Raw genomic sequence first — 72089 nt, 5'->3', positions numbered from 1 at the left:
CCAGAGACGGATGCCATGTTCCACCCCCGTGTCACCACAATGGCAAGTAAAAGATCTCGGTCATTCTGCCATAAGTGCACGCATGCACTTGTGTATCTCGTCAAAAGCTATGAGTGCGTAAAACTCGCATCATATAACCCATATCTTGTCCGCGAAATATTTAGCCTGTAGGACATAAAGCATTCTCTGTTTCCTTTCCGGCTGGGTCATTGTGTGTCAGCGCTATAGTTATTAATGCTGTTGCTCAAGGAGATGTTGGTTATTTGGGGCACTGGGCCATGATTGGTCGGGGTAGAGTAAAGGTAAGTTTAGTACTTGACTTTATATGAACCGAACACACCTCTCGACGCCATCTTGAACACAACTCTTTTCTTTTGTTATGGCAGGGGTCTGTAGTTACAATGTTTAAGACATTGTCCATTCGAATGGACAAAGACTTGTGTCGTGTATATAACACCTCTTGTGTTATACGTATTGTGAAAACCACGTCCCAACTGCGCTTGAAGGCAAAATAAAAGGAACTCACTGATACACGACACGCCAGCATCCTCGTTGTGGGAACATTTGTTTTGACGAAATGGATTCGACTTTGGACATTCGAGAATGCTGCGCTCTGTTCCTCCACAGTTCATATACGTCAGATAAACAGGACCATAGCCTGGTTGGAAGAAAGCTGAGCTGTAGGCAGTGGCTTCAGACCTGCAAAAGGTTTCATAAACCAAGACTTGACCAGTCATTTTATTTCCAAAGCTCATAGAAAAACAAATTGATAAATTAAAAATATTAGACATTGAGTAGTTGGAGACAACGCAACAGCTCAATCCCAAAACGAATCTGACAACCCCCTAAACATGACACCGCTGATGTGCGATAATTTGTAAGATTTACATTGAAAACATCCTGTTAACAACAGTACATAACTTTTTCTCAAGCATGATTTATGTTACACATTGTCCATACGCGTAACATAGTTTATGTCTTGTTTAAAAATGTGAAAGCTTGCATCGATAAAAGGGGCTTCTACGCTGCCACACCGCTTATAAATCCTGACAAATTTGTTTCTATTTGGTTAGGTGGTTATAGATAAACAGAATAAACTGCAGAAGAGGGGATGGGCTATACAAGAAAATTATGACGGGCTGAAAGGCTTACGGATCATAACCCAGCTGACGACAGACAACGTGGGCATCTTGATCGCCCCATCCGTCGTCACAGATGGTGCCCCATGTTCCGTTGACCAACAGTTCCACCCGTCCTTCATAGGGCTGGCTGCCGTCCACCAAGCGTATGTCTTCCAGCACTGGCTCTGTAGAGCACACACACACACACACACACACACACACACACAAACACACACACACATACACACACACACACACACACACACACGTACACACGTCACTATTTATAGTTAATGTGTAAAGAGTGGAGAGAACCGATCTCTGTGGATCGCCCTGCATACGCTGTCACTTTTATTATTATGAACTGTACCTAACGTTCAGTCTTTATTAGGCATTGAAATGCATTTAGTTATATAAGCTTGTAAAATGGCGATACATTTAATACTTTTTTGTCTTTCTTTTCAAAACAGTTAATAATAGTAATAATAATAATAATAATAATTGTCAGTAAGTACTGGTGTCACATGACTGATGTGAACCAGTTGATTGGCTAATGGCGATGCGCTAAAACTGTTAGCGCACTCTTGGAGTGCGCTAACTTTTCCACAGAGCGTATTCTTGCGCCCTTTGCCTAAGCAAGACTGTGCTCTCATCCTCAGAATTAATTAATGACATGTAGCTTATATTCTCCACAATACCAAATGACCATAAATTCCCTGCTTCTCAATTAAAGCAGAAGTGGGTTTTTTTTCTGACAGATTGCATGTGCCTGTGCCAGTGCCAGTGATCTAAAAAATAGAAGCCGCTGTGTTTCATCTAATTTTCGCCGACTTGCATAGATTCTTCTCATATGCCGTGTTAGTGGCATGTAGCTTATCATCCACATTACCAAATGATGAGTTAGTATACAATTCCCAGCGGCGAACAGAAAACACAAGTGTTATTCCGATAACGCACCAGCTAGACAAGTTTGGAAGACTGACTCGATCGACTCTGTAGCAGACAACACAGAAATACGACTACATCAGTTCAGTAAATGAATAGTTTCAGAATTATTATTTCAAAGCAAGAACAATCGTAATCGAAAACGTGTAAGGTTCAGAACGTTCTTACCATATATAAGATTTATTAGCAGCCTGCCTCATGCGTACAGACTCAGTGCAGACTGCAGTCGTTCCATTGCCCAGGTTGGCAGGTAGCCTAGCAGACGACATTAACCCCGCTCAGCAAATTAACATGTTGGGCAAATGTGAACGAAAAAACGATGGGGATATAATACGTGTAGGGTTCAGAGCATTCTTACCGTTCATATTTAGTACCAGACTCCCCGGTGAGTGAAAATACAACACGAGAAATATGCCACATTTGTTTTGAAAATGTGCGAACAGTCGAGTCCCGCTTTGAGTCAATTCAAGGGGAGTCACTCCGCACAGTCAATCCGTCGAAGCTCGACTGGACCTTTCGAATCGCAAATAATGAAGAGCCTTTCTCCGAGTTCAAATGAGGTCTCTCTGAAAGATCATCACTGTTCAGATTAACGCTACACTGGAATTTACCAACAGAAATTAAAATGCGTGTGACGAAAGCACGACACACTTGAGACACCCCACACAAAAGTAGATCTTTACTGTGCACGACCTGACCACACAGTTATGCCTATTCAAATGCGCGTTGCAAAATGTGCATTTGGAATCTTCTTTTTTCTATGGCGGTACTGACAATATCGTTATTGAAACAATCCCAGTGCACTAAGGGATTTATAGAGCAAATCTCGAAAATAATTATTGAACTCAGCGCTATGCGCTTCGTTCAATAATGAATTTTCTCGATTTGCTCTATAAATCCCTTAGTGCACTGGGATGTCTCAATAACTTAAATAATAATAATAATAATAATAATAATAATAATAATAATAATAATAATAATAATAATAATTGTCAGTAAGTACTGGTGTCACATGACTGATGTGAATCAGTTGATTGGCTAATGGCGATGAGCTAAAACTGTTAGCGCACTCTTGGAGTGCGCTAACTTTTCCACAGAGCGTATTCTTCCGCCCTTTGCCTAAGCGAGACTGTGCTCTCATCCTCAGAATTAATTAATGACATGTAGCTTATATTCTCCACAATACCAAAATACCATAAATTTCCTGCTTCTCAATTAAAGCAGAAGTGGTTTTTTTCTGACAGATTGCATGTGCCTGTGCCACAGTTGCCACTGATCTAAAAATAGAACCCGCTGTGTCTATTTTTCAGTTTCGACTTGCTAAGAATCTTCTCATAATTATGCCGTAGCTTATTATCCACATTACCAAATGATGAGTTAGTATACAATTCCCAGCAGCTAAGAGAAAACACAAGTGTTATTCCGATAACGTACCACTGAACTAGATCAGCATTTGAAATATATACGTAGCAGACTAGATTACACTGAAATACGACTGCATCAGTTCAATAAATGAATGGTTTCCGAATTATTATTTCAAGGCAACAACAATCGGAATCGAAAACGTGTAGGGTTAAGAACGTTCTTACCATGTATAAAACTTATTACCAGCCTGCCTCATGCGTGCAGACGAGCAATTGTTGTTTTTGAAAATTAATGAGACTGCAGTGCAGTGCCGTGGTTCGCTTGCCCTAGCCGCCCTAGCAGACGACATAAACCTCGCAGCAAATTAACATGTTGGGCAAATGTGAACAAACAAACGATGGGGACATAATACGTGTAGGGTTCACAGCATTCTTACGGTTCATATATAATAGTACCAGTCTCCCCGATGAGTGAAGATACAACACGAGAAACATACCACATTAACTTTGAAAATCCGAGTCTGCTAACCGTGGCCTTGGCCGGAGTCAATTCAAGGGGCAACACTCTGCACAGTCAATCTGTCGAAGCTCGATGAAGGTTTCGAATCGCAAATAACTGAGAGCACAGTCCTTTCTCCGAGTTTAAATGAGGTCTCTATGAAAGATCATCACTTTTTAGCTTAACGCTACACTGGAATTTACCAACAGAAATTAAAACAAGAGTTTGCGTGTGACGAAAGCACGACACACTTGAGACAGCCCACACAAAAGTAGATCCAGTGACACAAACCTGACCACACAGTTACGCCTATCCAAATGCGCGTTGCAAAATGTGCGTTTTGAATCTTCTTTTTGGCTCACGTAAGTGTAGCCTATGCGATCGTAACTTTGTCTGTCTGTGCGTGCGTGCGTATGTGCGTGCGTGCGTGTGTATGTCTGTGGTAGAAACTCTAACATTTGAAGACGTCACATTACATTGACGTCACATTATGACGTAAGAGGGTTAGACGTCACGCGAAGGAAGTACTGAAAGTCTCGGTCATTATTATTTTGAGCGGGCCGAGACTAGTTGGCAGTCGTGTCCCTGTAAGTAGGCTACATGCAGACAGACAGATCTAGATCTAGTGTCTCGCTTTCTTGCACAGTTTCACCTATGCTCTTTCTGTGTGTGTGTGTGTGTGTGTGTGTGTGTGTGTGTGTGTGTGTGTGTGTGTGTGTGTGTGTGTGTGTGTGTGTGTGTGTGTGTGTGTGTGTGTGGGTGTGTGTTACTGTTTGTCGATTTCTTACGTGAGCCTTGATGGCTTCGCCTCTTGTTTCTCTGGCAGTACTGACAATATCGTTATTGAAACAATCCCAGTGCACTAAGGGATTTATAGAGCAAATCTCGAAAATAATTATTGAACTCAGCGCTATGTTCAATAATGAATTTTCTCGATTTGCTCTATAAATCCCTTAGAGCACTGGGATGTCTCAATAACTTAAATAATAATAATAATAATAATAATAATAATAATAATAATAATAATAATAATAATTGTCAGTAAGTACTGGTGTCACATGACTGATGTGAACCAGTTGATTGGCTAATGGCGATGCGCTAAATCTGTTAGCGCACTCTTGGAGTGCGCTAACTTTTTCACAGAGCGTATTCTTACACCCTTTGCCAAAGCGAGACTGTACTCTCATCCTCAGAATTAATTAATGACATGTAGCTTATATTCTCCACAATACCAATGATTATGACCATAAATTTCCTGCTTTTTAATTAAAAGCAGAAGTGGGTTTTTTCTGACAGATTGCATGCGCCTGTGCCGCCTACAGTTGCCACTAATCTAAAAATAGAACCTGCTGTGTCTAATTTTTCAGTTTCGACTTGCGAAGATTCCTCTCATAATCATGCCATGTTAGTGGCATGTAGCTTATTATCCACATTACCAAATGATGAGTTAGTATACAAATCCCAGCAGCTAACAGAAAACACAAGTGTTATTTCGATAACGTAGACTAGCAGCTAGATCAGCACCGGCCGGCGTAGCAGACTACACTGATATACGACTGCATCTGTTCAGTAAATGAATGGTTTCCGAATTATTATTTCAAGGCAAGAAGAATCGGAATCGAAAACGTGTAGGGTTTAGAACGTTCTTACCATATATATAAGACCAGCCTGCCTCGTGCTTGCAGACTCAGTGCAACGAGACGAGCAATTTTTGTTTTTGAAATGAAACTCAGTGCAGTGCGTAGCACTAGCAGACGACATAAATCCCGTTCAGCAAATTAACATGTTGGGCAAATGTGAACGATAAAACGATGGGTATATAATACGTGTAGGGTTCAGAGCATTCTTACCGTTCATATTTAGTACCAGACTCCCCGATGAGTGAAGATACCACTCGAGAATCATTTATTTTGAAAATGTGCTTTCCGTCGACCTTGGCAAAGGGGCAAAACTCTGCACAGTCAAGTCTATCGAAGCTCGATGAAGGTTTCGAATCGCAAATAATTAAGAGCATAGTCCTTTCTCCGAGTTAAAATGAGGTCTCTATGAAAGATCATCACTTTTTAGCTTAACGCTACACTGGAATTTACCAACAGAAATTAAAACAAGAGTTTGCGTGTGACGAACGCACGACACACTTCAGACAGCCCACATAAAAGTAGATCCTACCTGACCACACAGTTACGCCTATCCAAATGCGCGTAGCAAAGTGTGCGTTTTGAATCTTCTTTTTTCTCTGGCGGTACTGACAATATCGTTATTGAAACAATCCCAGTGCACTAAGGGATTTATAGAGCAAATCTCGAAAATAATTATTGAACTCAGCGCTATGCGCTTCGTTCAATAATGAATTTTCTCGATTTGCTCTATAAATCCCTTAGTGCACTGGGATGTCTCAATAACTTAAATAATAATGCAATTGATCTATTAAGCGCATGTATCTAGGGTTATCCCTGCTCAAAGCGCTGTACAATCATTGGACGAAAATACAACAACAAAACATCATTTATAGTGCAGTCACACACATATCAATAAATAACAAATTGCACAATAAAACATGATCTCAAACATACGCGACATTGATACTGTACCCTCCATCTATGCTTTCATTGTTTCAGCACAACAGTCTTATTATTTTAGCACAAATTAAAATCATCTGTGGCTTCACACGAAACGCCAAATCGTAATGCCTTCTCGCATGAATAACTTAAAATCACATAAAACACAGACAAATCACATCTCAATGATCATTGTCATTTTAACAATTTCTACTTGCAATGGTTCTTAACAGCATACCCGGGTCTTGCAGTCTAGCTGAAGATCGAAGCAAACGTATAATCTGACATAATATCAGGACATCAAATTCGTCCCGGAGATAGACAACAGTAGCATTAATATTCCTCAGTAATTTAAAAACGCATGCGACCTTTCAGGACCATTTTACCATTTCCAATGAATGCAGAAGGGAACGATCTTACTTTTGAATTGATTGTACAAGACACAAACTGTGTAAGGGTGTGTAAGCTACGGTGCGGGGATATAGCTCAGTTGGTAGCGCGCTGGATTTGTATTCAGTTGGCCGCTGTCAGCGTGAGTTCGATCACAGGTTCGGCGGAAATTTATTTCACAGAGTCAACTTTGTGTGCAGACTCTCTTCGGTGTCCGAACCACCCCCCGTGTACACTACATTGGGTGTGCACGTTAAAGATCCCACGATTGACAAAAGGGTCTTTCCTGGCAAAATTGCTTAGGCACAGTTAATAATTGTCTACCTATACCCGTGTGACTTGGAATAATAGGCCGTGAAAGGTAAATATGCGCCGAAATGGCTGCAATCTACTGGCCGTATAAAATTTCATCTCACACGGCATCACTGCAGAGCGCCTAGAACTGTACCCACGGAATATGCGCGATATAAGACTCATTGATTGATTGATTGATTGATTGATTGACTTTTTGACTCAAATGTGCGCTAGAATAAGGTGAAATCGTAGGGCGATAAGAGAACTCTCCCTCCGACGACTGGTGAAAGTGGGGCCCGGTAGCTCATTTGGTTGAGCACTGGGCTTGTGATCTTATGGTCACAGGTTCGAATCCGGGACGGGACGGACACGGGTCAACTTTATGTGCAGACTCATAGACGGTATCCATGTTCTGAGCCCGTGTCACCACAGTGGCACGTAAAAGACCTTGGTCATTCTGCCATAAGTGCAGGTGGCTGATTACACCTGAACACGCATACCCCTGGGTAACGCGACTCTGTTGCTGCTAGTTTACAATTTGGAGGAAGCGACCCGAATTTACCAGCAATGGAACAAATGAAAATGAATTTAACCGTGGCGGAAAACACCGAGCTTACCAATCAGTGTTTTGCATACTTCAGGTGTTCCTGTGTTATGTCACCACTCTAAACCCTTAACCAATGCAAGGCAAGGCAAGGCAAAGGATTTATACAAGAAAGCCCATGGGGGTTCATGAAAAAAGAAAAGAAAAAGAAAGAATCGCAAACTGCTTCAACATATACATAAGCTCATTCAAAACATGCTGCAGTCACGCGTGTCTGGACATTGCTGTAGCACAGCAATCTTCCCCAACAAATCTATCGTGTTTACAGGACTAGCAAATGTGAAATAGTGGTCGTATTTTAATGAAACGTTGGCATTATTTGTAACAATTATTTGTCTGTATGCATGTGAAGTCATGATTTGTTTAAACATTTAGCACCTCCCAAAAAACATATGACGAGTTTTAAAACATGTTACCTCACACAACACTCTTAAACATAATTATTGGGTGTTGGGTTGCTATTCATTATTTACAGCCCTCGCCCTTGCTTCCGATATAACAAGCCCTCATGTGAACGAGGGAGAGAGAGAGACTCGGAGAGAGAGAGAGAGAGAGAGAGAGAGAGAGAGAGAGAGAGAGACAGAGACAGAGACAGAGAGACAGAGAGAGACAGAGAGAGAGAGAGAGAGGGGGGAGATAGAGAGAGAGGGAGAGAGAGAGAGATCAAATCAAATCAAATCAAATTTTATTTTACGAGGGTTGTGGCATAAGCAATATAAACGAGCTTCTTTTCAACCAGCCCTCGCCCAGAGAGGGACTACTCTAATCTTATATACATATATATACAATAATGAGAGAGAGAGAGAGAGAGAGAGAGAGAGAGAGAGAGAGAGAGAGAGAGAGAGAGAGAGAGAGAGAGTGAGACACACAGAGAGCCAGAGACAAAGAGCGAGAGACAGAAAGAGTTTGAGATGGTTTTACCAGGATGGAGTAGGCTACCTGCAAAACACAACATGAAAGAAAACTTAGTTGCTGTCTTACCTTCTGCAGTGCTTGATGCAGCACAAACGAGAAACACGAGTGCAGAAACAAACACAAGTCCACTTAGACTTTCCATTGGCACGAGTCAAGCGAGATCAAATCGCAAATATACACTCAAAACCGCATCGGATAGATCCGAGAAGCGCTTGCATTGCTTGCTTAAATTCCACTGTTATCATTGGAAAGCCACGAGGCACAGCAAAGACGGGTGAAGATTCGTGTGTACACAAGTAAAGGCCATCGCACACAAATCATGGCGTGAGTGGGGCAGCAGCAGCGCGGCTGACGCGCGTCAGCTTTTCACCTACTCTCACACACACACACACACACACACACACACAAACACACACACACACACACACACACACACACACACACACACACACACACACACACACACACATATTATGTGAGAAGAATTTATTTAGAAGTAGCCGTGAAAAAGCCATGAAAAATGTGACAGCTCTCACTCCTCTTAACAGATTAGCGGGATGTGTGCCTTCCAATTCATTGCTCTGGCTGGTTGATTTGGTGCGTCTCGAGCGGAATGCCGTGCGATTGACGCACGTCTTGTATGGAAAGCCGTTTGGCTCATAACTATTACAGCTGTAATTTAAAATAAATACAGCTGTATTTAATGATAAATACAGCTGTATTTAATCATAAATACAGCTGTATTTAAAAATAATTACACCTGTATTTAAAAATATATACAGCTGTATTTATTATTAAATACAGGTGTAATTATTTTTAAATACAGCTGCATTTAAAAATAAATACAGCTGTATTTAAAAATAATTACACCTGTATTTAATAGTAAATACAGCTGTATTTAAAAATAAATACACCTGTAATTATTTTTAGATACAGGTGTAATTATTTTTAAATACAGCTGTATTTATTTTTAAATGCAGCTGCATTTAATAAATGCAGCTGAAACAAATTAGAACTTGAATCGGAAAATGTACGACATGCAAAGCGACAATCTCGTGGAGATACTACTTCCGGTTTGCGCCATGCACCTTCCAAAATAGCGACGCCACTGGATCAGACCCGCCATTGCGTCAATTTGTTGCAGTCTGGTAATGAGCCAGAAGAAGTTTTAAGAAGGTAAGCAACGTTTTGTTTGCTTGTTCATTTGTGACTTAATGGAAGAAACAATGCGTGATCTTTGAAACACGGGTACCGTGCGGATAACCAGTGGCAATCAAAGATGGCGTGTGAAAGCAACTTTCTGTGTTTTTGAGTTCATTAAATGTTGGGATGAATATGTCAGGTTTGAGGATGCACATTTCTGTAGGTTCATCTCGGTATTCCACCCCCTCGGCTTTCTGTTGTAAATATTAAGCTGAGCACGGTGATCGAATGTGGAAGCTACGTTTGGTCAAAGGTCACAGAAGATTTGCGTCGTGCAGCGAAGGAAAGAATCGCGATCTTGTTTCCGAATCGGTACCTCTTTGTTTTTCATTAGACCTGTCATTCTGCTTGCTCGGCTTTGTTAGATGTTTGCATATCGTGTTGCTATTTTCTTTGCTTTTATTATTGTTTCTTACTTGTGCTTCGTTTATCGATACAACGCAAGTAATAAAAGTGTTTGGCAATTTTCAGGGAAAATGGAATGCTACAACGCATGGTGTATTCCAGGATATCTAATCAAGAGTTGGATGCGTTGGTGGAACCAATTACTGCTTCCAACAAGCTTACTGGGTCCTTAATGATACAAGCTCGTCTGAAAGGACAGGGGACAGTACTTCAGGTAACTCTTCTGTGCTGAATATTAGAATAGTAAAGTATGTAGGTCAGACGCTGGTTTCTGTAGAGACACCAGAGCTTCTGGTTTTGATGATCGGCGACAACGATGTTGCTCGTGATAGATCGCCGGAGGAGATTTCCTCACATATTCTGGCATGTGTATCGTTGATACAGGGTGCCAGGGTGGGGGTCGGCAACGTTGTACTTTGCCAACTCATGCCACGTTTTGAATCTCGCAGGTATCGTTTCGATCCATCATACAACGCCGCAGCTATGGAGGTCAATGCGTTGCTTCGGCAGGGCACTGTGGACTCCCCTAGAGTTGTATTTTGGGACCATGATTTTATGTTTTCCGCTGGAAAACAGTTTACGTTACCTGAATTTGCAGCGTCATTTCCTGGGTGATGGTGTGCATCTAGCAAACGTATATTCCCAAGCTTGGGACCTGTTGGCGTAACATATCAAGATCAAGAAGATCAAGCAACGTCAGGACAGGCCAGGTTGTACAAGTCCCTTCGTCAGGCGATAAACACAGTCGGTTTTTGTGTGATTAAATAATGTTGTAGCCGGGTCAGGTTGCATTGTGCGTTTTGACTGATCAGCTTACAAAGCACGGGTATAGGAACAGGGAATCTTCAAATTGTTTACATTTTCTTTCTTGTTTGATGCGGGTGGGTGGCATTATAAATCGAAGGCTCTAAATGGGGTCAACCAGATCGGTAGATGGGAAGTAACTCGAGTTTATGACAGGCTCGTTGTGGATGATGTCCCTTGTCTAAAAACCAGTTCAAGGTGGAATGGTTCTTCGATCAACACGATTGTTGAGTGTTCTGTCAAATCAAGATATGGTGACATGTTTCAACAGTATGTTTCTGTGTTGGTGGATAGTATGGATCAGTGTTTTTCCAGAGTACTTGGAAATAATTTTCAGGTGAGATTCTGATGAACATGTTGGTGTTACGATGCCTTTTCATGTGAGCGTTTGTCAATTCAGAGAATCAGAATATTTGTTCCTGTGGAGGTACTGTATGTCAATTACCTGTTAGGTGGGTGTTTGTCATTTCAATGAATCAGGAAATATTGGTTCCTGTGGAAGTACTGTTTTGTCGATCACCTGTTATTTTGCCTAGGAGATTCCAAATTTATTTTGGTGTGGTACTGTGGGCTAGGTAATATTTCATGTGTTGTTTGACTTTGCAGAGAATCGGGAAATGTTTTTCCTGTGGAGGTACTGTTGTCACTTGTGTTGGCTGGTGCCTCACAGATTACAAACACTATTTTGGTTAAAGTACATGTACCGTGGGCTAGTTAATATTTCATGGTGGGGCTGATTTTTCAGAGAATCAAAAAACATGGTTCGCTGTTGTTCTTTTTGTCAAATTAAGCTATAGGGCCTCAGAGATTCCAACATTAGTTAGTATGTGGATTTGTTAGCCAGGTATTATGTTGGTGTGTGACAGTTCAGAGAACCATGATGTAATTTCCTGTTGGTGTTCTGTTTGTCATAAATGTATTGAGCCTCAGAGATTCCAAACTCGTTTGGTGGGGGTACTGGGTGCCAGGATTTGAGTTTGACACAGAAAACACAATTGGTTTGAAGTACTTTGGGCCAGATTTTAATCAATTTCTTTGGTTTGTATTTCAGACTCCCAAAATCTGGTGACAACTTCAGAAGTATGGGATATTAAACACCTTTTACAGGCTGAACAGTGAAGGAGTTGTCAACTCCTGCAAGGAGCAGCAGACGAGTTCAAGGCTTATGTGTAATTCTCAGTAATCTGACAAATAAGGCTGTGTTCACATATCCGGTTTTTTATGCACAGGAATATGCCTCCCAGGAGGGCAGCGTCAAGGCGGGTAGCCGAAGTGACCCGAGCCGCTGCAGGTCGGCCGAGGGCCAGCAACCAGACAGCCTCGCAGCGACAACCCGGTGGGTTTGAGTCAGCCACAGCAGGAGGGGAAGAAAGCGCCACTGCTTTGGCCGCGGTATTGGCAGAACTACGCAGGCTGGGGGAGCGGCAAGAGACCTGCCAAGTGGCCATTGTCTCGCTCCAGAAAGACAACCAACGTCTGCAAGAAGCTGTTTCGGGTGATCGTGAGGCCATCGCCTCAACATCGGGATCGATGACAACCGGTACCAGCAATTCTACCCTGTCTGGCTCGGTTGCCAACCTGGTCAACACAATCACAGGTGAGGCGGCCGCCCAATTGGTGCCTGTTGTTTTGTTCGTCGAGGATAAAGTTAAACGCAGGATCTGGGGCCCGGGGCGTCAATCCACAATGACAACTGAAAAGTTTCAAATGGAAGCGTGTCAATGTTAATTGTAATTCAATCTGACAATGATCTCTTTCCTGCGTTCATGCGGTTGCAAACAGACCAGAATTGGTTCTGTTCTGTTCACATAGTACTTTGAGTTCACTTACATGCAAGGGTGATGCACAGTATTCCTATGGAGAGAACTTCATCTTTAAGTGTACTTCGATTAACTGAAGATATTCAATGGTTTACTTCAATGTGGGAGGTGTGCAATGTGTAAATACACATCAACTCAGTCAGTAAGATTTATGTGCAGGTGTATGATGCAGAGCTGTCAGCCCCTATGAAGCTTCATGTGTAGCAATCTTGAATTTATAGTGTAGCAAATGGTGTTTATCTTTAAGTATTGCATCATCTTATAATCCACTGCACCTACATGTTTATATGTCAAGACACAAATGTTGCAATAACTGTGTTCAGACAAGAAATCAGCAGCAGGAACAAATGAACATTGTAGAGTGTCTGTATAACGAAGTAGCATTTTCTGTTTTACAAGTAGCATGCTACATCGAAAGCGTAATAGTCTGCAGCTCTAATTGGGCCACTAATGCGGCATGGTGCTTTTGGATTCCACAAGTTATTTTGCATGTTGTTTTTAAGGCAAATATGTCAGAAGCTCCTAAAGAACTTTAGTGGGTAAGCCTGTGACATTGTTGTCCACATAGAGAATACTATATGGTTTCCTATGAAATACCAGTTTTACACAAGTTGTGCTTTTAAATATTAAACTGCGAACAATATTTCAAAACACTAGTGTAAAACTGGTATCAAACAGGAAGCCATGTAGTATTCTGTTTATCCTACATACAGGGTTCGTACAGGTCATGGAAAGTCATGGAATTTGATTTTTAATTTTCCAGGCCTGGAAAGTCATGGAATTTCAATTCAAGTCATGAATGGAATTTCAATTCAAGTCATGGAAAGTCATGGAATTTAACATAAATAAGAAAGAAAAAAAATTAACCTTTAGCACGCCAGCTTTCTTTCGAGTTGTTTCTTGACAACAAAAAGTATGCGGAATTGGAACGAATTACCAAGGAAGATCTTCGCAATGAACTGTGTATCGCGGTGAAAAAAATGACAGTTCGTCAAGTCACAGTGTTAGTGACGGTTATGAAACGGAATTTACGAAAGTGCAGATGGATACAAACAGTGGCTGGTCCAGTTTAGTGAAATGACAGGACCAGCAAACATTACCGATAATCTGACTGCGTAGCAAATGCTTGACTTGCTTGTCAAAGAGACACTGCGTAGAAACTGATTCAAATTCAGTGCAAAGCAAGCCAGTGTCAAAACTGGCAGTGACAAGATGTAAAAAGTTTGCGTGTTCGGAAATGGCGACCTGTGGATCTAGTCATGGAAAATGTTATTGAGGCTCATGGAATTTTGTTTCTAAAAACCAGTGGGGACCCTGTACATACTGTTGCATGTTCATTGCTGTAAATGTCCCTTTGTCAAAGCGCCCAGATTGAAGAAGCTTAAAAATTGAACCTGGATCTCTCCGAATGCCTCGTGTAATCTTTTATGTCAAAGCAAGGAAATGTCACTGGTGTGGTGTTTACGTTCTTAAAATTCTTCCGAGTGTTCAAAGAAGGACGCTTGTTTCGGTATTGGAGGCAGTGAAAAATCAGGTCCTTGTCAGACAAGACCTCTTTACACATGCAATGTAGAGTGAATCGTATTGTTATGACATGAGTGGTATGTCACGTTAGTGTAATAAGTTGTATTCTTACACGCTCCACAAAGGCACAGAGTACGGGGAGCCATCCAGCGGGTTGATCCTGGTGGAGTAGCTGTCAGAGCTTTGGCGTTGAGCCCACGAGACGTCGTCTGTACCAAGTATCAGGACCAAACGCTCTCTGGCATCTAGACGGATACCACAAGTTGATATCGTGAGTACAGCTACAAATACATACACTGGGCACAAAAAAATCCTTTTTCAAAATTTGGTGAATGTTGAGTGTGTCCGGTGGTGGGGAGGATGTTGGGGGTTGTGCCAGTTTGAACATGGAATTTGAGTGGATTGATACAGGTGGCATAAGGAATTCTCTTAAACATTATTTTATGACGCTGGAATCTTTCTTTTAAGACCTACATAACCCTGAGATAATAAGGTCTTATAATGGGGGTAAACTTACAGAGGTTATGAGCAGAATATCTTAGAGAACAGCATACCTGCCAATTGCTACGATTTTGGCGCAGCATGCTCCGATTTTGCAGGAATTGCTACGCTGCTACTCTAAGCCCTGAGCTGCTACGCTAAAAAAAAAAAAAATGACAAGCGTGCAAAATGTTCACTTATTGCTTGACAATCAACAATGAACATTGCATAACTAGTCGAGTACCGATGGCTGGGAACCACTCCGTTATGACTCGATATTGTCCACGTGACTTGCTTAGCAAATCGTGAATTTTATTGCAAGCATTCGCATTTCCGGTGACTCTATGCGCCAATTGTGAATTTGATTAGAATATGCAATGCACTTGTTAAGTTGTAAGCTGTGCACAGTGACGGTGTTAGAAGTGGAAACTGGAGGGAGACAGGATAAAAACGGGGAAACGTAAGGGTGGTGAAGATTATGGTGCAAGTTCCACGCCGATGCGGGCAAATCATTTTCAACGATTTTTGCCGAAGAATTCGACAGACTTTGCGTGTATAGGTAATAATACCTGCTATTCCGACTTGGTTGTGTGACAGACGTTTTCTTCCACACAAGATTACGTTGATTGTCTAAATCTACTTTTTGACGGAAGTGACCGAACAACTGTGAATGACGTCTCGGTATATGGGAATGACGTCACAGTCATCGTCACAGTCTGTATCTTTTGAAGCATCGCATTCTTCATGACGTCTTTCTGTGTCTGCATCCGCAAAATGTTTGTTCATTCCGGAATCTTTGTCATCTATGTTCAGAACTCTGTCCTAAGACGTTGTAATATACTGTAGTTATAGGATTGGGGGGGGGGGGTTTCTTTTGTTACTTAGTCCTTTCACTGCATTCCATTACTGTTCTCATAACTTGTGATAGTGGGAATATGTGCAATGTGGAATGGTCCTTATTTTTTAGGTGCTGGAGTAGTTCTGTGATGGTAGTAGTTTTGTGCAATGCGACTCTAGGTTCAGGTGCTTGAGTAGATCTGTGATAGTCTGTTAATACTGTTGTTTTAAACTGTCTAACTGGCTAGATCATGATTATATAATTTTATGTGATGATCTGACTAAATGATAATAATTACGTGTACTACTTACTTTTAAATGGATTATAAATTTTAGGTATTGTTCTAGTATTCACTAATGTTGTATTGATATTACTGGCACCCCTTTTAAACTGATATGGTTTTTACCTTTACAAGGCGACGATGTGAATTTGTGATGTAGATATGTGGCTGGTTATGTGTGAGAATGTAAATAATTGTGTGTGTGTGTGTGTGTGTGTGTGTGTGTGTGAGTTGTGTCTGTGTGTGCATGACAGTGTAATGTACGTATGTATGCATGCATGGTGATGTGTGTCTGCATATGTGTCTGGTTGGTTTTTATTTTATTTTTACCGTGCCGTGCCAAGATGAAATCCTTTTGCAAAATTGGTGAATAAATATCTTGTATCTTGTATCTTGTATAGTGTCAGACAAACAGGCCTCCTGAGCGAACCACTTTCCAAGGGAAGTTAAATTCGCGTATGGAAACAGTACTGTCGTCTGGGGTGCCGTTTTCAGTATTCTGAGCGTTGAAGAATTTGTAAAGAGAAGAAACGATAACAGCAGGAGAAATAAAAGTCGTGTGTGCATTTTATGTTTTTTTGGAGTGACGATTTTGAGTTTGAATCCGTTCTTGCCATGCTCCTAAAGCGTGTAACATACAATCTTGCATACGTTTGCTTTAGTAGTGGCAAAGAAGGAAAACATGTGACATTGAACTATGTTTAGACGGTTGTAATGTCGTAGAGCTCTCAGAATCTTACAAACGTTTTTGATGGCATTTTAAATGCGGGCTTGCGATTCAAATTTAAGATTATGCTAGTGCTACGCTTATAAACACCAATTGCAACTCTGACATTGGGTGAAAGTTCCAAAATGCTACTCTTTGGGCTTCACAGGGGTTGGCAGCTATGAAACAGGGTCTTGAAAATGTCTTGTTTGGGATCGTAAAAGGAAGGGCGTCTTCTAAGGGGTAGGTGGGTAACGAAGGTGAGTCGTGTGCAAGTATTTGCTTTTCTTTTCTTTTTATTTTGTCATTTTCTGGATATGTAATGAAAGACTGGTCCATTGATGATTTCCCCACGGAATACAAAACATATTCTGGTTATACCTTACCATTTCTACTGGGTGGTTATTTAAATTTGGTTGCTTGGTGTTTTTTTTAACAATAAACACCCCTTCAAGTTAACAGAGAAATAAGCAGAGGGGGGAATACTTTTCGGTGAATACCAAGCTACCTAGTCCTAACAAATAACCACCCAGCAACCAGTCTGAATCCTCGATAGCTCATAGGTTGAGAAACCACACTGTGTGGTCACTGCTTGGTGACTGAAAAGTTCTGAATGCTCAAATATTCGAAAGAGGAAAGAGCTCATACATACTGCATTTACACTATTCATTTCAGGTTTCAACACACAGAATCCAATATAAGATCCATAAGTTTGGTTGTTTTCTAAATCAAAATCTACGTTGTACCAGACACAAGGTCTCAAGGCAAGTAACTCTCATATTTTGTGTAGAAAATAGAGTTGTTCCCATTTTGCATTTGTACAAATAAAAAGACAGTAATCTGTAGGTCAATTATATTTCACTTCATAAATAGAACTTTTTTTCCCGAGATACTTAAACATGAAAAGAACGCAAAAATATTTGTCTTAGCAGAACAACTATGTACTTTATTTTATTCGAAATTAAATTAACTGCTATAAAGAGTTTGCAGAATTGCGCAATTTTCACAGAACTCTTCAACCATGGATTAATCACATGCTTGTGCAGGTAGACTGGCTGAGTGAATAATACTTGATCAAAATAATTATGTGTGCTGTGGGCAGGCTGTCTGTCTGTCCAAGGACAAAAAATGTAACGTTGAGCTGTTATCTCAGAAGTTTATACAGCTAGACCTCTGAAACTTTGCACACTTTTAGGGTTTGATGATTTCACGAAGTGACCCCAGTTTCGTTGACCCTCATCAAATTTTGGGGTCACAGCGGGGTCATGTTCGTTTAATAAAAACTTAACGTTGATGTTATCTCAGATGTGTTTTTAGCTAGAGCTTTAATAGTACGCACACTTCTAGGTTTTGATAATCTACCAACTTGACATAAGGTTGTGGGCGGGGATGTAGCTCAGTCGGTAGCGCGCTAGATTTGTATCCAGTTGCCTGCTCTCAGCGTGAGTTCGTCCCCACGTTCGGCGGGAGATTTATTTCTCGGAGTCAACTTTGTGTGCAGACTCTCCTCGGTGTCCGAACACCCCCGTGTGTACACGCAAGCACAAGACCAAGTGCGCACGAAAAAGATCCTGTAATCCATGTCAGAGTTCGGTGGGTTATAGAAACAAGAAAATACCCAGCATGCTTCCTCCGAAAGCGGCGTATGGCTGCCTAAATGGTGGGGTAAAAACGGTCATACACGTAAAATTCCACTCGTGCAAACCACGAGTGCACGTGGGAGTTTCAGCCCACGAACGCATAAGAAGAAGAAGAAGACATAAGGTTGATTGACCTTCGTCACAGCCCACTTCGTCAACATCACGGGCCAAAGAATCTAGACACAGCCATCGTCGAACGCTGAAGAAGAAGAAGATTGACCTTCGTCAAGTTTTGGGGTCACAGGGGGTCATGTTCGAATCAAAATATCTTAACATTGATGTTATCTCAGGTGTTTTTGAAGCTTGAGCTTTGAAACTTTGAACACTTGAAGGATTTGATAATCTACCTACGTGACCCTAGTTTGGTTGATCCCTGTCACATTTTGGGGTCACAGTGGGGTCAAGTTTGTAAAAGCTTTACATTGCGGTTTTCTCAGTTATTTTTATTAAATTTCACTGAATTGTATGTGTTATTAACCAGCAGACATTACCAAAATTTTGCTTATTTTTATCAAATTTTAGAGTCCCAGCAGTTAGTGGAATCCTCCTTTTAAGACCTACAAGACCATTAAGGCTTATGGACATGACGAAGAAAAGTCATATAAAGCAATTGCTTTTCTTGGTTTATTTCTTTGCAAAATTGAAGAAAGGTGGATTAGATGGGTTACACACCTTTTCTCAATGATATATATATTAAAAATAATGGTCTTGATTCTCGGTCATGAAAAAGCACTTTGACCATTACTTTTTAATATTTACTGAGCATGTTACCTGTACTTATTTCCCAATAACTCTTTAATCAGAATTTGTGTGGTGAAATCACATATGGAAACGGATCTCTGTTTGTTATATTGCAGGTGGAAAATGGTGATTCATGGGGCAATCGATGGCTTTAGCCGGGCCACTACCTTCCTCCATGCCACCGAAACAACAGGTCAGAGACCGTTCGGGATCTGTTTTTGGGTGGAACCCAACGCTTTGGACTCCCGTCAAGAGTCCGCATGGACCATGGTGGCGAGAATCTGGATGTCGTCGCCCTCATGAACGAACACAGGGGAGAAGGCCGCAGTGACCATAACCAAAGGATCGAGCGTCTCTGGCTCGACGTCTGGAAAGATGTGGTGAACCCTTACCATGACCTGTTTACTGCAATGGGAACACCACAGGCAGAAGGTGGTCTGGGGATACTGAACATGGACAATCCCATTCACTTGTGGGCCCTCCACAATGTTTTTCTGCCCAGGCTGAACCGGTCCCTACAGTGGTTTGTGGAACAGAAGAACCACCAACCCCTGAGGACAGAGCGCAACAGAACTCCCCTGCAGCTCTTCTTCAGGGGGATGCTGGAGAGACGAGCCAGCACATCCACAGCAGTACAGGACTTCTGGAAAGGGAGAAGGCTTCAATCGATAATCGAGGACCATCCTTTGCCAGACAGTCGTTAGGATGTGCCTGCCACGGCTTGCCCCCTCTCTGAGGAACAGCTCGTGCAACTAACGGAGCGCATTGACCCTCGGAGTGGGCCACCCACCGATCAACATGGTCAGATGTTGTTCTCCAGTTCGTTGCCAACATGCTCGAGTAAAAAAAAAGTTAGCTTGTGGACACCCCAAACCTGAAGTGTATAGCAGACCTGTGAACCCATACGATTTTGCCATATTTTGTACGCTTGATTGTCCAGACTACAAGCAGATTGGTCAGTGGAATCGCAAGAAAAATTCATTGTCTACTTTTATTTACAAGCGCATTCCAAAGCCGATCCAGTGTTTTGACACATGATTACTGCTTTTGTCAATGAAAGAAGCATTCGTTTTAAATTGTAAACTTATTAGGCTACTTGCCCTATCCGCTCCAGCCACGTAATCGTGCAATAAATCTGCAATATCTTGCATGGCGTTGGGAGGTGTGCCTCAATTTGCGGGTTTGCTTTGAGACCTCAGAGTAAGGATGTGTCTGGGTGCAGACACTTCGCCTTCAAAAAAGTTAATTTGCACTGAGCAGCATTGGGCTGCAACAATGAAATCCTCAAAAACAATCATAAAGTTTGTTCAAAGTACCAAGCATGGTAGAAGGTATAAGCAACTGTTTTTTTCAAATTGGTTTAAATCTGTGCTCTAATTCTAAACCAATCTTTGTAAAGTGGAAAGTCATTCAAATAAAGCGAAATTATGTCCGCTGTGTATTTTATTATTTTTAAACACAGGTACTGCACCACGAAAACAATATTGCTAAAAAAATTAAAAAAATACGTACACTTTGTGAAAGAAAGTTGTAAAGAAAGTTTTACACAATGATTTGCCATTAGGTTACCTGTTTAATTGCACCAAATTTCTTTTGATGTATCTATAGTATAGATTTATAAGGTTGAAAATTGCTGAAAGTTTTTAAAACAGACTATTGTTTTTGAAAAAGACCTTAGTGTATTTTTAGGTTTATTGATGCTAGATATATTTATATATATCAGTGATGTTCCTAGGACTGGAGGGCAACAGGACAAAATGTCCTGAATCAAAAAACTAATAGGACATTATGTCCTGACTACAAAAAAACAATAGGACATTCAGATCAAGCGAACCAATCATGGCACCTAACCTTTTTAGATGCCAGTGCGGATTTGCGAAAGTTGCTGCAGCCAACGGTGAACGAGTTTGAGGCAACGCCATCCTCCTGACAGATGGTGCAGAACATCAGTTCTTTTTCTTTGCTGTAGCTGAGCCAAGGGAACATAGAAAACCAGCTCTGCACAAACTTTCTGGTCGCCCCTACTTTCGTTTCTTGCGTCTCCTCCTGCGTCTCTTTCTGAGGTTGTAGATCTATTGGCTCACCTTCTGTGGCTTCAGTCTCCGACGGGGCCGAAGGCCCTGCAACTCGACTGTCCGTGTCGTACTTTTTTTTAACAAAGCCACTCAAAAGTGTCTGCCCTTTTCCCACGCAAACCGTTTTCTTCGGCGGCATCTTTGCAGAAATGTGGCGGCGGAAGTAAAGTGTCGCTGTCAAAAGTAGCGAGAGTTGTGGCTCTTGTAATATTGTTCGGTCGAGAGTTGCGTCCCTTGTGTTATTGTTCGACCGGGAGTGAAAATTGAAGTTCAAGTAGGCCCCGATTCGAACTCGTTTTAACGGGGTTTGATACTTCAGTTTGTACAGATTCTTCTTGCAGTGACCGCTCTAGACGTAATACTATCGGACAATGACCGCTGACTTCGCGATCGGATCGGTCATTTGACGGGACAGAGGTGTTTGCAATCGGTCATTTTACAACCTAAATTGGTCTATGACCGATGACCGACGCCTCGGAACATCACTGTATAATATATATATATATATATATATATATATATATATGGCTTGCCCAATCCAACGTATAAAGGAACTCATTGTTATTCAGCCATTAACCTTCGCCGGCACTCGTTATCGACTACACACGGACGCATTCGTGGGGCCGTGCAGACCCATGCTTCTCAAAGAAGGAAAAATGTGCATATCCTTCCGTGGCACTCGTGGGGCCGTGCAGACCCATGCTTCTCAAAGAAAGAAAAATATGCATATCCTTCCGTGGCACTCGTGGGTCCGTGCGGACACAGAAGGGTGTTTGATGCAACTATCTCTTAAACGAGTTGGAATTTTTTAATGAGCTTTTAGAAATGCCTCAGACACCTAAAAAGCTATCATCTAAAAGCTCATTAAATTTCAGTGATAATTAATTAATTAATTAATGGTCAAATTTAGACTACACACGGTATTTGGTAAAATATTATGGGTCTGCATGGCCCCACGAGTGCCACGGAAGGGTTTGCACAATTGTCCTTCTTTGAGAAGTATGAGTCCGCATGGACCCACGAGTGCCTCGGAAGGGTATACACGCTTTTCCTTCTTTGAGAAGTATGGGTCCGCACGTCCCCACGAATGCTTCCGTGTGTAGTCTAAATTTGACCATTAATTAATTAATTAATTAATTATCACTGAAATTTAATGAGCTTTTAGGAGATGAAAGCTTTGTAGGTGTCTGAGGCATTTCTAAAAGCTCATTAAAAAATTCCAACTCGTTTAAGAGATATTTGCAATCAAACACCCTTCTGGGTCCGCACGGACCCACGAGTGCCTCGGAAGGGTATACACGCTTTTCCTTCTTTGAGAAGTATGGGTCCGCACGTCCCCACGAATGCTTCCGTGTGTAGTCTAAATTTGACAATTAATTAATTAATTATCACTGAAATTTAATGAGCTTTTAGGAGATGATAGCTTGTTAGGTGTCTGAGGCATTTCTAAAAGCTCATTAAAAAATTCCAACTCGTTTAAAAGATATTTGCAATCAAACACCCTTCTGGGTCCGCACGGACCCACGAGTGCCGGCGAAGGTTAAAGACATTTTCCGAATTACAATGGTTTAATAGCCAACTTGCACAATACCCCTTTTGAACAGCTCTCTGGTGCGAAAGATAAGGAAGGTTCACTTCCCTACGGGCAAACGTTTTGCTCTCACAAGCACTGGTGTTCTCTGGCTTGTGTAAAAAAACCAAAATAAAATCTCAATCGCCTTACTTTTGTATACAGGACATGCTTGAGTACTTTGAACGAACTAAAGGATTATTCTTGCGGCTATTATTGCCGCAGCCAATAAACCTTTAACGACTTTGTGTGTGTCGGTGTGTGAATGCTCTGATTTGTTTTGCTATTGTGTATTGCCATGAGCTCTGGCGAGAAGGGGTGATTAATTTATGTTCATTATTATTATGTCTCACTGTGTTTTCACAGCTGTACAGAACAGTGAAAGGGATACTCGTTCAATCTTTGGTATGATGCCATGAGCGCCATAGTTTAACTAGAGTCAAATCAGTTATTTTTCTTTTTATATTCAATGGTGCCTCATTCACCCATATTCATCAGAACATTTAAGCTATTTGCAACGTTCATTGAAGGTCAAGGTCACTTTAAGTTACCTATCAAACCTCATAGTGGTGTTTATTGTTTATGGTTAGTGTTTTCCCCTGGAGCAATTTTTTGATTAGTGCTTTTGTGAACAAGAAACAATTAACAAGTGGCTCTATCCCATCTTCCCCCCCTTCCACGTCGCGATATAACCTTCGTGGTTGAAAACACCAAATAAAGAAAGAAAGTGTTTTAAACATTTTCAGTTCTCCATTTAGTTTGGTGAAGTAGTGTAGAGCATTTTTTGAACATCAATAATCATGTATGAATTTATTGCATGTTTGTTGCTAGAATATTAATCATTCTTCTGCTGAAGAACTTTGTGCCTGATGAAAGTAAACATTGTGGTCAGTCGCATAGGTACCCCCGCGGGTTTGGGGGAAGAATTTACCCGATGCTCCCCAGCATGTCGTAAGAGGCGACTAACTGATTCTGTTTCTCCTTTTACCCTTGTTAAGTGTTTTTTGTATGGAATATAGTCAATTTTTGTAAAGATTTTACTCAAGCAGTATGTAAGAAATGTTATGTCCTTTGTACTGGAAACTTGCATTCTCCCAGTAAGGTAATATATTGTACTACGTTGCAAGCCCCTGGAGCAAATTTTTGATTAAGTGCTTTTGTGAACAAGAAACAATTGACAAGTGGCTCTATCCCATCTCCCCCCTTCCCCCGTCGCGATATAACCTTCGTGGTTGAAAACAATGTTAAACACCAAATAAAGAAAGAATAGGCACCCCCTAAAATCAAAGGTGAGTTTTAGATACTAAAATGTGCCAACAATTTTAACAGCACACCTGAGTCCCCTTTTTACTTTAGTTGCAAGATCAGTACATGTTCTATCACGGAATTTTGTTTTGTTTTTGTAATTATGTGTATTTAGAGATTTTTCAAACCAAACTATTCATCTTTGAGCTCAGATGTCCTACTTTTTGACGTATTGGTATGTTTATTCAAGGTAAGCTAGACGAATCATTTGTATCAGGAAACTAAATGAAATTTTGATTTTATGTGAAAAATTGAATCAGTATCACAACAATTTCAAAAATTATTCATATTATGTGCTGGTTAATGACTATTAAATTTGCAAGCCAAAGCTCTGTTTGCATTCTGAATTTTGCATGTAAATGTCCCATTTCAAAGATCACCTATATATTTAGGTGTGTGTGTAGTCTTTTTAAGAACATCAATTATATACATTTATTGGATCTTGATTGCTTGAATGTGTATGACACATAATTCTTGTGTGTGAATAAATGTGTATGACAAGTTTGAATATTGGATAATACAAATTGTTTGTATGGATTTTGATTCCTGTATGGTGAGGCAATGAACATGTGCGAGTGAGATGTCTATGATGGACAGCAAAATGTAGTTATGGATTCATGGCTGCTAGTCTCATTTCCAGTCATATTAAAAAAAACAAGTTGTTTTTACAAAAACACAAAACATAACTCAAGTTGTCTGCCACAAATACAATTAATTTTAATCAAACAAGTGTCATGCAGAAAATCCACTTTAAATAAGGAAAATCATCACAAAATGGAATGCATACTTTATGTTTATCACATCATAAGACACACTGGTAATACTTGGCAGGTGAGAGTTAACCCATCACACAATGGAATGAATATTTTTATCACATCATAAGACTGGTATTACTTGGCAGTTGAGAGTTAACCTATCACAAAATGGAATGAATACTTAATTTTTATCCCATCATAAGACTGGTAATACTTGGCAGTTGCGAGTTCATCCATCACAAAGTGGAATGAATACTTTAATTTTATCACATCATAAAGAATACATCGGTTCTACTTGGCAGGTGACAGCTGAACAGTTAGCAAAACAGTCACTATTTAATACTGGTTACAGAGACGAGGAATTGAGGCTGAAATTTATAAACTAAACAAGAAAGCTGAAATTGTGTGAGCCGTTTGTTCGTTCATGGGCTGAAACTCCCACGGCTTTTACGTGTATGACCGTTTTTACCCCGCCATTTAGGCAGCCATACGCCGCTTTCGGAGGAAGCATGCTGGGTATTTTCGTGTTTCTATAACCCACCGAACTCTGACATGGATTACAGGATCTTTTTCGTGCGCACTTGGTCTTGTGCTTGCGTGTACACACGGGGGTGTTCGGACACCGAGGAGAGTCTGCACACAAAGTTGACTGTGAGCAATAATAAATCTCTCGCCGAACGTGGGGACGAACTCGCGCTGACAGCGGCCAACAGGACTGAGCTACATCCCCGCCCTTGTGTGAGCAGTGACCTTCACTACAGAGGAGTGTAAAACTATAAAAGGAAAAGCAGTAGACAACGCCAGTTTTGGTTAATTTGGTAAAACATAAAAACAGACTATCGTTACACAGGGCACGAATATCACATTATCATAACTGTTACAAACGCTTTTGAGTTTATTAATTTGTATACCATTATGAGACAGTATAACAAAGTTGTTAGCGTGCAATTGATTTGTTTGTATCCGGTTTATGGTGTATATTGCCAAGTTTTGTATGGGACACTGTAACGCTAGTCCGAGTGCTTTTGATATTTTGCTGGCAACGTGTTATTCGTGTAGTAGGGGGGTTGAACCATTTATTCTGTACATTAGGTAACTGATACCTGATATGATGTGAAGTGCTTAGTTTACTTGATCAATAGTCGAGAGAAATACATTGATTTACATGTTTTCCATGGACAGCGTTACACGGAACACGAAAAGCAGGCAACATAATGACAAACAGTGGTGCAAAAAAACAAATAAGAACAGAACACACTCTTGAAACACAACGGCAATTTAAATAATGCAAAACACAAACATCAAATCTTCGAAAGTCTCTCTCTTGCATTTAATAGCAAGTAAGAAATGATGTACGGTACAGGCACCCAAAATAAAGCTTATTTTACTGAGAGAAAAAACCCACACACACCTTGTCTTAATAATTTTAAGATTTCAAAGTTCAACGTTAAACACCCCCCCCCCCCCCCCTGCAAAAAGCAAAGAAAACAATGAAAACAAAAACAAGGTATGTAAAGGAGTATAGGAAACCGGTTAAATCAGGGTCATGTTTTTTTTTTCCTTTGCAGCATGACCTCAAATAATTCAGTTTGAATACATTTGTGAATTCTCTTCAAAATTGCAGAACAAACATTTTTTCGCAGGGTGTGTACAGATAGAAACACCAACACCTACGGCTACCAAGCAAAAATAATGCGAAACACAAACATCAAATCTTCGAAAGTCTCTCTCTTGCATTTAATAGCAAGTAAGAAATGATGTACGGTACAGGCACCTAAAATAAAGCTTATTTTACAGAGAGAAAAAAACCACACACACCTTGTCTTAATAATTTTAAGATTTCAAAGTTCAACGTTAACACCCCCCCCCCCCCCCCCCAGGGTGTGTACAGATAGAAACACCAACAGCTACGGCTACCAAGCAGAAACTAAACGCACCATTGAAGGAAAGTTTTTACAATAAATAAAATCCACCCCCTTCAAGAACAGCCTGGGACAGCTTCTGCCTCCGTTCTTGACGTGTCGGGTAGACACCTGCATTCTGAGGGCACAAGTTGACACTCTGGGGAGTGGCTTTTCGGGTGTGTCCACAAACACCACGGTCAGAGGACTCTGGTACCCTCCTGGTACTGTGGACCGGCTCCCAGACATGAAAAACACGAAATCTGAGATGGTGGTTTCTCCGCACTTTCCATCTGAAACAAGACAAAAAAGAAATTCTGAAATAAAGGAAACATCATCCCGCTTTCTTTATAAGCATACAAGTACCATGACTCAAAAGAGAGGGAATTATTGCATGCTTGTGTTCATTTGTAGAAGCGTAGAAATGTTAAGCATGCTTTGCGACACAGAATGAAATGCTATTTTGAAAGCGTAACTTTTCTTGAGACTTTTTTTGAGCTGCTTGACGTTCAGTTTGATATGTGAAGGCAAACAAGATTCATTTTCCCAAATCTTTGGAGCTTTCAGGGGTAAAACCATGTGTTTATCATTTGCTGCTTTACATACAAGTTATTCTCCTGGGCCGTTTCCCATTTTGTGACATGTATTTTCAGTCCTTAAAACATGTATTAAATGGCAACTTGAATGTATACTCTCCCAAAAAAGAAACTTGACACAGGTAAACATTGATGTTTTTCAAATATATAATATATGTTAGAGGAAAGCACCAAAATTCAGTTTGAAGTTTGTCGGTTACATTGTTGCTAACAACTAACCCATAAAAAGAACATAATTGAACCAAGACTTTACTGGGTGGTCGCCCTTTTATTGAATTGCAAAAATTCTCGTCTGCACAAAAATCATGTGCATGGAGAGTATCGAGAGTATACATATTTTCTTTAGTAATAATTTTTTTCCAGTAATACTCCAGGTTGTTAATGATGCAGACTTGCAACAAAACAACATAGAATATATATATTATTTTCTTGGTAGTGTTAGCAGTATTCAAATTCATGTCACAACTTCCGGTTTCCATGTTATGAAGGTGCTTTACTTTAAAACCTTTGTATTTTTACTGAACACTAAGACAAACAAATGTGCAAGTATTTGTTATTCTATCTCTGCAGGCCAAGGATATTTATGAAACTAGTATTTGTGAATGAAATTAATTTGTACAGCTTAAATGTCTCAAGTTAAATTTAATAAAAAGTCTACTTTATAACATGGTTTTCCCTGGTACACAGCTCTGGAGATTAAAGCTGTGGTCTATTTATGACTTTCCTGGGCTACGAGGTTGAAAAATAGGGATACAATCATGTACAGAATTCTGTACAGCAAACGCTACCCGAAACCCCACCTATACGGCGTGTATGACCTTGAGAGCTTCAGTCAACGCTTGAATTTTTCAGAGATAACAGCCGGTTTGCTCTCTCAAGACTGATCATATTTTATCTTCAAGAGAGATCAAGGGGAAAAAATAAACGCCCCGGCGAAGATTCGAACTCTCGACCTCTCGACTTCGTGTCTCATGTCCTAACCACTAGGCTACTGCGCCAATTGAGAAAATGAAGGAAAAACATTGATATGAATTCATGTTATGTTATTCTTGAAGCAGCATGATTTATATCTCTATCCGCCCATTGTTCAGAAGTTTGTTTGTTTGTTTGTTTGTTTGCTTAACGCCCAGCCGACCACGAAGGGCCATATCAGGGCGGAGCTGCTTTGACATATAACGTGCGCCACACACAAGACAGAAGTCGCAGCACAGGCTTCATGTCTCACCCAGTCACATTATTCTGACACAGGACCAACCAGTCCTAGCATTAACCCAATAATGCCAGACGCCAGGCGGAGCAACCACTAGATTGCCAATTTTAAAGTCTTAGGTATGACCCGGCCGGGGTTCGAACCCACGACCTCCCGATCACGGGGCGGACGCCTTACCACTAGGCCAACCGTGCCGGTTGTTCAGAAGTGAATACATGTATAACTATTTCTTAGATGTCTGGTTTCAACTGGCTTTGGAGAGATTCAATTACTGTTCTTGTCATTTTCTTGCATGTTGTAAATAGAGATATCGCAGCTATTTGCATGGCGCGAATGTCGTGTAGCATGACGGTGTAAACATGTACTGCGATTCTGTAAAACATGTTTGCAAATAAAGGCAAATTTTAATGTCAATTTTTACGTTTTTGCAACGCATAAATGATAATTCAAGCGTAGAATGATATAAAATTATCAATTTTTTTATCTTTGACAATACTGGTGAAGTGGCCTAGCGGTTAAGACATCGGCCCGACATTTCGAGGCCCCGATGCCTTGAGTTCGAATCCCTGCCAAGTCGTTTATTTTTTCTGCTCGATCTTTCTTGACAACAAATATGCTCAGCTCTGCGAGAGCAAACCGGATGTTACCACTGCAAAATTCAAGCGTTGACTGAAGCTCTCAAGGTCATACACGCCGTATAGGTGGGGTTTCGGGTAGTGTTTGCTGTACAGAAATCTGTACATGATTTTGTCCCTATTTTTCAACCTCGTAGCCCCGGAAAGTCATAAATAGACCACAGCTTTAACCCATATCAATCAAGGTTTGTTATGAGCCAAACGGCTTTCCAAATGAGATTATATACGTACCACTGCCGCCGCCACCAAATAATCATAATATACACTTTACAACGGATTACACACACACATTACACACACACACACACAGATAACAAGGTAATCTTGAACTTTAGCGTGACGAAAATGCACCGAAAATGGTGTACGTTGTCAACCGCATGGGACATCATCTACACGAAAGAGTTGTCTCCCTTGTCTGGTCACACGGATAATTCCTTCTTTGATGGGTCAAATGCATTCGTACAGTTCATCATCGGAGTTCATTCCGTAACTTCAAAGGGATCTAAAATGACTTGTTATGATTACAAGTGCAGGTTCTACAAATTTGGAGACTTAAATGCCTCTGAATTAAGAGCTATGAATTTAACACGCTAAAGTTCAAGATTACCGATAACACTGACGATATAGCAGCTAGTCTCTCGCACCGAATTCCAATATTTTGCATCTTTGGTCAAAAACGCGCACAGCCACAGGCCTTCAAGTTCAACTTCTGGATGTGGATGCCCCACTGACTCGGTGTAGATCGTCACAAGAACCGAATTCGTCTGATAAAACAATTAACTTACCCTGCTGTGCGAGCTTGGGCAACAGCGTTAATTAAAACTGCACTCGCAAACCTTCCAAAACATCAGGGACATTTGCCATCCCCGCCATCTTGAGCTGTTCAGTCTGTCAAAAGGCGGCAAAGCGAGGCGATGAAGACGCGTATAAGCTTAGTGTTTTTCATGTGGATTCCCAGTCCAAGTTTTTAAGTCGCTTAACCACGTGACTAATAACTGATTAATACAGGTGTATTTATTATTAAATACAGGTGTATTTAATTTTAAATACAGGTGTATTTATTTTTAAATACAGGTGTAATTATTTTTAAATACAGGTGTATTTATTTTTAAATACAGGTGTAATTATTATTAAATACAGGTGTATTTACTTTTAAATACAGGTGTATTTATTTTTAAATACAGGTGTATTTATCATTAATTACACCTGTATTTTATAATAAATACAGGTGTATTTAATAATAAATGCACCTGTATTTAATAATAAATACACCTGTATTTAAAAATAAATACACCTGTATTTAATAATAATTACACCTGTATTTAAAAATAAATACACCTGTAATTTATAATAAATACACCTGTATTTAATAAAAAATACACCTGTAATTAATAAAAAAAATACACCTGTAATTAATAATGATACTTATTGTATACGTTTAAGAAATAAATACAGCTGTATTTATCATTAAATACAGGTGTATTTATTTTAAATTACAGCTGTAATAGTTATGAGCCAAACGGCTTTCCATAGTCTTGTGTTTGTCGCACTCGGAATTGGGCCTACTATAGTGAGTGCGACAAACACAAGACGTGTGTGTGTTTGTGTGTGTGAGTGTGTGTGTGTGTGTGTGTGTGTGTGTTTCCAGAAGTTGGCTTACAAAAAATAACACTAACACTAACACGCGGATCCGTGCTGACATTTTGCTTTTTACGCACAACAAACCAACCGACCTTACCAATCCTCACTGCAAGCAACACCACCACCACCACCTCCACGAACAACAACAACAACAACAACAACAACAACAACAACAACAACATCAAGCAAAAACCGAACAAACAAAAACTAAAATCAAAACTTGACTAAATATAAAAAGGAGGAAAAAACACAGATGTGACAACTATTTGGTACCCGCTTTTGGTAAAGTCAGTTACAAGCAGAGCAGCTTCTTTCTCTTCCTGCTGGTCGCAGCAAGATGTTGCTGTCGTTGTTGGTGCTGCCCGCAGTGCGATGGATGTTGTCCGTTTCGTTGTTGTCGCTGCTCAGGGCTGGATCAAGTATGATAGAGGGGTGGGGTTCCAAAAATGAGGCAGGGGTCCAGGGGTCACCTACTAGGCCCCCATGTGGGGCACAGGGGTGACGCCTTGTTGGAGGGTCAGGGATGCCCCCCTGACGGTGAGAACATTGTACATTTCAGTGGTAATTGTTGGGTCTATCCTCGTGTCTGGTAACCAAATTGTCTGCAACGAGGTACATCAGGCGGCAAGGGAGGGAGAGGAGAGGGGGGGGGGGGGGTCCAGATGCGAAGACACCCCTCCCCCAGGGCCTTACGGCTCGCCATTTAACTTTTTGTTTGTTAGGTGTCGTTGTTGCTGCTGGCAATGATCTGTTGTCGTTGTTGCTGTCGTTGTTCCTGCTGCTTGCCTTGTGTTGTTGTCGTAGTTGCTGATGCTGATCGAGGTTTCTTGTTGCTTTTGTTTGATTGTTTGTTTAACAAAGTGATGTAAGCGCTCTAAATCCATACGAACTGTGTAATAGAGTAAGTGAGAGTTATTCGGAACCATTCTCCTGGCACCTGAGAGAATAACACCTTTCACTTACTCTATTACACATGTCGTATGCATTTAGAGCGCTGACCTCCCTTTGTTTATCACATCTCCAAACAACGCTCTGCCTCATTTGTTTAAGATTCTGTTTGTGTTTTTTTGTTTTTTGTTTGTCTCCGTTTATCTGATGATCGGGTCTTAAATATTTTTTAGAAAAAAAACATCAAGCTGATTTCTTCTCTGCTCGAAACGCACCTTTAACAACAAATTGCGCGATCCCGAAGGCAACAGATGCGACCATGCATGTACTAAAGAAGGGCTGGTGCACCCATTTTCTACCGCTCTTTTCGTCGATAATAAGTGTTGTTTAACGCCCCCACGGAAAAAAAACCCCATTTGGGGCATGTTTTAGGGTGTGACTCCGACTTCTGATGGTTTAAAAAAAGGGGTGAAAAAAAAACAAAAAAGCTCTCTCTGTCTCGATCCGATCGCCTCTCTTTTTGTTGATAACAGCACCCCATACAATACAAGGAAGCGGGAACCGGACATGAAATAAGTTCGTACACTTGTCCACTGATAAGGGATTGGGACAGAGCTGAGAGCGCTGGGTGTCGGCACCCGAACACCCCTCAACCCAAGCCGCACCCCTCCTGTAGTCCACAGGCACACGATACAGATCTTGAATCCGAAGAATAAGAAAACAAGAAAGGTATGTTGTTGGAACGTTTAATTATTGACAAAAACAACACGTTACGTTCACAGATATATCGACCCAGCGGTCTTTTAAGTGCACAGACAAACACTTATCAGGCAAAACTTATCTTTTGTTGGCAGTCTATTTGTTTTTGGATTTGAAGCCGAAGATGAGCGACTTTTTACTTATAAGGGCAAGAGGTGGCTAAAAATGTTTGTCTCCCCTAAAAATACAAACAGACATACAAACAAACAAGCATAAGAAAACACCTACAAGTTGCAACAACAACCACGTTACGTCACATGACATCTTGGTAGATATTACGATATTTCAACAGAAAATGACGATTGAAAAATACACATAATCACACATAAATATGAAATACAGGACACATTCCACGTGAAAAGGCAATAAATGTGAAATCCACATGGAAATATAAATTTTAATACATACACACACACGCACATTCACAACACACACACACACACACACACACACACACACACACACACACACACACACACACTCACACACACACACACACACACACACTCACACTCACACTCCCACGCACACTCACACGCACATTCACAACACACACACTTTAGACCTCTCTCTTTTTCTCTCAAGATTAAAGTTTATTAATTTATATTATGCTGACTGTTAGCAAGTGATAAGAGACATGCCAAGGAAATGGATCTCAACATGAGACCGCAGCCAAATGTTGATATCATTTTCGTTACACATCTGTTATCACTTGCTCGCAGTTAGCATATCAAAAATAAAGCTTTTATTACCGGTTAATTTTGACCTAGATAATTATCGAAGCGGATACTCCTAATAAGACAGCCGAATGTAGACGAGATTGAACCATCACCTCATTCACGTGACCTCATGTAGCAAATCATTTGCCTGACCTCAGGAATATTAACAGCTGAAAAGTTCTCGCTCAATCTCACTTGAGATACACTGACTTTCTATTGATTCCATTTTCCTTGTGCAAGAGAAAGGGTAAGATTTAGAATAAACAGCAGACAGAAAGAAAATGCCGTTGAATTTTATTTACATTTTAATGTAAAATGAGTTCAATGCTATTTCATGAAAATCTTCAGAACTTTGATCATGCAATTTGCAAGCGAGCTCAGCATCAAATGGCATTTTTAGAAGGTAGGTGGAGCCTTATATATAAATTGCCATGTTGTACCCCCACCCCTATCGACACACTGTTTTTTTCTCTCTTAGTAAGGTGTATTATTGTTAACATTAAAAGTGTAATTCCTTAGAATAAGTCGCCCTGATGGTTTTTATTCAACATTTTTGTTTGTCTGTGTTATTCTTTGAGTGATAAATGAAAAGGGTATCTGCTATCAGCCCTGATTGGTCACATAGTCATATGTTGCACTAAAATGGTAATAAACAACTATCTCTTTAAACAGAATATGCTACCGGGAGCTAGAAAGTAGCTTTCACATTTAAGTTTGAATAGAAGGGGTTTTGAAGCACCGTTAAAGGTCTGAGTTGATTGAATGTGGTGACTGTTACACGGGAGGAAGCTATATTGTAATGGGGGCAGCATGCAAGTACCCATGACTAACTGTCAATGGTTGTCTCATGTGATGAATAACAAATATGGTTCTAAAGTGTGAAAGACATGGATATGATGCAGGCAAGTTATTGGCAATCAAAACATGAAATCAGGCGTTAATCAGAAGTAAAGAGATCTACTGCGATCGCTTGTGAGAAAAGCATTTATATAAACAAAGGAAAAGGGACACTCATTTGCAAACTCAGCAAAACATATCGACAACAGCAACAACGGCTTTGAAACATTATTTGCAATTTCTGCTGCCATGAAAACAATTCTGGTCACCGGTAATAATTATTTTGCAATTGATCGATAATTTAAAGAATGTCATGTTCACAGATGAAAAACAAACTTGGCAACTTTTCCGCCTAAAAAAGCAGTTTCAAGATTCAGAGAGTCCTAATCAGGTAGGCGTGTATGTGGTTATATCGCACTGGATAAAGCCAAGAGTCTGCAATTGTTTTGGGCATTCTAGACGTCCTGTTTAGGACCAATATACTACACATACTTTTTTTTCAAAATGCACGGACAGTTAGTATACGAATAACTACCCTACCTGTAAATGAATGAGTTAACTGAAAATGCTCTGCGTGTAATACAGCTCCTTACACACGTAACAAATGAAGCAGAATAAATGGAGAACAAAATACGGAAAAGCCAGGCTGGGCCAATAGGCAAGTTGGAAATGAACTGTTCCTTGGATTATAGCTACGAAAAAAAGTATTTATCTGACGTCCATTGTCTTCTGTTCTGCAGCAGAAACAAGCGTTGTGGGTCGCTTTAGATTCATACAGTAGCTGCCACTTTTATTTGTATGTGTCGTGTCGAATTCACGGAATTGCCGACATTTTTGCCCCTTTTGCGTAATCGGCAAAAAGCTGCCCATTTCGCAAAAGTGTAGTTTTCGTGTATTTTCGGAGTTAAACTCGACACAGGCCAACAAAAACCATAAAACACAAAATAGGGAGGCAAGGCAATGTTAAAGGCCCACTACGCTTCCCGTAAATCATCAGTTTCTGGCCACAGACACTGTCAGGCTTTTACACACAGTACAAACACCCTTTCGTTTAAACACTTACCGCTAAAGAACATCATAGGTGCCCTCCATAAAGAGCGAGCATTTTTCAAAGAATTCATTTTTTGCTTGGCCAGCCGGATTTACTTAAAAACAAATCGGAAGCCTCGTTTTGGCGCTGGAGCTAACTGATAAAATCTAAATAATAAATTGACAGCATGTGGGACAAACATTCTTAAATCATAATTATTTTTTTTTTTATCTAGACAAGATCAGTACAATTCGGAGACGAATTTTCTGCATGTCGCCAGTTTCTTTGAACGGTCAATCGCGAAATGAGCAAAAATGTTGCCGATTCCTCGAATTAGGCAATTCTGTGAATTCGGCACGACATATGCACGTTTGAAGAAGGTATGAAAAATAATGTTGTGGTGTTTTAACAATGTTTGTGTTACAAGCTGTCAAATTATCATTTAGATTTTAAAAGTTAGGTTTCCGATTTGTTTTAATGTACTTCCTTTGTAACTGCAGAACATAAATTCTTTAAAATTGTCTCACTCTCAACGGAAAGCAGCCAGTTTCAAGGTACTTTGTTGGCAAGTTTCAAGGTACTTTGAACGCGATAACCATTGTGTAATGTTAATTTTGTCATTGCCATCCTTTTCCTTGCAATTTATTGATATTGAAAACCTAATGACTCTGTTTAAAAATGGTTTTTTTTTTTATCACCAGCGCCGTTGCAGAAACAATACTCAACTGCTGAATTAACTGTTAAATCGTCTTACTTTATGTTGTATAATGTTTTTACGAGAAATATTGATTCCACACAATAACAGAGACTTTCTATGATTAACAATTAATGATTATAGAATTTCTGTTTAAAAACAAGTATACGACAGCGATTGACCCCAAAAATCAACTTCGCTGATATTTTGCTCATATTTTGTCTGTGATATTTTCAGAGTGTGTTGAGACAAGCGTAAAACAGTTAGAGACATTTACCGAACTGACTGTATGATACAGATTTATGAATATGATGACGTGCCAAGAATCATATAATTGAGGGTTGGGTATTTGAATGGGGTATTTGAAGGATCAATTGGAACCACATGACCTATTTTGTAAGTGGTATTAATCCCTGGTTTACGTTTGTTGCAATGATGTGTTTTAATTGTATTATTGTAACGTGTCTTTCCAATATGGCTGGAAATCGTGTAATTACATGACGTTTTCGTGGGCTAACATTAGATCAGTTTCTCAATAATACAAATAGAAACACATCATTACAACAAAGAAATTCCAAGGCTTAATACAACTTACAAAATAGGTCCTGTGATTGTACTTGATCCATCAGATACCAATTCAATTACTCAAACCTCGGTTTTATGATTCTTGTGATTGTAAAGATTGAAACTGAGTACAATGGAGGAGTATTCGCTGACACTGACTCTTGCGTGGTCAAAACCGTCAAACGAAACAGCGCTTACCTCTGCAAAATATTCATATGTAAGATGTCAATACATGCATGATATGTGTGCAGCAGCTTCGTTGGAATTCACCTACCTACAGCCCCTCCCCCCCTCTCACCCCCTCCCCCGAGATACCCTCGGCTCGATCTCAATCCCCAAGTGCCCAGGAAATATTGACTGAATGTAAACATCCTGTTTGTGGAATGTAAATTGCGCTTTGCTTAAGCTTTGGAAAGTTGAACGCTGTCTCGCCCTTTATCCAAAATATAAACAAACACGCACACAGAGATCTTGTCACCCTCTGCTGCACTTCAAAAGCACACAGTATTTACACAGTTAAACTTCAACGCGAGCGTACAACTAATATAAAAATTAATTAAAAACAAATTGTGATGGGACACAGTTGAATAGCGCATGGCGCGTTAGTAAACAGAACGCCGCACACACAAACACAAAGACACATATTTTGGAACACGCATTTGAACGCATGCAAACAAGCACGATCACCTTGACATCTTCATTCAAACATGTCATACCCTTTTTGTTTTCAGCAGAGCAAACTCGAGTTACATTCAAGTATGCTGCCAAGATAATAAACATAATAAAGATACTTAGGCCAACAACAACAAAAGTCTGTTTACAGTAACATAGGCAAAAAAATAGGGTCGGTAGGTCGGGCATTTTTTTCTCCCAAAACATATTTTTAAGTTATTTTGCCAAAAAAACAATGACTTTTTATTTTTTTATTATATTTTTTTTCTCCCAAATGCCAACAAAATAGTCTAGGGTCTCGCGAAAAAATAGGGTCGGTCGGTATACCGTAAACAGACTATTTTTGTGTGTGCCTTATATGGTTAGATACAGCAATTACTTTTTTTCCCCAAAGTTAAGCTAGCTGACAATGTGCAGTAAAGACACAGTTATTCTTCTTCTTTAAGCCAAATGCTGTATTTCGTAGCATGTTGTATTTGATGGCAAAAGATGAAGACATTCACTACCTTCTTGGCCAATTCAAACCAGAAATAAATATGCAGCGGATTTGTCTACAATCATGTACTGATCTTCCGCATTCTATTGAAATTCATTGAACAATCTTTATCAGGATATGTCGCCCAAATGGTGTTATTCTAAGGGTTTGAAATGATGCATGTAATCACTGACCAAATACATTATTATTCTCGTATCAATAGTCTGGTAGGAGATAGTTCCCATGCGGTTTGAAACAATCTAAAACTATATTTGCTATTCTAAAATTGTTCTTGCACCAATCACATATAAAACAAACAAAAAAGAAAAACAAACAAACGAGCATAAGAAAACACTTACAAAATGCAACACTTGAGTTACACTGACTTTCTATTGATTCAATTTTCCTTGCAAAGAGAAAGGGTAAGATTCAGAATAAACAGCAGAATTTTATTTACATTTGACGTAAAATGAGTGATGCTATTTCATTTAATTCTTCAGAACTTTGATCATGCAATGTTCAAGCAAGCTCAGCGCCAAATGGCACTTTTAGAATGTGGGTGGAACCTTAATTGCCATCTTGTACCTCCACCCCCATCGAAAAAATAGGTTTTTTTTCTCGATATTTCAACATGGTAAGGTGTATTATTGTTAAAATTAGAAGTGTAATTCCTTAGAATAAGTTGCCCTGATATTTGTATTCCAAATGTTAGTTTGTCTTTGTTATTCTTAGTGATAAATAAAAAGGTTATCTGTTATCAGTCCGGATTGGTAACAGAGTCATATGGCGCACAAAAAATGACAACTATCCCGTTCAACATAGTTTGTTACCGGGAGCTAGAAAGTAGCTTACACATTTAAGTTTGAATAGAGGAGGTTTTGAAGCAACGTTAAAGGTCTGAGTTGATTGGCATTAAAAACATTTAATTAGGCGTCAATCAGAAGTGAATTCGAGAGACCTACTGCGATTGCTTGTTAGAAAAAACGAACATTTATATAAACACGATTATGCAAAGGGAAAGGAACACTCATTTGTAAAGTGCAAAACATATCGAGAACAGCAACAACGGCTCTGAAACATTATTTGCAATTTCTGCAGCCATAAAAACAGTCCCGATCACCGGTAAAAATTGTTTGGGGCATTCTAGACGTCCTGTTTAGGACCAATATACTACACATACTTTGTTCAAACGGCATGGACAGTTAGTATACGAATAACTACCCTACCTGTAAATGAATGAGTTAAATACAAATGTTCTGCATGTATGTATAGCTTCTTTTGTAAATACACACTTAAACTAAAGCAAGAATAAAAGAAGAGAACAAAATACAGAATGCCAGGCTGGGCCAACAGGCAAGTTGGAAATGTCCTTGAACTAGCTCTTCCTTGGATTATAGCTACGATTTTGTTTTAATCCGCCGCCCATTGTCTATTGTTCTGCACCAAAAACAAAGAAGCGTTCTGGGTCGTTTCAGATTCGAGCTAGTACACCAGCTATCACTTTTATTTGTATGTGTCGTGTCGAATTCACGGAATTCTCTACATGTTTGACCCTTTTGCGTAATCAGCAAAACGCTGCCCATTTCGTGAAAGTGTAGTTTTCGTGTATTTTCGGAGTTAAGCTCAACACAGACCAACACAAACCATAACAACCATAATAGGGAGGTAAGGCATTGTTAATGCAATGTTCTGGTGACAATAAAAGTAACAGACTGGGTGCCGCTTTTGTGAAATGGGCAAATTTCAGAAGCATTTATGCATTTTCGCGAAATGGGGAGCGTTTTGCCGATTACGCGAAATGAGCAAAAATGTTGCAAATTCCCCGAATTCGGCAATTCCGTGAATTCGGTACGACATATGCACGTTTGAAGAAGGTATGCAAAACAATGAGTACGGCTGGAATACTCACATTTTTCAGGAAATAAACAATTCAATGTGAAGCCAAATAGTATCAGACGCTCAGATATATCTTCCAGAGCATTAAGGAAATAACCATTCTGCAGAGAAGCATTACATCCTGCCTTTTGCACACAAAAAAGGGAGAGAAAAAAGGAAAGAAAAAAAGCACAGTACGGTTCCAAAATATGTTGCAAAGGATATGCACACAGGGAACGTCAGCCTTGATGCAATTGTTATCACTGATGTCTCTATAACCGGACTATGTACCTGATGTCGGGGGAGACCACCTGGTGTCTTTGCCATAGTCTGGCTCTGTCAGGTCAGAGAACAAAATGAAGTTTTTCATCTTCTCTGAAAGTGGAAGCTGGTCTGCATCACTCTGACGAGTCTTGCGCAGTGTAAGACAGTGTGAGATCACCAGGCGACACGCGGACTCCAATCTTCGCGGTGTGGTCGCGACCTCGTCGAGATAGGGGAGAGCCACGTCTTCAACACAGTGAGTGAATTTTGAATATAAAAGACTGTTATGGTCTATTTGCTGCTCCATTTCTTCTTGCTCCTCAGTGCCAGGTTCCAGAACGTCTGACAACTCTTTGTGCAGCAAGAACAACTCTCTGTTGGAACATGCCCCGGATTCATACAGCATCTTCATCACAACAGGCAGCTCACGGAGCGCTGCACACAGAAACGGAGATGTGATCTTCTGTCCCACGTGCCAGTTCCATCTTGAACTAGCGTGATCAGGTAGAGACAACACTCTTTCCTCTTCAAGATCTGTCAGGGATGGTTGATGTGTGCCAAGTCCCAACCGGATGCACTCAGCCAGCATCCTCTGTGGACAGTCTTTGTTCAGCAATGCGTAAACCAACACTGAGTTACCCTGGTATGTCACAGCTAGAGGGTTAACTCCCCTGGCCACCAGGTAGTACATGCTGCTCCAACATCCTGACAAACATGCTGCGTGCAGAGTTGTTTCCCTTCTGTCGTTGATCCCCTTTCTTTGGTCAGGACACCACATGAGTGTGTGTTCAATTATCTGTCCCTGCCGAGCATTGATCATCATAATAAGCGGAGTGAAACAATACCAACGGCTTTTTTTGGGTGACATGCGTTGATGAATGTCAGCTTGGTACTCTATGAGCAACTTCACAGTGACCCACTGTTCCGATTCTATCGCCCTGTGCAGCACACTGTAACCGTGTCGGTCGAGTAGATCGGGATCACCGTCACGCACCACTAGCTCCTCCACCGCCTCCCAGTCTTTCTTCATGGCCATCCTTTGGAGAGGCGCGTGGCCGTCATCGTCCTTCATGTTGATGTCAGCGTGGTGCAGTTGACAGTGATCCACCAGATCCCACTGGTGCTGCTCAATGGCTTCCAGCAGAGCGGTGTCACGATGTCGGATTCCAGTATCGTCCTTCTCCTCCACTAACGGCTTCACGACCTGCCAGAGCTGGCAGCTAAAAGCTCGCTGAAACAGTGCTTCGCGTTCCTCCACAGACAGCGGGGTTTGCAAGGATTTGATACAGAGCCACACAACGCTCCCCTCCCTCGTCTCCCAGGCACGGTCCATCACCTCTTGTCTCACATCGTCAGGTACCTCGTGTTCCATCACCCTAGCAACCAGAGTCCACTGGTTCATCTCCATCAGCTGTGGCAGTGCGTCCAGACACACCTTGATACTCAGCCTTTGCTCCAACAACGCTCTGCACACACCCCACTGTCGTAGTTTCATCATCCGAGAGAAGAGTGAGTCTCGCTGTAATGTATCCGTCATGAGTCTTACCAGCTGCATGACTACGTGCCAGGTCTTCGTTTTCATCGCTGCTTTTAGGGCCAGACGCACATAGTTCTTCATGGGGTTTCTGAAAAGGCAATACAACACAAAGGCCCACTGACGTGTTTGACATGCTTTTTCCAAATTCGTTTGGCATCGTGCTTGCATGTTTCTCTCTAATCCCAGTGCGTGTATGTACCTTTGTCTTATGTCCAACTTTAAACTTGAGTTCATCTTCTTGTCCTCATTCATCCTCCCCAAGCGTTCGCTAACCTCTGCCACGTCAGCGCCGCGTTCAAACATGTGAAGAACAGTGTCCCAGTCCGCGTATTTGGCCAGCCGGTAGCGCACCCGCATCAGTTCGGTGGTGGTCAGTCCATGGTCAGCCAGCAGCAAGGCCACGTCCCACTGTTTCTCCCTCAAAGTCTCGTCCAGTGCCCAGACCCGCTGATCGTCGTACAGTGTGTGGTCTGCCCACTGCTTGACAACGCTCCACTGTCGCTGTTTCACTGCTGCCTGCAGCAAGTGTCGCCGGTCTTGCTCCCACACGCGAGACAGACAGGCGTGGCTGATGACGTTCCAACTATTGTGACTTCTTAGCATGATTTTGAGGGCCACACTTTGAAGTTCAGGGAAGAGAGGCAGCACAGCAAACATCATCAATAGAACGTCGTCATCATGATCTCCCCTTCTGTTGGAGTGGTACAAGTGGAACTGTTCCAAGAAACGAAAGAACAGCTGTACGGGTCTTGCAATACTTTTGTTCAGTTCCCAGAACTTGACGACGTATCCCTTTGTTGATTCAAAGTCGGAGATTGTGTCATGAACAGACTCCTCTTCAGACCTGTGCTGCATGCATGATGTGATCTCTGTGTAGATGTCGAGCACACAGCTTTCGACGGGTTCTGTCAGAAGTTTTGGACACTTGCTGTGACTGCAGATCATGACGCATACATTGTGTACTAACGACGTGTACAGGAGCTCACACAATTCCTTCTTCAGTCCGAGACGCTCAGACACTTTGTTTATTCTGCTCGTAGTGTCACCTTTCATTAATGAAAAGAAATGAAATGTGCATGTTTCACTGACACGACAGTTTTCTACTATGGCCCAAAATGCGTCAACATGCGGACTCCGTTTTCCTGATTTTACCCATGCACACAGCGTTTCACACACGAAGTCGTGTATAATGTACACTATCGTGTCCCAGTTTTTGTGTTCTTCGAGAAAAGGAAAGATATATGCATAATGGCAAGGTAAAATGCAACTGTAGAAATCAGTTTTCCCTTTCCCTCCAACGTTTTCCCTACCATTTTCAGAGGTTGTACATGGTTTGCACTGACACAACAGTTTGCCGGCAGCTTCCCACTCGCAGCGTTTCACAAGGTTAGATAGCACAGAGTCCAGATCATTCTCCCCACAGTAAGGCAGAGCATATTGTATAAATTTAGACCCACTGGCCCGTTGGCTGTATTCTTCAACAGCGCATCTTCGACAAATGTCACTGACATCCTGCTGTAGCACCTTTACCGCGGTTTTCCAAAGGTTCCTTTCCACAAGGTTCTCCAGCACAGAGTCGAGCTGGTCCTTTGAACAATAGGGTAGAGCGTACTGTATAAAGTCATGGACAGTGGCTCTTTTTCTGCATTTTTCAACATCCCATTTTCGACAGTCTACGGTGGTTCCCTGCCGTAACAGTTGTATCGCGGCACTCCAAAGACCTCGTGTCAGAAGGTGTTTCAGCACAGAGTCGAGCTGGCGCTGGTCCTTCCAACAGTAGGGTAGAGCGTACTGTCTAAAATCATCGTATGTGGGTAGTTGCATGCACTTTTCAACAGCACTTCTGCGCGGCTGGTCGCTGGCACCTCGTTGTAATAGCTTGCTAGCAGCTTTCCACATTTGCCACTGTGCGAGGATTGTTAGTACACCATCCACATCATCACCACAACGACCCAAGACGTGTTCAATGAAGTCATCTGTTTCGGATATCTCGTTAAATACTTCAATAGCCAGCCTACGTTGTGATTCACCAACATCTCCCTTTAGCATTGTCTGAACAGCATACCACATTTTTCTTTTGACACGGCATGCCAGTTGCAGCCTTAGCTTATCGTCAGAACAGAAGCTCAAGACGTACGTCGTAAAGTCCTTGCCACTGGCTCGCGAACTGCTGTTTTGAATGGCCTTCTTGAATTGTGCATCACTCAGGCCTCGCTGTAACACATTGCTCACAAGGTCCCAGAAGCATCGCCTCAGAAGGTGTGTCAGCACAGTGTCGAAATTGTCAATCGAACAATCAGAATTTGCAATTCTTTCAACAAATTTCTTCTTTGCCTCTTTCAGAACTGTTTCTATGGCCCTGTGGCGCCGCTGATCACTGAACTGATGTTGCTCCAGTAAAGTCACCACTAAATTCCAATTCCTCCCTTCCAGGGCCTGAACCAATTGTAATTCATGAGTAGTTTCAGGTAACAGTTTATAGTATTGCGCCATAATGAACAGATCTCCGTGCTGACGTCAGGATATCATGCTGTGGCTGTCTTTAAAACTGCAGATTATTCATGCCGGTGCCATTACCAGATTGGATGCAGCATATGTTGTTGAACCGAAACTTCGCAAGGTGCCCTAGCCCTCAGCAAATGCGTGTCTGTTTGTAGATGGAATGCTACAAAGAAAAAAGATGCGAACTTAATATGGCTGCTCTCAGAAGATGTTCAAATACTGTAAACAAAAACATGGACATAGACAAAGAGTCTGATTAAGGTAATGAGAAAGGGAGACAAACAATTAGAGTAAGCAAGAGAGGAGCAGACAGACACAAAGACAAACATTGACGCTGACGTGATTTTGACCCAATATTGGGGGCTTGACTGCCGTTATTCTCCATCATTTTCTGATTCCAAAAACATATAAATATGTTATATTTGGATTAAAAACAAGCTCTGAAAATTAAAAATATAAAAATTATGATCAAAATTAAATTTTCGTAATCAATTTAAAAACACTTTCATCTTATTCCTTGTCGGTTCCTGATTCCAAAAACATATAGATATGATATGTTTGGATTAAAAACACGCTCAGAAAGTTAAAACAAAGAGAGGTACAGAAAAGCGTGCTATCCTTCTCAGCGCAACTACTACCCCGCTCTTCTTGTCAATTTCACTGCCTTTGCCATGAGCGGTGGACTGACGATGCTACGAGTACATGGTCTTGCTGAAAAATTGCATTGCGTTCAGTTTCATTCTGTGAGTTCGACAGCTACTTGACTAAATGTTGTATTTTCGCCTTACGCGACTTGTTTTTTTTTTTACAGAACATTTAACACACTGCGATCTTTAGTTACTGTCTGTCCGCGCTGACGACGAACACAATGAAGACACTGGAGTCTACGGTCTGATAAAAACGCACACTATTCAAGGAGATGTACTTTAAAGTGCAAATTATCAAGTTAATGTCTGAACACCATGCACGTACATTTGTTCGAGCGTATACTCACAGTATTTCCGTGCGTGGAGACTGAAGGGTCCTTTGCTAACACAAACGGCCCTCTTTTGACAACATTCATATCAAGAAGCTTTGCTGTTAGTTGGCACGAGCAGTGCCATGGGTTTTCAGTAAACATGGCCACAGTTTGGCAAAACATATACCTCCACAATGTTGTGCTTCAGGTAAAAACAAAATAAAAGAAGAGAGTGCGGCTGCATAACAAATATTGGATCTACAGAAGTCTGCAACACGCAATTGTAAATACAAGGTGAGTAGATTCGCGTCAGTGTTACCCGGGGTGATAACGGAACCTCTTTTCTTCACAAGAAACACACCTGACTAGACTAGTTTCGGTTCTTTTATTGCCGAGAAGGCCAGCTCTTTCAACAGCGACAGCACTGTCATACCAATAACAGGAATAGCAGTGATCAGGACAGCCAACACTGCAAACACGCGGCAAAATGTGTAAATAACATATCCCCACTGTACTGTGTATATTGCCAAATCGAATATCTATGGTGCTCTTGGCTTAGCTTGAGTGCTTTGAACCCCCCTTTTCTCAAGACACAGATATAAATAGACCCATTCACTTCTGTTGAATCGAAGTTGGATTACATCCAGGATAGCCGTACCAAGACACGGATCGACATAATGCCAACAACAAACAATGTGAAACGGACTGTCTGAACTGCCTTTCATTTGGTATATGCAGTACAACTGCGTAGGAAAAGCAAGTTCAAGCCATGTATAAACACATTGGCTAACTATTTTTCAATGTGAAAAGGTCTCTTCACCTCATTGAAATAAACACACATGAGGGACATTCATTACAGAAATGAGCGTAATACAACCAGATCCAGTTGAAACAAAGCAACAGCAAGGGGTGTTTATGTACACTAAAGGATAGGGAAAAAAGTTGAAATCTCTTACTTCCTTTAAAATGAATTATTTGGCAACGAAGGGGCATCTGCCAGTAATACAGCAGTCGACGATACAAGAGTTCCACATAGTTATTTTAAGCCTGTTTCCACCAAGTCGCACAGAAAGAAACAATTAAAGTGTGAAAGATCAAATCAAAAACTGCTCAACTGATTGAAATTAAAGGCAAACATTCGTTGACTTAGTCAGGACTATGGGATTGCAAACTTGCAAACTTGCAGTTGCTTTTAGCCGAGCGTTAATTTTGGTTTCTCTCTGCGCAGACTCCCTGGCTACTAACCGAAACTTTCCTACTCGTTGCTAACCAACCTAGTCTAGACCAATCGTAAGTTTTGTTTTTCCGCGATTCCCGACACGAAAATAGTGATTATTGAATTTCGTACCTAGATAATTTCCTTTATTACCTAACTCCTTACGTTCTCAATAATAAATGAACAAAGTAATCTAACGATCTCATCAAAAGTAAAAACAATATATCTTGAAGGAAACTCCTTCAAAGTACACGCGAACCTCCTGACGACAATCAAAATGACGTCAACTGATAGCGAAACTTTTGACATAATTACACTTCGGTTTCCGACAAACCATAGGCACTTGCCGCATTACATAACTAAACAAAACATAGGCGCCTGACGGTTTTCATAAACGACATATGACTGTTTTGATGGAAGAATTCGTTATTTGTATCGATCTGAATAACTCTGCGTAAATTTTCGCAACACGCATCAAGAACGTTACAGAAACAAATACAAAAATCAACAATATATCGCCTTATGCTATGTTGTCATTGAGGTCGGAGTGTCCTAATTAAAAACGCGCGTCTTTTTTAGCCTTTCTTCCAAAGGGAAACCTCGTGACGTGTAAAGCGAAATAGAGTGTAAACTAAATCCACATTACGAATTATAGCGTAACGTACAAGTTTTCAACATTCCTTCAGAGGAAACAACAGTAGTTCAAGAAGGAAGTTTGTCATCATGAGCAGTTGAGAATTACTGCTGACGTCCCTGCCAAGCTGTAGTTTTACCCTACCCGTATTACATATTATAAGCGCGTGTGAACATAATATGGTTTACTTATCACATGGGTTTCTCTCTCTCACCTATGAAGGATGCTATTGTTTTGTAGTGTCATGGTTTGTCTCTAACAGCAGACAACAAGAAGTGAAAGTAGAAAACATTTTGAGTGAAAAAAACTTCATTATCGAGCCATCGTCACGAAACGCACCGCAATGCAGTATTTCCAGCACGCGAGACTCGCTCAACCGGATTGTCAATCTTTCCCGTCCACAGGCTTGTTACTGTCAGCCTATTGTACATCGCATATATATTTGATCTTCTTCTTCTTCTTCTTTGCGTTCGCAGAGGTTACACGGAGCGAGTTTTAGCGTCAACTAAGGTGACTCGAGTCGAACCGGAGGTCGCAAAAACTCGGTCCGGTACGACTGGAGTGACGTCACCGGTTAACCAACTTTCAACCTTGCTTCCTGCGTAGGGTCTCTCCAGTTCCAAGATGGCTGCCAAGGCGAGGTGAGAAACTTCTGCAAATATTTTTTGACAAAGTTACGGATTGTGAGAAGACATTTGTTGTAAATCACTTAGCCTTTCAAAAATTAAGGATACTGGGTTGGATACTGTCTTGGTTTTAATGCATTTTATTTTAGCAGTGATGTTTATTTTGGGAAGAAATGAGGTCAACAGGAGTTTGGGTGCGATTTCGGCTCAAATGTACTTTAGCGCCCTGAACTTTTACCCGGCTGTTTTGCGCTCGATTTTCACGCTCACTTCTTCATTGACGTTCGAATCGATAGTTCTATGTTTTGGCATTACATTCACATCATCAATAAAACAGTACTGCTTGTTCATCATCGTCGTCCATCAACTCTCCACAACAGTAAATCCGTAACGCGCTTGTCGCCATCTTGTTGCAAGGGACGCGACTGGACACAACCCAACAGCGTTTCCGCGAAGAAAAAAACCAGACATGCGCAGTGACCCTACCGTAGCTCAACCCTGTTCCTCGCGAAAACTCGCTCACGATCAGTCCAGCACTGGTGGTATATTTGATCAAGGGATTGATTGTCAGTCTCTCTGTTTTCTAGATGTGCTTGCTTCTATTGGGGTCTCAGGTCGGCTGCTGAGCTGTCCGCTATTCCTTGTCCGCTTTTGTATTCGAAGTGTTTGCATCGGTTTTGTATTCTTTATTCACAACCTATCGCAGCATTGACGAAATATCATGGATTACAACTTTGAGTCTTCAAAATGAATTTTCTGTCTTTTATATATATGTGAGTAGTTAAGCTAAAACAATTCTGAAGTCTTTGTGCTTGATATTTTACCTAGTCGAAGAATCGTGGTGTTATAAAAGACATTCACAGTGTGTTTGAATTAAAACAAGTTGAAATACGTTCAAGAGTATGCATTTTGAACCGTCTTTGTGATACTTAAAGTCAACAATTCAAACACATGACTACTGATTGAATGAGTCATTACATGAAGGAGTTAAAATGTCCTGAATCAATTGTGGGTCATCCTATATTTATTAAAAATTATTTCTCTATTACAAACGGATTTTGCTATAAAAAAAATGTAAACCTCTTGCATTCAAAGGTTGTCTGGATATATAATCACAGTGGTGTGTTTTTATATTTAGTCAAGTTTTGACTAAATATTTTAACATCGAGGGGGAATCGAAACGAGGGTCGTGGTGTATGTGTGTGTGTGTGTGTGTGTGTGTGTCTGTGTGTGTGTGTAGAGCGATTCAGACTAAACTACTGGACCGATCTTTATGAAATTTAACATGAGAGTTCCTGGGTATGAAATCCCCGAACGTTTTTTTCATTTTTTTGATAAATGTCTATGATGACGTCATATCCGGCTTTTCGTGAAAGTTGAGGCGGCACTGTCACGCCCTCATTTTTCAACCAAATTGGTTGAAATTTTGGTCAAGTAATCTTCGACAAAGCCCGGACTTCGGTATTGCATTTCAGCTTGGTGGCTTAAAAATTAATTAATGACTTTGGTCATTAAAAATCTGAAAATTGTAAAAAAAAATAAAAATTTATAAAACGATCCAAATTTACGTTTATCTTATTTTCCATCATTTGCTGATTCCAAAAACATATAAATATGTTATATTCGGATCTTCTTCTTCTTCGTCGTTTATTATCAAAATTAAATTGTCCAAATCAATTTAAAAACACTTTCATCTTATTCCTTGTCGGTTCCTGATTCCAAAAACATATAGATATGATATGTTTGGATTAAAAACACGCTCAGAAAGTTAAAACAAAGAGAGGTACAGAAAAGCGTGCTATCCTTCTTAGCGCAACTACTACCCCGCTCTTCTTGTCAATTTCACTGCCTTTGCCATGAGCGGTGGACTGACGATGCTACGAGTATACGGTCTTGCTGAAAAATGGCATTGCGTTCAGTTTCATTCTGTGAGTTCGACAGCTACTTGACTAAATATTGTATTTTCGCCTTACGCGACTTGTTTGTTTTTGTAGCTATGTTTTGTGTGAAAATATGGTAAATAGCATTTATGTTATTGGTTTCATGTTGATGTTCTGTGTAGCACGCTATCTACAGACAGTGGCGCAGGTACTGATGTCCCACTTGCAAGTCTACACATGGCGACACCTGCTTCAGAATGGTAAGCCACAGCCGACCATAGTCTTCAATTGCAAAATGTGGGAGAAGCGTCATGTCATGGCAGTACCACCCTGGACTGCTTGTCATGGCGACACATAATGAACGTCCACCTTAACGTGCCGGGACAACAGCATGTGAACAGTACACAAGCAAGTAGAGATGTCTCTCCCAGAACACCCTGGACCCGAAAACGTCACAAACAATCTGACACGGGCCGTGTGTCGGACAAGATGGGACAAAGTGGTGACTTTACTTGAGCAACACCAGTTCAGCGATGACCAGCGTGACTGGGCTGTTGAAAAAGTTCTAGAGGAGGCAACCGATACAGTTGTTAAAAGACTCTTACAATCCCATGGTTTGTTTGGCAAGTTGGACGCTATACTTACGCACTTGGTCAGACGACGCCAGTGGGACTATGTGAGCGATGTGTTACAGCGAGGCCTGAGCGATGAACAATGCAGTGAGATTGTTCAAAACAGCACTGAGCTTGCCAGTGGCAAGGACTTCATAGCATATGTCTTGAAGTTCTGTCCTGACGATCAGCTAGTGTTGCTGCTGAAAAGTCTCGTGAAACAAAAGCTGTGGAAAGCTGTCGAAAAATTGCTCCAGGGAGATGTTGGTGACTCACAACGTAGACTGGCCATTGAAGTGTGCAGTGAGGTATCCACATCAGATGACTTTATAGAGCTGTATTACTGTCGTGATGGTGATGTGGATGTTGTACTAACAAACCTTGTCAAACAATGCGAGTGGAAAGCTGTGGGCAGCATTTTACAGCGAGGGGTCACTGACGATCAGCTGACATGGGTCGTTAAAGAATGCATGAAACAGGGAGAGAGTTGGTTTGTTTTTTTCCAAACAATTTTATTCAAATAAATAACAACAATTAACAATATCTCATACAATGAATTAAATACAACTTATCGAGTACAACAAGCTAACTTTTTTTAACGTTTTGTTCTTCGAACACTCACACAAAAATGCTTCTTATCTGTAACTGCCTATTAAAAATACTTTCCAACGGTAAAAACAAATTTGTTTTGTTATATAATTATACTAACGCACATCTTTCCGATTAAGATAATGTGGTTCAATTTATACGTAGTTGCCTTTTTCACCATTACAAAATGCATACCAAATAAAACATCACTAACTTTCAAAACAATCTTAATTTCTAAAGTACGAAAAATAAATTCTTCAATAAATTTCCAGAATGTGTATACAACCGGGCATTCAAAAAAGAAGTGTTCAATGAAATCAGTTACATCACAACAGTAATTACATTTATTAGTTTCCGTTACTTTCATTTTACACAGGAGAATGTTGGTCGGATAAATGTCGTGCATAAGTCTCCAGTGTAAAACTCTTAACCTAGTCTCTTGTGTTGACTGTGACTGATAGGAAACTATCCAAGATCGTTCATCAATTTCTATATTAAAAAAACAAACAAAAAAACAACAACCCGAAAGGAAGACTGAGAGTCAAATGCCCAGGTTGTTTGGGAAAAAAAGCACCAACAGCTGAGGCAGAATGTTACCTGACAGAGAATAGCAAAACAGGCTTGCAGATTTGCATCCATACCTGCTTCGTTTTTAGTGTTGTGCAATCAAACAAGTGATGTAATATTATTAGTTCTAATCCAAAGTGAGGTGTTGGTAATCCACAACACACAAGACAGTTTACGCAAAAGCGGTTAAGATATCCATCATCTTTTGTTTGAGTAAACATTTTATGAAACCACCAATGTTTATCATGGAACTGTTTTTCTTTTCATTTTCTTTTGCTTTGGGTTGTACACTATGTGTTCTGATACTTCAATACACTTTTGGGGGCCATGATTGTGCGGTTAAATGTCACTGCGCTTAATCATTTGCACGGACAATAATTGTGCCAATTAACTGTCTGTTTATTGGAAAATTGAATTCGGAATATCAATGTTGGATAGTCTAGACTGTCCTGAGCAGTTTTTGGATTTGATCCATGACACTTTTATTTGTGTTTTAATTTCTGTTGTAGGATTGAGCTTTTCTTCTGAGATATTAGGGCTTACAAACGGAGATGTCTAATTTTACAATCTTAAAATATCAACAACTTATTCATTATATATATATATGTCGTATAAAATAAATCAAACAATCAATCACAAATGAATACATAATTATGTTAACTCATAGAAAAAAGTAAGTAAATGCCTAAAAAATAAATAAAACTTTAATCTAAACACCTACTTTTCAAAACATTATTTCTCATATAATTATTTTATGTTTCCTTAGCAATGTTTTCTTATATATATTTAATTTTTCCATAACAATTATTCATAATACCCTCATCGACATTTTCCTATTTTTCCTTTTTTTAGATTTTCTTTTAATTACTTCACAATCTTTTATTACCTGACATTGATATATTTCCAAAACAAAAGGTCACACAATTTTATAAAATTAACAAAAACATGTATCAATCAACAAAATCAAAATAACTTCACATTTGACACTTTAACTTGACACTTTAATTGTTTCTTTCTGTGGGACCTGATGGAAACATGCTTTATTTATTTATGTGGAACTCTTATCTTGGAGTGCTGTATTACTGGCAGATGCCCCTTTGTTGCAAAATAATTTTTTTCAAAGGATGTAAGAAATTTCTACTTTTTGTTCTCTCTTTAGATATGTGTGCATAAACACCCCTTGCTGTTTAATTTGTCTCATCTGGTTCATGAGAGTTGATTTCAATCAGGTAAACAGACATTTTCACGTTGAAAAAACCCGTTAACTAATGGATGTATACATGGCTTTTCCTGCGAGGTTGTACTGCACATACCAAATGAAAGGCAGTACTACAGGCAGTCCGTTTCACATTGTTGTTTGTTATCTGAATTATGTAGATCCGTGTCTTACAACGGCTATCCTGGGTGTAATCCAACTTCGATTCAACAGAAGTGAATGGGTCTATTTATATCTGTGTCTTGAGAAAAGGGGGGTTCAAAGCACTCACGCTAAGCCAAGGGCACCATAGATATTCGATTTGGCAATATACACAGTACAGTGGGGATATGTTATTTACACATTTTGCCGCGTGTTTGCAGTGTTGGCTGTCCTGATCACTGTTATTCGTGTTATTGGTATGACAGTGCTGTCGCTGTTTAAAGTGCTTGCCTTCTCGGCAATAAAAGAACCGAAACTAGTCTAGTCAGGTGTGTTTCTTGTGAAGAAAAGAGGTTCGGTGATCACCCCGAGTGACACTGACGCGAATATACTCACCTTGTATTTACCATTGCGTGTTGCAGACTTTTGTAGATCAAATAGTTTTGTTATGCAGTAGCACTCTTTTTTATAAATATGTTTTTTTATCTGAAGCACAACATTGTGGAGGCATATGGTTTGCCAAATTGTGCCTGTGTTTACTGCAAAGACATGGGGCTGCTCCTACCAACTAACAGCACAGCTCCTTGATGTGAATGTTGTCAATAATAATAATAATAATATGGGAGATTTGACGTTCTCTTAGCGCTTTACAATGAATTGGTGAGAGGTCAAGGCAGGTGAAGTAGCCCGCACGTTGAACATCTCTCATGCTGGGTATTTTCGTGTTTCTATAACCCACCGAACCCTGACATGGATTACAGGATCTTTTCCGCGCGCACTTGGTCTTGTGCTTGCGTGTACACACGAAGGGGGTTAAGTCACTAGCAGGTCTGCACATAAGTTGACCTGGGAGATCGGACAAATCTCCACTTTTAACCAACCAGGCGGCAGCGACCGGGACTCGAACACACGACCTTCCGATTAGGAGGCCGACGTCTTACCACCACGCCACTGCGCCTGTCAATAGAGTGCCAATCTTGTTAGCGAAGGATCCTTCGGTCTTCACGCACAGAAACACTGAGTACGTTCGAACAAATGTACGTGCATGGTGCTCAGACATTAAATTGATTATTTGCACTTCAAAGTATTTCTGCGTGAATAGTGTGCGTTTTTATCAGACCGTAGACTATAGTGCCATCATTGTGTTCGTCGTCAACGGACAGCAACAACAGCGTGTGTGTGTGAACGCTTACTTTTTACATTTAGTCAAGTTTTGACTAAATGTATTAACGTAGAGGGGGGAATCGAGACGAGGGTCGTGATGTATGTGCGTGTGTGTGTGTGTCTGTGTGTGTGTGTAGAGCGATTCAGACTAAACTACTGGACCGATCTTTATTAAATTTGACATGAGAGTTCCTGAATATGATATCCCCATACTTTTTTTTCTTTTTTTTTGATAAATGTCTTTGATGACGTCATATCCGGCTTTTCGTGAAAGTTGAGGCGGCACTGTCACGCTCTCATTTTTCAACCAAATTGGTTGAAATTTTGGTCAAGTAATCTTCGACGAAGCCCGGTCTTTGGTATTGCATTTCAGCTTGGTGGCTTAAAAATTAATTTATGACTTTGGTCATTAAAAATCTGAAAATTGTAAAAAAAAATAAAAAATTATAAAACGATCCAAATTTACGTTTATCTTATTCTCCGTCATTTGCTGATTCCAAAAACATATAAATATGTTATATTTGGATTAAAAACAAGCTCTGAAAATTAAAAATATAAAAATTATTATCAAAATTAAATTGTCGAAATCAATTTAAAAACACTTTTATCTTATTCCTTGTCGATTCCTGATTCCAAAAACATATAGATATGATATGTTTGGATTAAAAACACGCTCAGAAAGTTAAAACGAAGAGAGGTACAGAAAAGCGTGCTATCCTTCTCAGCTACTAAACCGCTCTTCTTGTCAATTTCACTGCCTTTGCCATGAGCGGTGGACTGACGATGCTACGAGTATACGATCTTGCTGAAAAATTGCGTTCCGTTCAGTTTCATTCTGTGAGTTCGACAGCTACTTGACTAAATGTTGTATTTTCGCCTTACGCGACTTGTTAGTGTTTCTAAATGTATCTCTGTGTGTCTCTTTCAGTAGATATTCTCTATATTTTGAACACACACACACACACACACACACACACACACACACAGGCACGCACGCACGCACGCACGCACGCACATACACGCGCGCGCACACACACACACACACACACGCACGTACACACACACACACACACACAACCACACACACATTTTCACCACACTATGACTGTCTGTACCCATGTGACAGCCTGATGCCTATAGATACAACTCGAAATGTATTGTTATGTTAGGTCTTTCTGATAGCGCGCCTACCAGGTGTGATATCACGTGAGTATCACGCCACGGCCCTCGCTATATTTCCAACTGTACTGTGTGTTTGTCGCTGTTATCTCTTTTACCTGCGAGCAGTTCACTTGTACAGTTTAGTTATGCTTTGCACATGTAACAGGTAGAACACATGTTACAAGTTTGGCTTCTTTTTTTTTCCTTTTTTACATTTAGTCAAGTTTTGACTAAATGTTTTAACATAGAGGGGGAATCGAAACGAGGGTCGTGGTGTATGTGTGTGTGTGTGTGTGTGTGTGTGTATGTGTGTGTGTGCGTGCGTGCGTGCGTGTAGAGCGATTCAGACCAAACTACTGGGCCGATCTCATGAAATTTTACATGAGAGTTCCTGGGATTGATATCCCTGAACGTTTTTTTCCTTTTTTCAATAAATGTCTTTGATGACGTCATATCCGGCTTTTCGTGAAAGTTGAGGCGGAACTGTCACGCTCTCATTTTTCAACCAAATTGATTGAAATTTTGGTCAAGTAGTCTTCGACGAAGCCTGGACTGCGGTATTGCATTTCAGCGTGATGGCTTAAAAATTAATTAATGACTTTGGTCATTAAAAATCTGAAAATTTAAAAAAAAAATAAAAAATTATAAAACGATCCAAATTTACGTTTATCTTATTCTCCATTATTTTCTGATTCCAAAAACATATAAATATGTTATATCTGAATTAAAAACAAGCTCTGAAAATTAAAAATATAAAAAGTATTCTCAAAATTAAATTTTCCAAATCAATTCAAAAACACTTTCATCTTATTCTTTGTCGGTTCCTGATTCCAAAAACATATAGATATGATATGTTTGGATTAAAAACACGCTCAGAAAGTTAAAACGAAGAGAGGTATAGAAAAGCGTGCTATCCTTCTCAGCGCAACTACTAAACCGCTCTTCTTGTCAATTTCACTGCCTGAGCGGTGGACTGACGATGCTACGAGTATACGGTCTTGCTGAAAAATTGCATTGCGTTCAGTTTCATTCTGTGAGTTCGACAGCTACTTGACTAAATGTTGTATTTTCGCCTTACGCGACTTGTTTTCTTTTGTTCTAAATGTCTGGCAAATAAAAAAAGTCCTTATTTGTAAAAAGCAAAACTGATGATGATGTAAAGAAATAAATCGGAAAGAATCTGTTCGTGAGAGCAATCGTGCTTGCATGTGTATGTTTGCGGTTGAGGGTCAGAGTGATTGTTTGTGTGTGTGTGTGTGTGTGTGTGTGTGTGTGTGTGTCTGTGTCTGTGTCTGTGTGTACGTGCGTGCGCGTGCGCGCGTGTGTGTGTGTGTGTGTGTGTGTGTGTGTTTATGCCTGTGTCTGTGTGTGTGTGTGTGAGGAGAGAGAGAGAGAGAGAGAGAGAGATTTTTGTTCACATGGAATTGAAGTGTTGTGATCGGGAAGGTTAAATTACATCCAACAATTACTGAAGTTTTGAAGCCGCATTAGCAAACAAACACACAAGTTAGCAGATTAAGCCGTCCTGCAAAGAACCCCCTACCCCTCAAAAAAAAGAAACATAAAAACACACGCACAAAACCAACTAACGGATAGAACGACCAACATAACAGACAAAAAAACAGGCAGACCGACTTGCAGACAGGAAGGCAGACGGATGCTTTTAGAGAAAGAGTAACATATACAATTCAATAAGCTAACAAAAACAAACAGAAGCAAACAAAAACGCCAGAAAAACAACAACAAACAAACCCTGAAATAAGACAAAAACGAACAGATCGACAGACAAGTGGCATTCTTTTGGGTCACCCTATTTCACTCCAGCTGTTCATCCTTTGTATTCACCCAAGTGGAGATATAGAGAATTTGATAACATACGTCATATCCGGCTTTTTGTGAAAGTTGAGGCGGCGCTGTCACCCCCTCATTTTGATTGACATTTTGGTCAAGCAATTTATTTATTTATTTGGGATATTTATATAGCGCTTGACGTTCTCTAAGCGCTTTACATATTAATTTCTGCCGTGTGAGATGGAATTGTTTACACAATATATCACGCATTCACATCGGCCAGTAAATCTCAAGCCATTACGGCGAATATTTACTTTTCACGGCCTATTATTCCAAGTCACACGGGTATTTAGTGGACATTTTTTTGTATCTATGCCTATACAATTTTGCCAGGACCCTTTTGTCAATCGTGGGATCTTTAACGTGCACACCCCAATGTAGTGTACACGAAGGGACCTCGGTTTTTTGTCTCATCCGAAAGACTAGCACTTGAACCCACCACCTGGGCTAGGAAAGGGGAAAGAAAATTGCTTACGCCCCGACCCAGGGTCGAACTCGCAACCTCTCGCTTCCGAGGCAAGTGCGTTATCACTAGGACACCCAGCCCGGACTATGGGATTGCATTTTAGCTTGGAAGCTTAAAAATTAAATAATGAGTTTGGTCATTAAAAATGTGAACATTTTAATCAAAATTAAAATTGTAGTATTCGATCCAAAATATAGGTATGTTATGTTTGGATTTACAACAAGCTCAGAAAATGTAAAAGAATAAAGAAAATCGTGCTTTCCTGTGAAGTGCTCTACGTTACTGTGCTATACTGGCTTGTCACTTCAAGCGATAAGTGAGCCGGGCGCGGGTAATCGGCAACGCTTTTGTCATTAAATGCTGTAGTGATGTCGACATATTGATCCAAGCGGAGCGCGGGCGAAGCCCGCGCGTAGCGAGGTAGTTTTTTTTTTCATCTCCCAGCACTGAAAATTTTTTTGCCAAGTGGTGTCTGTCTGTGAACATTGTTCTAGAATTCATCTTTTAGCACAATATTAGCGACACTGTTTGGACAATTCTATTAAAATTAGGCGTACAAACTGATTTTGTTTCGGGGAATCCTCTCAGAGGATCAGAATTTTCATATAATATCATCGGAAGCTGTTACAACGGGAAAATGTGAAACTTTTGTCACTTTTTAACATGGAATTTCATCTTTGAGCGTTTCAAGCGGACTTTAATAAAATAGTTATTTGCGAATTAAGCAGCGGAAGACACTCACCGGTTCAACATGTGTATGGTCATTAAACCTCAAAACATTTCAGTAAGTGGTTTAGACAAACACCTCCGACATGTGAGGGTGACTGGTTTGTAGCTGAAGAGTTTTTTTCTAAAGTGTGTTCTAAATACAAATGACGTACTGGTAATGATGTAATGAGTTGTTCTAATCTTGTTCTTGGAACTCTTGCTGTTCCAAGCTTGTTCTTAGCAAGTCTTGGTGACGAGAACAAAGACTATCAATGAAATCTTTAGAAATAACCTCTGACAACGACGACGATGACGACGACGACGACGATAACAACAACAACAACAAATGACATCGACGACGACGACAACAACAACAACAACAACAACAACAAAAACAACAACACGAGAACAACAACAATCACGACAACGAACATGACAACAACAACACCAACAACTACGACGACAACTACAACGACTGGGTTATGATGACATCACCAATGATTTAAAGGCCGTTAAAAAATCGTTAAATCCTATTTCTTCACTGATTCTTATGAAATTTTAAAGGTAGGTTTGTTGTCCCCAACTTATTTTCACTCCATACTTTTCCAGAAGAAAAACATAATTTTGGCAGTTAAAAACCGTTAAATTTCAATTCTTCACCGATATTTATGAAATTTTGTGGGTAGGTTCGTTGTCCCCAACTGATTTTCACTCTATACTTTTCCAGAAGAAAGACATAATTTTGGCAGTTAAAAAACGTTAAATTTCAATTCTTCACCTATCTTTATGAAATTTAGTGGGTGGGTCCGTTGTCCCAAACTGAATTTTAAGACATACTTTTCCAGACAAAAAACCTTATTTTTGGCAGTTAAAAACCGTTAAATCTCAATTCTTCATCGATATTTATGAAATTTTGTGGGTAGGTTCGTTGTCCCCAACTGATTTTCACTCCATACTTTTCCAGAAGAAAAACATAATTTTGGCAGTTAAAAACCGTTACATTTAAATTTTCACCTATCTTTATGAAATTTAGTGGGTGGGTCCGTTGTCCCAAACTGAATTTCAAGACAAACTATTCCAGTCAAAAAAACTTATTTTTGGCAGTTAAAAACCGTTAAGTCTCAATTCTACACCGATATTTATGACATTTTGTGGGTAGGTTTGTTGTCAGATTTGACATGATGGCAGAATTGAAAGTGTGAGATATCCTGATGTTTCACAATTTATGCTGCATAATTCAGCCCCATAGGCGCTTGAATTTTAGGTGGAGTTGGTTTTTTTTTCAGCCCAAACCAGTAACCCCCACATGGTTTTCATGTCCCTTTCTGAGAGACTTCAAGAAGTTTCAATTTGACGTCATGATTAGCCTGCCGCATTAGCAAGTATGAAAACACGTCATCGATGACACATTTTAAGACAGAGAGAGAGAGAGAGAGAGAGAGAGAGAGAGAGAGAGAATCATGTACACACAGATGGACGACTTCGCTTGGGGTATGTACTGCCCGGCAGTACACATCTACTTTATTAATTGTATTAATTTCACTTGACAAGACTTTTTTATGTTTGAGATAACAGCAGTACACGCGATAACAGAAAAGAGAGGATTTATCAAACGTTAGCACGCACTCGGTTGGGTGATTTGCTTCGGACGCCTGGAACGCCGAAGAAGAAGAAGAAGAAGCTTCGGACGAAAGATGATGTGTTAAATTTCAGTCTGGAGAGCACGGAGATGAATTTCATTATACAGGCCTATTTTATTGTAATACTTTTGTACATTTGAGGAAAAAGTTACCAGTGTCTTTTCGGAGAAATTCAAACGCAGTCAAATTTAAACATTTATTTGAATGAACAAAAAAGCGATCGTTATTGAACTTGGTATATTTTATTAGGTATATTAATAAAGAATTCTGATTATTTGTTTACGTATTAAAATATATTTATTTGTTTAAAAAGGAAACAAAGTGTCTGGGGATATCATTTGCAAGAACTCTCATGTAAAGTTCTCTGAATCGCTCTACACACACACACACACACACACACACACACACACACACACACACACACACACACACACACACACACACACACACACATACACACACACACACACACACACACACACACACACACAAGAGTGTTTTGCAGCGGAAACATTCTTGTGAAACCAAGTAACCTCGAACCTCCACAAATATATCCCTGCACTACCTGCCTATAAATCCGTAAATCGTTCGAGACTTTGATTCGAATGTGGCGATTTAAAAAAAAATGCAGTGATCTGCCATGCGTTGCTCAGAATCGCAATAGCCCGCTCAAAGAAAAGTCGCTCTGGATTGGTCTATGCAACGGGCTCACAACGAGGCAAATCGCTCCACGATGGCGACCGAAGAAAGCACGATTGCTGCGAGATATGAAAAAAGTTGTACTTCTTAAACTAGTAGACGATTCGGTCAGTGAAATCGTCAGAGAGAATGTAGTTATGATGGGAAATTTAGCTGGGGTAGTCCCTGAACCTTGAAAAGCGGTGGATCCCTCGGGTCACGTCGAAAACCACGCCGAGAAGATCGAAACACGGTACACGGCATCGCAGTGTAAACACCGCCGCCATCTTGGATAACGCGGCGGGCGGTGGGCGAGCATATACCAAAGCCGCTCGCCGAGTGCTTCGCGAGCGCTTTCCTGCACTGCCCTAAGAAACGGCTTTTTGTCATTCGCACTGCGAGCGACCCGTGGCGAACCGCTCTGGGCAACTCGTCTCTGAGGTAGCTGTACTGTGGGCATTTCCAGGCGCGGCGCACCTTTTGGTTTAAACAAAACTTTATTCAATTTGTATCATGACTTACTAACTCAAACATATGCTTATTTTAAGCAATCCTAGTAAGTACATAACAAAGGTCAACATGATGGCGGACTAAATACATTAACTCATTTCAGAAAACGATAACAAACAGGCGTACGGCGAAATTACAACATTTAGTCAATCTGTCGAACTCACAGAATAAAACTGAACGATGTTAAAACATTAATGTGACCCTCCACCACGGAATGAGTCGCATGTCATCTTTGCATGATTTTCATATGTTTACATTTTCCTGAAGAGTCTTTTGTGCTCTATCTAGTGGTGAAAACCGTTTTAGAAAAGAGCTACAAGCCTGTGACTAAGGTGACCCTCACACTGTTACCAGACATCCCCCAGACGTATATTAAGCCTAGCACAGAACCGCGCGAGGTATCATGCGACTCATTCCGTGGTGGAGGGTCACATTCAGTCAAAACTTGACGAAATGTAAAAACCTGATACGCAAACAAACATAAAAGGGAGGGGATGGTAATACAAAAGGTCGGGAAAAAAAACCACATAAAAAAACTATGGGACACGACATTTGAGGAAAGTGGCGCACCTTTTCTTCCTGGTTGTCATGCACCTTATCTGCCCTTGCGTTTTTATCATCAATCACACAACAATGAAGTGCTATTCATTCTTCAAAAGCACACATCCAGACCTGTTTACCCCCAAAACTTGACAAGAGTAATGGTCAAGTAAAAAAAATAGTAATCTGATGACCAAATTAGTAAATCAGTGGTTACAAACAACAACATTAGTAATACCAACCTTAGTTAAAGCAAATTTGAAAATCGTAGCCTGAACTCAAATAGAGTATTTCCCCCCCAAAATGAGTAATAAATTACTTCAAAATAGTAAGGGTTAACAGGTCTGCACATCCCTAGAAGAGAACTTTAAAATAACAAGAATCTTAAAGTTAAAGTTTGTTTGCGTTGCATAGGGTATTGCGTTAATCATGATCGTATGACGTACGTTATCAAAGACATTTATAAAAAATAAAATAAAATAAAAAATATGTCTGGGTATATCATTTGCAAAAACTCTCATGCATAGGACTTTCATCGGTGTTCGCGGCAGTGAAGTGACGCAAGTGTTGCGTTCATGAAGAGACTCACAGTGTGTTTTATTGCCCGATGCTTTGTTGCCGTTTTGTTTGATGTTTGATCATGTTCATTTTCATGTATTCTATTACACGTTTCTTGTTGCATTGGTATTTAAAAGTTTTTTTAATTTTTATTTTTGATATTGTTGCATTGGTATGATTTATATTGATTGTTGCGATTATTTGTCATGATGCTTTGAGTGGATGTGTTGACAGATGTTTGCGCTTATTGACCGATTTTTATTTTATTTTTAGCGCAAGAAGATACTACAAATCTGATGGTAATTGCCACCTAGGATTGAGAGTAATTAAGTGAATACTTGCTGACCTTCAAATAAGGCCCTGTATCATCTCTTTCATAGTTGCTCTGTTAAGCGTAAACCAAGTTATGATTTACCTTGTTACCTTTAAATAAGCTTTGTACAGATCATGTGTAATGTTGGATGTCATTGCGTTGTGTCAGATGTGTTGTACATGACGCATCGTTGTAACAGTATCAGGTAACTTGGTCATTCATTGGTCAATCTGTCCATTGTGTAACTGTTAAGTTTTTCACCTCAAATACGTGTTAAACACAGCCTTTACCTCCCTCTCTTTTTTTTATTTTTTTTTTTTTAACTTAAGTGGTTTTGATTATCTAAGTTGTCTTGCATAACGCACGTCACAGACTTTCGTTTTCCTGCTATAACTCAACGACGATCTTACGTCTTTCCACTGTGTTCAGTGACGTCGACCTTCCTTGCTATCCGTTGTTTTATCAACGCGGACGCTGATTGCCAGTGACCTCTTGTCTATCATTCCCTGCACGTGTGTAAAGTCCATTACGACTGCAAGTGTTGATCGTTCAGTGCAAGACACTGAAGAGGCACCTACATGGTGTACTCCTTACTTCGGGGCCAACTACCACTAGAGGACTACATTCACCTACCTACTACTCAAATGACTACTTCCTCCACCTTCCACCCCATCACATCTTAAAAAACCAATTGTTCATTGTGAGACATAGAGATAGGCAGAGAAAACTTTGATCAAACTGAGGTTGTTTCCCACAGACCACGTCTGCCGTGTGCTGACAAAACCGAGTAAGTCCATTATTTTTTTTCAAAAATGATATTTTTTGTTCATCAAAAAGTAGAAATCAATGCGCATCTTTTGTGTTAATTTCTACTTGTAGAGTGTTTAGATAAGCAGATATGAACAAGTAAGTCCACAAACAAATACAACTTTTTAAGTGGACATGAATGTTTTGGCAAAACCAAGTAAGTCCAAGGGGTTCCCAACTTTTGTATAATGGTAGTTTTTCTTCTCTAAATGATTCTCCTGACGATCATTGTCTCCCTCTCTCCCTCCCTCCCTATCTCTCTCTTTCCCTCCCTCCATCTCTCTTTATATCCCTCCCTCCTTCCCTCTCTCGCTATCTCTCTCCCTCTTCCTGACGTAATAAACATAATTAGCACATATGATATACGCATGGCCACCTGCAGTGACGTAATAAACATAATTAGCACATATGATATACGCATGGCCACCTGCAGTGACGTAAGAAACATAATTAGCACATATAATATAAGCATGGCCACCTGCTGTGACGTAATAAACATAATTAGCACATATAATATACGCATGGCCACCTGCTGTGACGTAATAAACATAATTAGCACATATAATATACGCATGGCCACCTGCTGTGACGTAATAAACATGACATTTTCAAAACAACGGATTGCATTCTGGCTTTCAAAAGTCTGATAAAGAAAACACCATATCTTATCTTATGAATTCAGTTTAGAATTGCTAAATCAAAAAGCATTCTGAGGGCACTTGTTTGTTACACGTCACTTACCGTTTGGGGTTATGGTAACGTTTCAAAGTTTCGTAAGAAAAATACGACTTCAGTGTACAATCCAAGACATGCCCTTAAAAGTGAGGTTATTTCTGCAAAAGTAAGTAAAATGTTTGGGCAACTTAATCGGTTCATTTCGTCAGTCAAGGAGACAATTGAATTCAGTCAGAACACCATGCTTGTAACACATTACATCTCCAAAACATAAGGGAATTATTAAAGTCACAAAATAGACAAGATGAACATTATCCAAGGCTCAAGTCACCGAAACGATCGCTTTTTTACACCAAGAAACACGTATTTTTCACAGACCGGCATTTTCACAGACACGTTCCAGTGCTGACCTAAATCAGGGCGTCTTTCGCCAACCGCGACAGGGTAGAAGTCGACTATCATTAGCCGGCAGCAGGGAACTTGGACGCTCGCAGACTGGCTGAGCTGGCAAAAATCCCAGTATAGTAGAATACAGTGGAAACTGGCAAAAATCCGAGTATAGTAGAATACAGTGGGAACTGTGTGTGATTCAATGAAGTTATGCAGTTGCTTAATTATGATAAAACATGCAATGTTTGGCTTGGGAGAAAAAAAAATAGTGAAGTAGTGTTTCTCACACACCTGAACATGTGTTGGAATCCTAACAAATTTAAAATACTGGGGCTCTGGTTTAACAATGATTTGTCAAATATGGCAGAGATGAACATTAATGATAAGTTCAATGAAGCAAAAAAGTTATTTAACGTATGGTCAAAACAGTCAACAACACCGGTAGGAAGAGTAGCAGTCCTGAAATCACTTGTATTGTCCAAACTTGTTTATTTGTGGATCATGCTTCCAAACCCACCAGATACACACATAAGACAACTACAACAAATGTGCTTTGAATTTGTATGGGATAATAAAAGAGACAAAATAAAAAGAACAATGGCTATCCACAAGATAGAAGAAAGAGGTCTAAATATTCCATTCATTAAAGCTTATATCTTTTCTTTGAAACTTAACTGGATGAAGAAAGTTCTGAACACCACATATAATCCCAAATGGAAAGCAATACTATTAAGAAGATGTCCAAAATTAACAGAAGCATCAAAGTTTGGAGGCAAACTATTTAACGACTGTAGAGTAAATCTGTTTTGGAAAAATGTATTTGAAGCCTATGAGGAAATCCACTTCAAAATAGAGATCAATACATCCGAAGAACTGTTGACAGAACCACTTTTCCTCAATACCAAATTCAAGATTAATAATAAAGTGTTTAATTTTGTAAATTGGACTGAAAATGGTATACAATATGCCAAAGATTTATTAAAAGAGAATGGAGAGTTTCTAAGTTTTAACGAATTTAAAGAAAAAGTACAAGTTGAGACATCCTTTCTGGTGTATTATGGTTGTATCAGCACGATCAAAAGTTATATGCGGAAAAATAAAATTGTTATTGAATCAACAAAATCAATTAACAATAACACGGCATTTTCTCTTTTTTTATCTGGTGGAAAAGGAGCAAAAATATTTTACGATCATCTCATTAGAAAGGCTGTTAAAAGTGTCCCAAAGGCATGTAAAAGTTGGGAAAACCTCCTTGGCACTGAAATTAACTGGGATAAAATGTTCCATAAAACAAAGAAAATACAAGATGTGAAATATCAATGGTTCCAAATTAAAATAAATAATAGGGTTCTCGTGAATAATTCAATATTGAAGGACATGGGTGTTGTCACAAGTAATGTGTGCTGAACTGGAAAAAGATACAGTCTACCACTACTTGTGGCAATGTGAACATGTCCAGGTTTTTTTGGTCTGAGTTTGAAAAATGTCTGAAAGAAAAATGTTTTAACTGTGACAGACTCAGACTAACACCAACACTGATATTATTGAACCATGAAAACCACATTAAAACAGACGCTGGTTTTGACTATATTTTATTAACAGCAAAGTTCTTTGTATACAAATGTAGAATGAACAAAATTCGTCCTCGCATGCAAATGTTTTTAAGAGAACTATGTAACTTATATCAAATTGATAAATATGCTCACAATATCCTCATGAAGCAAATTCAGTTTATTAAAAAATGGAACCCGTACCAACAGCTAATAACAGTTTGATGACGACTGGTGATGTTGTGATTTGCTATTACAATAGCCGTTAATGCATTTCTGATATCGGGATATGTATGCTTTGAACATATAACAATACCAACTGCCGTGTAGCTTGTCATATGTGTTTAACTCTGTTACTGCTGCAATTTACTATCAGTATAAGTATCAATGCTTTTAATTTGTCATTGTAAATCTGTGTTTGCCTGAATAAAAAAACTGTTGAAGAAAAAAAAAAAGTTCAGAATTGTATTATTAAATTTGTTACATAACATTATAATAATAATAATTGTCAGTAAGTACTGGTGTCACATGACTGATGTGAACCAGTTGATTGGCTAATGGCGATGCGCTAAAACTGTTAGCGCACTCTTGGAGTGCGCTAACTTTTCCACAGAGCGTATTCTTACGCCCTTTACCTAAGCAAGACTGTGCTCTCATCCTCAGAATTAATTACTGACATGTAGCTTATATTCTCCACAATACCAAATGACCATAAATTCCCTGCTTCTCAATTAAAGCAGAAGTGGTTTTTTTTCTGACAGATTGCATGTGCCTGTGCCACGGTGCGGCTGCCACTGATCTGAAAATAGAAGCCGCTGCGTTTCATCTAATTCTCGTCGACTTGCATAGATTCTTCTCATCGTGTTAGTGGCATGTAGCTTATCATCCACATTACCAAATGATGAGTTAATATAAAATTCCCACCCGCTAGCAGAAAACACAAGTGTTATTCCGATAACGTACCAGCTAGACCAGTTTGGAAGACTGACTCGATCGACTCTGTCATACGTAGCCGCACTGACTACACTGAAATACGACTGCATCAGTTCAGTAAATGAATGGTTTCCGAATTATTATTTCAAGGCAAGAACAATCGTAATCGAAAACGTGTAGGGTTCAGAACGTTCTTACCATTATAAGACTTATTACCAGCGTGCCTCGTGCGTGCAGACTCAGTCAGTGCAGACTGCATGCAGTGGTTTGATTGCCCTAGCAGACGACATAAACCCCGCTCAGCAAATTAACATGTTGGGCAAATGTGAACGAAAAAACGATGGGGATATAATACGTGTAGGGTTCAGAGCATTCTTACCGTTCATATTTAGTATCAGACTCCCCGATGAGTGAAGATACAACACGAGAAATATGCCACATTTGTTTTGAAAATGTGCGAATCGAGTCCCGCGGCTTCGAGTCAATTCAAGGGGAGTCACTCCGCACAGTCAATCCGTCGAAGCTCGACTGGAGGTTTCGAATCGCAAATAATGAAGAGCACAGCCCTTTCTCCGAGTTCAAATGAGGTCTCTCTGAAAGATCATCACTGTTCAGATTAACGCTACACTAGAATTTACCAACAGAAATTAAAATGCGTGTGACGAAAGCACGACACACTTGAGACACCCCACACAAAAGTAGATCTTTACTGTACACGACCTGACCACACAGTTATGCCTATTCAAATGCGCGTTGCAAAATGTGCGCTTGGAATCTTCTTTTTTCTATGGCGGTACTGACAATATCGTTATTGAAACAATCCCAGTGCACTAAGGGATTTATAGAGCAAATCTCGAAAATAATTATTGAACTCAGCGCTATGCGCTTCGTTCAATAATGAATTTTCTCGATTTGCTCTATAAATCCCTTAGTGCACTGGGATGTCTCAATAACTCAAATAATAATAATAATAATAATAATAATAATAATAATAATAATAATAATTGTCAGTAAGTACTGGTGTCACATGACTGATGTGAACTAGTTGATTGGCTAATGGCGATGCGCTAAAACTGTTAGCGCACTCTTGGAGTGCGCTAACTTTTCCACAGAGCGTATTCTTCCGCCCTTTGCCTAAGCGAGACTGTGCTCTCATCCTCAGAATTAATTAATGACATGTAGCTTATATTCTCCACAAAACCAAAATACTATAAATTCCTGCTTCTCAATTAAAGCAGAAGTGGTTTTTTTTCTGACAGATTGCATGTGCCTGTGCCACAGTTGCCACTATCTAAAAATAGAACCCGCTGTGTCTATTTTTCAGTTTCGACTTGCGAAGAATCTTCTCATAATTATGCCGTAGCTTATTATCCACATTACCAAATGATGAGTTAGTATACAATTCCCAGCAGCTAACAGAAAACACAAGTGTTATTCCGATAACGTACCACTGAACTAGATCAGCATTTGGAATATATACGTAGCAGACTAGATTACACTGAAATCAGTTCAGTAAATGAATGGTTTCCGAATTATTATTTCAAGGCAACAACAATCGGAATCGAAAACGTGTAGGGTTAAGAACGTTCTTACCATGTATACAACTTATTACCAGCCTGCCTTATGCGTGCAGACGAGCAATTGTTGTTTTTGAAATGAGACTGCAGTGCAGTGCCGTGGTTCGCTTGCCCTAGCCGCCCTAGCAGACGACATAAACCTCGCAGCAAATTAACATGTTGGGCAAATGTGAACAAACAAACGATGGGGACATACTACGTGTAGGGTTTACAGCATTCTTACGGTTCATATATAATAGTACCAGTCTCCCCGATGAGTGAAGATACAACAGAAGAAACATACCACATTTACTTTGAAAATCCGAGTCTGCTAACCGTGGCCTTGGCCGGAGTCAATTCAAGGGGCAACACTCTGCACAGTCAATCTGTCGAAGCTCGATGAAGGTTTCGAATCGCAAATAATTAAGAGTACAGTCCTTTCTCCGAGTTTAAATGAGGTCTCTGTGAAAGGTCATCACTTTTTAGCTTAACGCTTCACTGGAATTTACCAACAGAAATTAAAACAAGAGTTTGCGTGTGACGAAAGCACGACACACTTGAGACAGCCCACACAAAAGTAGATCCAGTGACACAAACCTGACCACACAGTTACGCCTATCCAAATGCGCGTTGCAAAATGTGCGTTTTGAATCTTCTTTTTTCTCTGGCAGTACTGACAATATCGTTATTGAAACAATCCCAGTGCACTAAGGGATTTATAGAGCAAATCTCGAAAATAATTATTGAACTCAGCGCTGTGCGCTTCGTTCAATAATGAATTTTCTCGATTTGCTCTATAAATCCCTTAGTGCACTGGGATGTCTCAATAACTTAAATAATAATAATAATAATAATAACGGGCATTTATATTGCGCCTTACCAGAAGTACAAAGCGCGTATGCCGTGTGAGATGGCATTTTGTACACAATATATCACGCATTCACATCGGCCAGTAAATCTCGAGCCATTTCGGCGATTATTTACTTTTCACGGCTTATCATTCCAAGTCACACGGGTATTTGGTGGGCATTTTTTTTATCTATGTCTATACAATTTTGCCAGGAAAGACCCTTTTGTTAATCGTGGGATCTTCAACGTGCACACCCCAATGTAATGATAATAACACTTTTAATTACAGATTCAAAAGTTATTGCATTGTATCCTTTGGATTTCCTGGATCCCAATGTATAAACAGATATGTCATGCTTAGTGTGAAAATCTGCTCAAATGAGAAAAATCGCCTTTTTTGTTCATATGCTTCGAGGAGGCAACCCGTTTCGGTCTTCTGGTTTCGGCTAGCCAAATCTCACTAGCATTGTTAATGACTCGTCCCTGATTCCAATGTTGATCTTTTAGTTTCAAACCAACTTAATGTTTTATTATCGCTTCACATGACTTGTTTGGTATTTTGTTCGCTGTCATGATGTCACCATTTAGAGGGTAGGGTTACATTTTTAGGTATTTATTTCTAAGAATATGCAACTTTTTTTCCAAGATCGTTTTTTTTATTGGTCAATGATTCTACTTTAAAAAACAAAAAGAGAAATGGAGTGCAATTAACATTGTTACTTTTGAAGGTATGCTCATGACGTGCATCACAGCGAAACAGCAGTTCAGAAGAACGGAATTCCCATAATTAGTCCTTATTTGCTGCTTTTTTCACTGAGCTCGGAAATGATATTTTGCTTGCATTGTTATTGCTTAATTTATTAAAGCCTCTGGACAATATTCTTTGAATAAATCGTTACCCAATTCTATTTACGTCTATCCCTTTGTTTGATAGAGTACTGTAACAAGATATCACATTATGTCGACAAGAATGCGTCTGCATACAAGTTTTTGTCTTGATTCCATCCACTATTTATGAAAAACACTATTTCAAAAAACAAAAACAAAAAGTTATGCAGTTGCTATCATGCACTCGGATGTACGGTTTCATTTACAAAATAAAACAAGTCGCGTAAGGCGAAATTACTACATTTAGTCAAGCTGTGGAACTCACAGAATGAAACTGAACGCACTGCATTTTTTCACAATGACCGTAGTCCGCCGCTCGTGCAAAACGCAGTGAAATTAACGAGCCTGTTTTTAGCAGTGGTTAGCTGTGCTGCATAGGGGCCGGGGAATCGAGACGAGGGTCGTGGACCTCGTGGTACATGGTGTATGTGTGTCTGTTTGTCTGTGTGTGTGTGTGTGTGTGTGTGTGTGTGTGTGTGTGTGTGTGTCTGTGTGTCTGTGTGTGTGTGTGTGTGTAGAGCGATTCAGAGTAAACTACTGGACCGATCTTTATGAAATTTTACATGAGAGTTCCTGGGTATGATATCCCCAGACGTTTTTTTTCATTTTTTCGATAAATGTCTTTGATGACGTCATATCCGGCCTTTTGTAAAAATTGAGGCGGCACTGTCACACCATCATTTTTCAATCAAATTGATTGACATTTTTGTAAAGCAATCTTCGACGAAGGCCTAACTTCGGTATTGCATTTCAGCTTGATGGTTTAAAAGTTAATTAATGACTTTGATCATTAAAAATCTGAAAGTTGTGATACATTTTTTTTTATATAAAACGATTCAAATTTACGTTCATCTTATTTTACATCATTTCCTGATTCAAAAAACATATAAATATGTTATATTTGGATTAAAAACAATCTCTGAAAATTAAAGATATAAAAATTATGATCAAAATTAAACTTTCTGAGCGTGTTTTTAATCCAAACATATATCTATATGTTTTTGGAATCAGGAACCGACAAGGAATAAGATGAAATTGTTTTGAAATCGATTTCGGAAATTTATTTAATCATAATTTTTTTATATTTTTAATTTTCAAAGCTTGATTTTAATCCGAATATAACATACTTATATGTTTCTGGAATCAGAAAATAATGAAAAATAATATGAATTTTGGATCATTTTATAAAAAATAATGTTAATTACAATTTTCAGATTTTTAATGACCAAAGTCATTCATTAATTTTTCAGCCTCCAAGTCCGGCCGGCTTCGTCGAAGATTGCTTTGCCAAAATTTCAATCAATTTTTATTGAAAAATGAGGGTGTGACAGTGCCGACTCAACTTTTACAAAAAGCCGGATATGACGTCATCAAAGACATTTATCAAAAAAAATGAAAAACTTCTGGGGATATCATACCCAGGAACTCTCATGTAAAATTACATAAAGATCGGTCCAGTAGTTTACTCTGAATCGCTCTTCACACACACACGCACAGACAGACAGACACACACACACACACACACGCACACACACACACACACACACACACACACACACACACACACACACACACACACACACACACACACACACACACACACGCACACACACATACACCACGACCCTCGTCTCGATTCCCCCTCTATGTTGAAACATTTAGTCAAAACTTGACTAAATGTAAAAAGTAGACAGAAACTTAATTTGAATCATTTTTTATCACCGTAAAATTGAAACATCTAAAATCAGCACGTTCGGATCAACTTCGTTTTGACATTTTTTTCCGTTAGATTAGTACATTTGATTGACCACATCTTATTCTGTGCCCATGTATGATGAGATTGACCTTAACCAGGTGATTAGCAGAACAAAGAAGACAAGAAGCTTAATTACACATCCGCACTTCTTTTTTAACGGTACACATAACTATGGTCGTGGCGTTAGGTAAGTTGTATGCAATTAACTGTGTGTGTCTCAGATCTGCCCAGACAGACTCCAGAAAATGGCTCATCCGACAATCCAAAGCCTCTTCAGTGTGGTCTGTTTGTTGTCAGGTAAGCACTCAACCCTTCATCTCCCCACTGCACAAGTCCGGTGTTTGTGTGTGTGTGTGTGTATGTGTGTGTGTGTGTGTGTGTGTGTGTGTGTGTTCGTGTGTGTGTGTGTGTGTGTGTGTGTTTGTGTCTGTGTTTGTGTGTGTGCGTGCGTGAATGCATGTGTGTGTGCGTGAGTGCGTGCGCGCGGGAGTGTGTGTGTGTGTGTGTGTGTGTGTGTGTGTGTTGGTGGTCCACCTAGAGGGCCATGGGACCCCCATTTTCTTTTTTTTTAGAGGGTCCATGACCCCCCTCAGCGGACAATCGCTGTTCCGTAGCTAGTCTGTGCTGTTTGAATGGGATAAACACGTTACATGAGACCCCGCGGAATGCCCTTGTGGAACGATGCCAGGTCCAGTCAGTCGGACATCGGCACTTCCTGTATATGTTATGTTTCGCATGCACTGTTTAGGCAATCAAATCATCTATCCCGCAGATATTAAGACTGGTGACTGTGGTAACAACAAGTAGGACAGCCCCTCCTCTCCCTGCCCTAACCTCCATCCCTTTTCTCCCTCCACCCTCGCCAGTAAGGTAATTAAGTGTAGTGGGATTTCCCCTGGAAGGTAGAACTCATTATGTAGTTTTGGCATCTGCAGGTTGAAATGCCTTTAACGCGGGGGTTCGAGATGTGCATGTATACCTTCAGAACCTATAGATGTAGACATTGTTAGCAGGTTACAAAGAA

At 40.0% G+C, this 72089-nt stretch overlaps 4 protein-coding genes across 5 annotated transcripts in view; 2 read left to right on the top strand and 2 right to left on the bottom strand.

Moving 5' to 3' along the window:
• LOC138948362 (CD5 antigen-like) overlaps positions 1-737 on the bottom strand; it is a 21609-nt gene extending 20872 nt beyond the window's left edge. Inside the window, exon 1 of the mRNA XM_070319896.1 lies at positions 527-737. Within this exon, the coding sequence (XP_070175997.1) occupies positions 527-737 (211 nt within the window). The remainder of the gene's footprint in view (positions 1-526) is intronic.
• Positions 738-10422: 9685 nt separating this feature from the next.
• LOC138948160 (uncharacterized) lies at positions 10423-19447 on the top strand. 2 transcript variants are annotated; one of them, XR_011449910.1, is made up of 4 exons: positions 10423-10512; positions 12332-12699; positions 14572-14717; positions 19248-19447. XR_011449910.1 is itself a non-coding variant. In XM_070319661.1 (3 exons), exons 2-3 carry the CDS (start codon positions 12336-12338, stop codon positions 14616-14618), a joined length of 411 nt encoding a protein of 136 aa, XP_070175762.1. In that variant the 5' UTR covers positions 10423-10512; positions 12332-12335; the 3' UTR covers positions 14619-15637. The 2 variants fall into 2 exon arrangements, 1 of the variants encoding a protein (XP_070175762.1); XM_070319661.1 differs by lacking the exon at positions 19248-19447 and having other exon boundaries at positions 14572-15637.
• Positions 19448-36736: 17289 nt separating this feature from the next.
• On the bottom strand, positions 36737-44868 carry LOC138948158 (uncharacterized). The gene is made up of 2 exons (XM_070319660.1): positions 44630-44868; positions 36737-43798 (listed from the first exon to the last, which is right to left on the bottom strand). The coding sequence occupies exon 2, from the start codon at positions 43624-43626 to the stop codon at positions 39616-39618; it is 4011 nt and encodes a 1336-aa protein (XP_070175761.1). The 5' UTR covers positions 43627-43798; positions 44630-44868; the 3' UTR covers positions 36737-39615.
• A 26405-nt stretch (positions 44869-71273) lies between these two features.
• LOC138948157 (fibropellin-1-like) overlaps positions 71274-72089 on the top strand; it is an 11320-nt gene continuing 10504 nt past the window's right edge. The window contains exon 1 of the mRNA XM_070319659.1: positions 71274-71362. Within this exon, the coding sequence (XP_070175760.1) occupies positions 71311-71362 (52 nt within the window). The 5' untranslated portion in view covers positions 71274-71310. The remainder of the gene's footprint in view (positions 71363-72089) is intronic.

Source organism: Littorina saxatilis, linkage group LG15, assembly GCF_037325665.1.
Source record: "Littorina saxatilis isolate snail1 linkage group LG15, US_GU_Lsax_2.0, whole genome shotgun sequence".
Taxonomy (NCBI): Eukaryota; Metazoa; Mollusca; class Gastropoda; order Littorinimorpha; family Littorinidae; genus Littorina; species Littorina saxatilis.
The sequence above is the reverse complement of the archived record's forward strand: the minus strand, read 5'-3'. Positions and strand labels throughout refer to the sequence as shown.

Coding starts and splice junctions, on each gene's coding strand:
- LOC138948160 (XM_070319661.1), top strand. CDS start 12,336: ATGCCTCCCAGGAGGGCAGCGTCAAGGCGGGTAGCCGAAGTGACCCGA. Junction 12,700..14,571: donor CCTGGTCAACACAATCACAG/GTGAGGCGGCCG, acceptor CGCTCCACAAAG/GCACAGAGTACGGGGAGCCA.
- LOC138948158 (XM_070319660.1), bottom strand. CDS start 43,626: ATGGCGCAATACTATAAACTGTTACCTGAAACTACTCATGAATTACAA.